Genomic DNA, 72089 nt, shown 5'->3' on the forward strand with positions numbered 1-72089 from the left:
GTATAAAAAATGTAGTGTACAAATTATGTACTTTGTAATTATATTCATGTATATTTAATTTTGACTAAATGTTTATGTATCCATAATTTTAGGAGTACATCACCACGAGTGTTGCTGAGAGCACAGGACTTAGCCAGATGGTGGTACCTACATCATCATTTGAGGTCAGTATTGTGATTTATGTACATAATGTATAGTTCATTATGCTCTAAAATCAAATTAAAAAAATGTATGTATTGTAAATTATAGGACCTCACCACAGCTGCATTTGGTAGTTTTGACAGTGCGCCTCCTCCCGTTACTGAGGGACACCCATCTCATGTGGTATAATTTATTTTATTATGTAGTGAATATTTAATTTATTTGCAAGCTAGATTTTGAGACCCATTTTAATTAAGCAAGTACATGATGAGATGTGCCTCCTGTTACATAGGGTGATACATCTACCTCACAGGGTGTCCGACATGATGAGATGACTCATATTACACATGATGATTCATCTAAGTCCTCTTTGCATGGAGCAAAGAGGACATTTGATTAGATAGATTAGGTCTCGTTGGCACCTATAGATTGTGTTTTTATGATGTATATACATATATATAAATATATTATTTATGATGTATGTACACTTTGTGTTAGGATAGTTAAAACTGTATGTTAGACCATGTATTTTTTCACTTCATAGATCATGTTATGATGTATGTTAGACCATGTACTATTTTTTTATGATTTCTTATCATGCTTGTGTATGTAGTACATATATTACTATGTTTCACCATGTTTTAAGTATATTCAAACCATTTTCTTTATTCTGACATATTTTATTCATGAACATATGAAACATTTTGTAAGTATATATGCAAGATGAACAATAATTTTAACTATCTATAGAGCATTATTGGATAAATATCACATCAAATTTATGCATTGAGATAATTCATACAAATAAAATTGACCTACTCGATTAAAAAATGTATTGATAACGTACCTAACAATGTATCATAAGTGATCTTAATGTGTTGTTTGGTAATGTAAGATTCATTATCACCTAATAAGACCTATTATGTGGTAGTAAACATATGAATACCTATCATAACGTATAATAGACATAATGACTTATTAGGACTCCCATGTCCCCTTAAGACACACATGTATGGATAATGTACCTAACAATGTACATCATGTAAGTGATCTTAATGTGTTGTTTGGTAATGAAAGATATAATCAATACAATGAATACAATGAGTAATGATCTTTAAATTATCATGTGCAAGTCACTTGTTTTTAATATTACAATCAATAGTAATTTGAAACTTCAAACAAACATTAATTTAAACATGTTTGAATGTAAAAGTAATAGAACAAAATAGGAGGTCATTACTTAAATTGACAATTAATTTATAATAATTTATCAAGTGCACATACCTTTAACTTTCAAACAAAAGTAAACTCTCATTTTTGAATTAGTTTGTACAACATATTTCACAATATATGTAAGACAATGTCAATGATATATTTATAGTTCACTGAACTCATTTGCAACATAAAATTGGTTGAACACATCTCTTCAAATGAGGTCCTGTAAAATAAAAAAGCAAAACAAAAACACACATGTTAATAAACACATAAATTAATATTCAAGGTTTCTGAAATATGTAAGTATATGTGTAATTTGTATGTACTTACTATGTGAAATTGCACAAGATGTTGATGTTCGATCCACTTTAACACTTAAATTTTCATAAACTGTAATTGAGACTTGAATAAGACGTATATAAGTTCTCTAAATTGGTATTTACAACACAAAAATACATGTAATTAAATTATATAAGTACATATATATAAAAATAATACAATAATGAAAAAACTTACATGTGTTTGATTTAAATGTAGTCATCCCACTGTACCATCTGCATCCTCTCTCTTTTGCAATGCATCTATGATTGTCTTGTGCTCATCCATTGAAATTGTCCATAATACCTTATTGGTGGGTCTCCCTTTGTACCTTTCTAATTTGATATTTGTTGCCACAACCAAATGAGAATAGTGTAAAATCTTCTTTTTGGTTTGGTAGTCTTCAAATGCTATCAAACCATTTCTTCTTGTTAGGTATCTACGTAGCCAGGTGCCAGCTACAACAATAGACCCAATTGGATACTCAAAACCATCATCGTCCACTTGATGACATGTCATTTTTTTCTTAGGTTCCAAACATCTAGCTAGCCAATACTCAGTCTGTTCATCATTATCACTAGGTGCAATAACAACATAAACATGTCCTACAAGATAAGATAAAGTATAGAAACACTTTAATCACTCATGTACATATGCAAATTATATAAATTGAAGCATGAGATTGAAAAAAAATCTAATTAAATTGTGCATACCAGGTTCTATGAGGTCTGAAATACGATCATAGTCTTCTGATGCAAAAGTAACATTCTGGCCTTCATTTACTGTATCATCTTCAAAATGTGTGTCAATAGGTGCTAATGATCTTTGTTGCCAATCTTCAACCCATTCTGTATTCTCACATTCTTCCCATTCACCTACAAGACAAAATTGACAAAAACAAGCAAGCTCCCTAATCCATATAGTCCAAGTGTTAGAATCTGAACTCCTAAATGAATGCCATTTAGTTGAACCACTAATTGTATCACAATCATATCTTGAAGGGATATTATTTTCTTCAACTAGGTAGAAGAATTGTTTGATTGTAGAGTTTTGAATTGATCCCATGTATAAATATTTGTTACACCATTCGACAATCTCATGTGCATTTTTGAATTTAGCTCTTTCCTCAAATTTTAATTGCTCTTTACTAAGGGCTCTCTTCACACATGCACCAACACCATCATGTTCTCCTTTACCATGTCCAGCCTCAAAAAAACTCCACACATGTTGGATGCTAGTTTGCTTATGTGTCCTACTCAACCAATAGAACATTCTAGCATTCTTGAATTGTCCTGTACAATTATCTGACCATATCCAATGTTGTGTCATTTGAATTTGTCTCTCTTTTAAATTATCATAAAAGACCTTGAAACAATATTGGACAAACTCAGATGAATGGAGTTTATTATCACTTAAATAAAAATGGTACTCTCTCAATATTTTTTGATCCTCCTCTGTACTATCAGGTGCATGCCTATAAACTATATGAACATAAATTGTTACTTGCACTGAATTGTAATATTGTAGTTGTACCTCTTCTTGCAATGCAAGCGTGTAGTTCTCTGCAAAGTCAACAGCTAAAAGTATAGTACCAATTGGAAATGTATTCTTACATATGCGAAATTGTCCATCAATCCATCTAGAATATTGAGAGTGTTTAACATATTTTGGTATGATCACACTCTTAAACTCATCCATAAATGCATGACAACTAACTTTATCTGTAACTAGATCACACCGTCTTCCAAACTTCCCATCCTTCAATGGATATTCAATAGTTTTGAATCTTTTTACCTCAACTAATTGTTGTCCAAAAGTAGTCAAAGAATTTTCATGCAAACATTCATCTAACAAAGAAAGATTGCCGCACATATCACATGTACTAGAAAGACATGCATTGAAAAGAAAGTATTGATCATTAGGTGGCTTACAAAAAAAAACTGATATGAAATCTTTTATAGTTTGAGGTGGTATTTTTATACCACATTCTTGCAACATTTCTTTACTATGCATGGTACCACGTATAAATTGAAATACATCATAATGGTAGCAAAATTGAATATGAGTTTTACAACATGTGATTCTTTCCTTGTTAATCCTTACATACCATGGTTTACACTTTTCAAAAGATCTTTGACTAATGGTAATATTTAATACCTTACCATCTACAAATTTTTTAAACAATTCAGTTTGAGTCATGTCCAAAAGGTGTTTAGGATGTGGATCACGTATTTTTGACCGAATTCTCAATTTAAGAAAATCTCTTGAATTAGGTGATTCTCTTGTATTATCATGCCAAAAATTTTAAATCAAACTTTTGATTTCACTAGTAAGTTTCATATCACATCTCCGGAGTCTACCACTAGAAGTCCATAAAATATTTGTTGGATCACATTCAAAGTTAACCCTTCTCTTTACAACTCTTTCTAAAGTCTTACGATTCACATTAAGATATCCACTTATGTTGGTAATCAATCTTTTGTCAGATGTTGATTTGTTAACTAAAGCTGTTGTTATTACTTGTCGTGCTGCATTCTTATCTTTAGACCAACTTCTCTTTCCGATAACATCAAAGGCACTAGCAATAGTGGATACAACTTTTTTTAAATACTCATTTTTATTCTTGGGTTTTGCATACATTCCCAACCTTCTGATTACTTTTCACATTTTAAACATTTTAATTAGTTGCAACATTAGCTGACATTGAAACCCAAATTTCTTATTATAAAAAAAAATGCCTATACAATCTATTAGCATGTGTCCTAATTTGTCTCCATGAAACCAATCCCTCAAGATTATCTACACATCATTAGGAATATGAAAATTATGTTCAGACACTTTACTATCATCCTGACATGTTTGTTTAGTAGTTGGTGTTTCTATGTCTACATTAATGCAATTTTTATTTTCAGACACTTTACTATTTTCACTGTTATTTGGGATTTGAATATCATTTTCAAATTTTCTTGGCATTTCTTTTGGGGCAGGCATTTCAATTGGAGTGTTTTGTGCATGATCGTTTGACAATTGCTTCTCATGAAGAAAATCTAAATTGTTTAAATCGTAACCTGCTTCTAAAAAATTACCAATTTCATCATGAGAGAAAATTTGAGGGTTTGGAGACACACCTGTATTGAACGCATAATTAGAATGTGCACCTAAATTTTCTTATATTGGGTTCTCTTCTTTGACTTCTTCATCCATCGTGGTATCTTCAATGTCTTTATGCTTTGAAACATTGTTCAAGTCTCTAATTCTCTGTCCTCTCTCTTGTTGATGTTGTGCTTCATTCTCTTTATTTGCTGCAATCTCCTCATCTGTCAGAACTCTTGCTTTCTTCTTTCTTCATTGTTTTGATCCCATGTTTGCACTAGTTTTGAATTTGAATCAGTAGCCTGCAAATTGTATAAGAGGACAAGAAAATAGAATAAGCATGATAAAATTCGATGTTGTAGGTCAAAACTGTTGTTCAATCATTTCAATCATTGAAATTGGGTCGCTGGGGCAGCTTTTGGGACCCAACGGGTACATCAGAAATGGGTACCCAATTTTTTAAAACTCGGGTACCCGTTTACAAATCGAGTACCCAATTTTTTAAAAATCGGGTGCCCGATTTTAAAAAAGTTGATATAACGGTTTAAAGAAATTGGGCACCCAATTTTTGAATTACAAATTGGGTGCCCGATTCGTGAGACATGAGCGAGAATTTGGCATGGCTCCTGACTTTTGCATGGGGTTTTGCCTTGGGGAAAGGCATGGCATAGGCTTGGTCCCACCAAGCTATGCCTTTGTACTCCTTTTTTTTTCTAAGGCATTTAATCGACAATTTTTGATATTGTCATAATTTTTTTATAGTCATTCCTATTGAATTTTTTGACAAGACAAAAACCCATTATAGGTCTTGCTATTCTAATTTCAAAAATGTAAATTTTATAGTGTTATTAGTTTATTTTCTATTTTTTCATTATTTATTAATCAAAACTATCTCCTAAACGTTAAAAAATGACATTCACTAAAATTTTAATAACTTTTTTATTTTATAATTTTTCTTAAATTAATTTATATGTCATCAATCTACATACAATTCTTCTGATGTTAAAAAAAAAAAATTGAAAAAAGTGAGATTTTGATCAAATTATGTGGTCCGTACACGAGAGGTTTTAAAATTTACCTTTATAGCCAATTAATAATTAAAAATAAAAAAATTATTCAATAAAAAATTAAGAAAAAATATTGTCATCAATCTTAGGTGTATTAGGTAACTCCCTTTAAAAGGATTTGCAAAAATTCATTTATTTGTGTCAAATTATGGTGTCCGTACACGAGCATGGTATAGTCCTGAAACATACATTTTGAAAAAGTGATTTTTAAAGATCCATACCAAAAAAATAATCTATCATATGGGTGCACAAATAAATTACATATTCAAAAACTAGATTCCGAACACTAAAAATTTTATTTCTGGAGTTTTTAAATATTCAATCTCTAAATACCTCAAATTTTTACATCAATTGAGAGAAAATTTCAAAAAAAGGAAAAACACTTCCACTTTTTGGCCAAAAGTGAGACCCAACTTCTTGCACTGACCCAAATATTACAATAATCAACAAACCATTTTCAACTTCTTTCTATTGACAATTTGCTAATTGTAATAAGTAATTGTTGTCTTTAATGGAAACCCATGATGTACATGTTGATAGGAAACCTCAAAAAATTATCTAGGTATAGAATTTGGTTTACATCAGTGTATTATTTTGTTTATAACATGTTATAGATGTCATATTATGACAAGCGTGTATATGAGAAATATGTTAGCAAGTAATTAATCAGCTAGGGGATGGCAAAGGATTAATTAAATAGGAATTTAATTAATGATGCCTTTAGAGATAACTAAATAGGATTACCAAAGCAATGTAATCAAATTTAGGTGTCCCACCGGGCGTGCCAAAATGTATATGAAAAATATGTTAGCAAGTAATACTAATCTATTCAAAAACAAAAGCATTAACTAGCATATAAACCATAACATAAATGAGAGACTAAAGAGGAAACCCCAATTGGAAATGTGAGCCAAATGAATGGACTCTCCCAATAGGATTTAACTCCTTGCTTGGTAGATGGGTCTAAGGATTGGGATGTATGCTCAAGGTTCCCAAAAACTAGCTTCAATGGATATTTTTGGGATTTTTGGTGTGGATGCATGCAAAAGTATGGATTTGGCTTCAAAATGGCATTATAACTTTACTTGATGGATTGCGATTGAAATGGCTTGGGAGAGGATTCAATTTATAGGCTAAGGGCTTGAGAGATGGAGGGCTAAGATGCAAGGATGGAGAAATGGTTAAGGAGGGTTGAGATGCACTCAAAAGAGAGCACATGGATTGTGCTTATTTAGCACTAATCAGGGAGTGACACATGTCACAAGGTGAATGGATGGAGGAAAGGGGAAGGATGAGTCAACAAAGGAGGCTCAAAGGATAATATCTTCATAAAGACCCTTCATTATGGCTTGTAAGAGCTTGTAAGAGTCTTTATGGCTTTTGTAAGAGCATTCATTATTGGGTGGTTGGGATATTTTGGAGGGAGTTGAGATTGTTGACTTTCCTTGGCTTAAGAAAGTCTTAAGCTTGCTTAGGGAATGTGACAACATTAGGGGGTGGATTAGGCTTGGGTTTAGGATTAGATTAGGGATGTTAGAGATTTGCAAGTGGATGACATTCATGAGGGTGGGTGAGTTAGTGACTAAGCTTAGTTAGTATGGGTGGATGGGGTGGATTATGCTAAAAAGAGGGTTTAGGAATAAGTTAAGGGTTATTAGATTTGAGGGTTTTATTTATCAAATAGGTTTATTTAATAAATGGGGATTTTGGATTTAGATAGAAGAATAGGATTTAATTAATAAATAATAGGTTATTTGATTTATCAATTAGGACTATAGATGATTACTTAAATTAATCAGCTAGGGGATGGCAAAGGATTAATTAAATAGGAATTTAATTAATGATGCCTTTAGAGATAACTAAATAGGATTACCAAAGCAATGTAATCAAATTTAGGTGTCTACATTTTTCCCCTCTTTGACATAGTGTTGAGACAACAGTATTTCAAAGAAGTTCAAATGAAGACAACACGAGGAAGATGTTTTAGCAACGAGATTGCCCCAGTCTCAGATAAGAAGAGGAGAGACTAGACTTAGATGATGCCCCCTCAAGAAGGTGGCGAAGAGAGAAATGAGGCTCGACGACTTCTTGAAAAGTACAAAAATTTGACATGAGCAAGGAGACTCAGATTGGCCTAAGAGAAGGGGCTGAATTAGCTCAAACTCTCACTACAGGAGAATGATAAAGGGCTACCAAATGCACAAGAGGAAACGAGCTTAAGACTTTGGGGGAGATGGAGGAGTGGAGCACTATAAAAAGGAATACAGGATAGGGAGATGGATGAGGGGATTAAAAAGCTAATGCAACAGGATTTCAAAGAGTTAGATTGGCAGAAGATGGGTTTCGGAGATCCCTAGGACTAGGATTGTGGATCTCGAAAGATGAGGCTTGGTGGATTGATTTGATTGGTGGATCCCTAAGACTAGGATTGTGGATCCCTAAAGCTAAGCATGAGGAGTGATTCAAAGAGGTACTGATGCACAAGCTGGGATAGTAGAGTCAGATGTTGGATATGGATGGGGGATAATGGAGATGAAGGAAAACCATTGAAGCTTTTTGAGCGGGGGGGATACTTCAAAGAGAAGTACCACCATGTAGTTGAGCACTATATTTTCTATAGGACTATTGGTTAATTGCCAAGGTTACCAAGAACATCAAGGCCATGTCACCAACCATCCAGAGGATTGACTAACTAACTCGAAACAAACACACAAGGATTGCCCCAGCATCACACATAAAACCCAGAGGAAACAGTGTGGAACCGACACTGGGTAACCCACAAGCAAAAAAAAACAAACGAAAGACTTGATCAAAACTGTATGCTCAGAGTGCCCCATTCTTAGCATACCATGATATGGAAGATCGTGGCAACCTTGAGGAGGGAACAAAAATATTTCTTGGAAAAGATACTTCAAGACCTAAAAGGAAAGATTCCAAATCAAAAGAAAGTGAAAATCCAAAAGAGAACCGTTTTCCAACAAGATGGGTAGGACGAGGTACTAACAGACCAAGATCAAACATGAGGAAAGCTATATCCTACAAGGATCTATCAGAGAGCACCTAAGCCGATGGATCTGGGTGAGTGATGTTTCTGGCAAGCTGAACTAAGAAGGATAACACTTTGGTGACAGGAGATCTAGCTAAAGGATACATTGGAATAGCTAACCAAGATGTGCGATGTGTGCAAGATGTTGATCAAGGAGGAACTGACACAAAAGCTGGATAGATACAATGGTACTAAGCTAAAGAGGATTTACAAGCTGATGGACCAAGATATTTACAAGCTGAAGCTGACCAAGATAGTTACAAGCAGGCAAAAGCTCAGGATGATAAGATAGCGGGATGGTTCGATGCTGTGCAAGATGTGAAAGCTAAGGATGGGGTGATAGCGGAAGATATGGATTTGGGGAGGATGCATCCCAATGATGATAAGAGATTTTGTGACCAAGGATAGCTAGAGGAGCAGGATGAGATGGCTAGATAGGATGGTAGATAGCTAGGATTATGATGGATATACAGAGCTGTCATTAGGTTTGCATGAGGATAGCCTAGAGCTAGATACCAATGACAAGGGAGGATGGACAAGAAAAGATCTCCAAGGAATACAATGCCCCTAGTTAGAATATGACATGTGGAAGGAGGTCGTATGATGGATGTGATAGGATTGAAGCTAGGATGGAAAAAGCTAAAGGGGCTAGGGAGATGGATGATAGCTATGATGGTTGGCTGAAGCTGCAGGAGATAAGTGGATGGTGTGAGATGGAAGATGGAGGATGGAGGATAGGTGGATATATTGGAAGATGGAGTTGAATGTCAAGATGTGACCAAAAGCATGAGGATGATAGGCTAAGTTGGGGATGGCGGGATTACGCATGACGCTTGTTTGCCAAGTTTTCATCATGGTACTTGTCCAAGGTGCTTGAATTGCCAAGTTTTCACCAGTGAATGCTTTATTTATTTTTTTTTTTTTTTGACTTTTTGACTTTGGACTTAGCTGGAAGTATTTTGGCTTTCTTCAGCTATTTTTGGCTTTTTCCTTGGGATTTTTCACTAGCTGTTGGAATGCTCAATTTTGTTGCTAGCTATTGGTACATTGGATGTGTGATTTATGCAATAGATTGGATTAGATGGGATTGATGGTAGGAGATGGAGGGGTGAAAAGGCTGGAGAGGAGCATGAGATGGGGATGCTTGCAGGATCAACATTGGCACATGTTGGGATAGGTGTGAAAAGAGTATATGGGGGATATATGCTAGATGCAAGCTTGATGTTGGATTTTTGAGAGCGCGCTTGGGGATATAGGCACCCAAGATGGAGTTAGGAGATGGGGGACACAAAGCACTAGATGGGGGTTTAGCAATGGTGGATTCCATTATGCATTGGGTTTCAACTTTTTTCTCTGAGATCCACATGGTTTTGAATTTTCTTTTCATAGGCTTTTGTATTGTTTTGCATTCTTTGATTGGATTTTTCCTTTTTGGAGTATGCATTTTAGAATGGACATATGATTGCCTAGGATGTGGATTTTTAGCTTTGTGCATTTTGAAGTTGGCATTCACATTGTTGTGGTAAGCTTTGGGAAGATGGTTAGGAGAAGCTTTGTGAGATGAAGAGGATATGGAAGAGCATATAGGGGGATGATGATGGATGATGTGCCCTGATATGTGCCTTTGTTGATCTTGCATAGGAATGGAGGGAATAGGATTTGAATGATGGCTGATAGGAGGATGGAGGATGGTAGATTTTGGGACACAGGGACCCAAAATGGATTTAGCAGATGAAGGGGGGATATGGTAGGTTGTTTTCGATTCCAAAGATAGTGTAGGGGGATGACATAAGATTTCTTGAAGGAGTGATGGGAGGCTGGCATGGTGGGTTTAGAGATAGGCTTGGTTTGGGGGTGTGGTGTACCAACACCTTTAGATGGTGAGCCTTTGGATACATATCCAAGACCATGAAATCCTGGATTCTTTTGTGCAATAATAGGCTTTATGATTCCTTGCTCTTGTGGTCCTAAACCTTGACCTTGATAATGCCATCGATTGAGCATTTGAACTAGCTGAGGATACTTTTTGCTTGCAAAAAATGGTGGAAGTGCTTTATCAGATGTACTACAATGGGGAGATACTGTTCTTAATTCTTTTGCTAAGAGGAGACCACCATTGATGAATGTAAGTGAACCAAGAGGGTAGATTATAGATGGTGGAGTAGCTTGGATAGGTGGTAAGATGGAAGCATGGAATGGAGGAGATGGTAGGATAGGATCTTGATTTAGCTGATGGGATGAAAAGATATCCTTCAGTAGAGGAGGTATGGCTTGAGTTTTTGGAGATGGAGGGGATGGTGACTGCGCTATGGATGGAAGACATGGTATGAGGATATCTTCATTTATGCTTTGGGGGATGTCAACATGCTTTTGGGCAGGATCTTGATAGGATTGGATTGGGATGGATAGTGTGATAGGAGGTGAAGGGATGGATTCTTCAAAGGCAATGGATGGATAGATGGGAGATTTAGTAGTGGAGATGGGCGAGGAGAAGATGGATTCATAAGGGTCATTATGGGAGATTTGGGAAATGCTTGGAGGTGAGGTGGATAGGATTTGGAGGGATTTGATAGGTGGTGGGATTTTGGTGCTTGCGGGAAGTGGAAGGATTTTAAGCAATTTGATGGATGGTATGGGGATGATAGTTATGGGAGATGGAGATGACATTATGGATGGGGAAGCTTTATCACTGACTACTTCACATGGTTGGATTAGATGACATGGCTTATCGACTGCTGGAGGCTACTTTTCTTGTATTTTCTCTAGGAGATTCCTTAGAGACTTGTGTGTCGGAGGTGGAGGTGAATTGACAGGAATAGCTAGTGTGATGGGGGTGGGAAATTCGAAGCTTGGTTGATTGGGTGATGGAGGAGAAGCTGGGATATCAGATGGCATGACTAGAGAGTTTGGAATGACTCTTGGATTTTGGGGGATGGTTGGTGGAATGTTTCTAAGGCTCTCAAGATACCCTTCATAGTCAACCAGATTTTTATCATCATTGGAATAGGAGATGGCAGGAGCAAGGACAATACGACCGAACACATCATGATAGGATTGGTACTTCATGCTTTGACGATGAGCTTGATGGGGATGGGGTCTTGCATATGGATGAACACGGAAGCTCATGGTCGGATTTGGATTAAGCTCAGATTTTGGATTGGCTGATGAAAGATTTCCTAGGGAGAGTCAAAGCTGTATGACAGACCTAAGGAGGATTGTCTGGAGATTTTTGGCTTTCCTATGGATGGAAGACTTCAAGGGCATGCTGTCAAAAGGTGAGAGTTTTTCTTTCCTATGTGCAGGATTGGTGGAGATTTTGTCAACTTAAGGATAGACTGATGATCCTATGTGCATGACACAAGATTGACCACTTGTGGATCCCAACCTTTAGCTCAATGTGATGAGGGATAACAAGTGACAAAGCTAGATTACCCTAGACAAAGCTCTATCAAAGGGATAACCTTGGTGAGATTGGTTGATTGGTAGGATTGATTGGATAGCAAATTTTAGCAGAGTGACAACAACTCTTTAAAGGCTTGGGTGTGATTTTGGATTGGTTTTCTAGTTGGCTGGGGGAGATGATTTGGATGGACTTTGGATTTGGGATTTTTCTAAGGCAGAGAACTAGATAGATTCGATTGCAGCGGGGGAGCTTGGATGATTTTCTGATGAGGCAGTGACTACACTAAGTATGCCTTGAGCTAGGAGATTTCTGCTTTTCTGGGATTTTGACCAAAGTTGGCAAACATTCATTCAAAAGCTATGAACAAACAAGCAGACAAAAGCTTGGAGCAAGTACGTCAAACACACCAACATCCTAGGAAGATTTCTACAAGGATGAAATTTGGTTTAGCTAGGGAGTCCTCGATATATGCAAGGTACATGAGGCCCATATTCGTAGATGAAACCAAAAAGATGTCACACAGTCGAGAGGAGCGGTAACCCACTTCTCCTCTTTCACTTCTCAAGGGTATAAAGTTCCTTGAGGCTTAGCCCGAGTGACAAAATCTTGATTCCAAGAGAGGTGTCTTTCGATTCACCTCCCAATTTTTAATCTCCGCCGAAATGCTGGAGTTGAGGTCATCCCAAGGGGTGATGAAATCCCCAAGTAGGCCTCCTAAAAAAAGAAACAAGGTTTTGGATCCTAATCTTATGCACCCAAGATGGCCTCGAAAGACGACAAGGGGAGAGAAGACTTGGATGACCTTGGACTAAAAAGAAGAGTTCTTTTCCAATTAATGATTTAGATTTTGTAAGCTATGATTAAAGACACTCGTGATTATGGTATACAATGTTCATTCCAACTTGACAGCATCGTCAACATAATAGAAATTGAGAATTCGTCAACATAAGAAAATCGAGCGTCATTGAGATGCATCAAAACCATGCAATGTTCATTGATTGTTAGGGATTCAAGATTGTGTTAGAGTGTTTTAAGCCCAAATTGGAAGTGTGTGATATTGCAATGGTTAATTGATCCTTGGCATTCAAGATTGGATTTGTTGTTTTAAGCATGCATTCCAAGAAAGATTATTTTTAAACCATTGCATTCAAGATTGTGTTTGAGCAACATACATTCAAAGGAAAAACATGTTTAAACATGCAAGTTCATTCCATGAAAAACCTAAAAAGAATGATTGAGTTTGTTGCTCCAACCTGCAATAAGACAAAAAAAAGAAAATTGATTAGTCACCCAAAATCTTCCAAAAGGAAAGTTTAACTATGGGAAAAAAAATTTAAACTTTTTTTGTTGTTTTTCCTAGGCGTAAAAATGCTTAAAATGGTTTAAATCCTATGCTGAAATGCAAAGATGCTAGTATTCGGAGACGACAGGTTAGATTTGCGGCGCAAAAAATAGGTGACAAGCGGAGACCCCGATTTGTGCAGACGTGGATTTTCGCAGAGGACGATTTGGGTTGGCGGTGGCGGATATGATAGATGAGGTTGCAGAGACGACAGAGTTGTTGGCGGAGATGCAGATCTGCGGAGACGTCGATTTGGTTGCGTAGACGACAAAGTAGCCGACGAAGATGACAGTTTGCAGGTGCAGACGCCAAACTATGGAGATGACACTGCACGAAAAAAGCTGAAAAACACAATTTTTTTCCAGAATTTTTTTAATTTTTTGCTATTTTTGGATTTTTAGATGGTATTTCTTCTTCCTAAGTGCGTTCTTTAACCTGCAAAAACAAGCAAAACACCCTACAACACACTCAAACAATAACAAACATTAGATGGTTAGAAAAAATAATATATAGATGAAAATGGATGATTAAATGACCCATAGTGGGGTCCCACCGGGTGTGCCAAAATGTATATGAGAAATATGTTAGCAAGTAATACTAATCTATCAAAAGAACAAAAGCATTAACTAGCATATAAACCATAACATAAAGGAGAGACTAAAGAGGAAACCCCAATTGGAAATGTGAGCCAAATGAATGGACTCTCCCAATAGGATTTAACTCCTTTCTTGGTAGATGGGTCTAAGGATTGGGATGTATGCTCAAGGTTCCCAAAAACTAGCTTCAATGGAGATTTTTGGAATTTTTGGTGTGGATGCATGCAAAAGTATGGATTTGGCCTCAAAATGGCATTATAACTTTACTTGATGGATTGTGATTGAAATGGCTTGGGAGGGGATTCAATTTATAGGCTAAGGGATTGAGGGATGGAGGGCTAAGATGCAAGGATGGAGAAATGGTTAAGGAGGGTTGAGATGCACTCAAAAGAGAGCACATGGATTGTGCTTGTTTAGCACCAATCAGGGAGTGACACATGTGACAAGGTGAGCGGATGGAGGAAAGGGGAAGGATGAGTCAACAAAGGAGGCTCAAAGGATAATATCTTCATAAAGACCCTTCATTATGGCTTGTAAGAGCTTGTAAGAGTCTTTATGGCTTTTGTAAGAGCATTCATTGTTGGGTGGTTGGGATATTTTGAAGGGAGTTGAGATTGTTGACTTTCCTTGGCTTAAGAAAGTCTTAAGCATGGTTAGGGAATGTGACAACATTAGGGGGTGGATTAGGCTTGGGTTTAGGATTAGATTAGGGATGTTAGAAATTTGCAAGTGGATGGCATTCATGAGGGTGGGTGAGTTAGTGACTAAGCTTAGTTAGTATGGGTGGATGGGGTGGATTAGGCTAAAAAGAGGGTTTAGGAATAAGTTAAGGGTTATTAGATTTGAGGGTTTTATTTATCAAATAGGTTTATTTAATAAATGGGGATTTTGGATTTAGATAGAAGAATAGGATTTAATTGATAAATAATAGGTTATTTGATTTATCAATTAGGACTATAGATGATTAATTAAATTAATCAGCTAGGGGATGGCAAAGGATTAATTAAATAGAAATTTAATTAATGATTCCTTTAGAGATAACTAAATAGGATTACCAAAGCAATGTAATCAAATTTAGGTGTCTACAAAGCGAAGTTACATGGAGATAGTATACATGTTGGTGATGATATGTATAACCTTGGAAGTTTGTATGGATTGTATGGAACAAAGTTAATCATGTTTTGATGAAGTAGGATAGTGGAATTGAAGGAAATAATTGTTTTGTTTAGAGAAAAATTACTTGTCCAATTAGGGGCAAAATCCTAGATATTTACTCTAACTTGGAAAAGAAAATTGCGGTCTTAAGCTAACCCAATTGTAATAAATGTAAATGCATGGTATTTATGCAAAGGACTTCTTGAGATAAGAAGTGTGCTTGTGAGATTATGTAATTGTGAATTTCAAAGTGAGTGAACTTTTATGAAAGTGATATTTGAGAAGTTTTATATGAGCTATCTGGTGATCTGAGATTGAGTTATAGATTAGAGATCAGTGAAAGAAGAAAAATAATACTAGATTACTTGTTTGAGTAGTGAGCTCTTCTTGTAGTTGAAATTTCATGTTTGAGTAGTGGGCCCATCTTTGATACAGTATACTACAACTCCTAGCAAGGTTGGAATCTCCTAACATGGATTCAAAGTCTCCTAATAGGGATTGCTTATACTAAATTTTCTCATTGACTTCTAACAGGGTCCATCCTCTAACAAGGAATGTATATATCAATATATTATCTAGTGGGTATCATCCCCACCTAGGTTTTCCCTTAGCAAGGTTTCCCTAGTTAAAAAAATATGGTATCATGAGTCATCTTTGTGCATTGCTATTGTTACTTTTCAACATTACTTTATTTCCTAGTTATGCATGGTTTAAAGTAAGTAATAATATCTAGTTGGCATCTAAAATTTGTAGATTACTGATTCACCCCCCTCTCAGTAATCCCTAATTCTAACAATTCATATCAAAGCACATTTACTTTAAAGAGGCTTAAAAACTTAAGTAAGATCCCTATGGATATGGAACAACTAATGAAGAACCTCAAAGAAGCTCTTGACTAAATTGATCTCCTTACTAAAGAAAGAGATAAGTTGAAAGATAGATATGAAGACTCCAAAGTATATATTGGTTAGTTGAAGGAAAAGATTGAACATCTAAAATCAAATCTTGAATCTACTAAATTTGGAACTAATAATGATGACTATTCAAAGTTGAAGACAGCTTACAAGATCTTGAAGCATGAGTTGAAGATTAAAAATCTAAAGTAAAATTTGAGAACTGATCCTAGCAAAATTGAATCTGATTTGAAGACTAAAAATGCATATCTGAGAGAAAGTTTGGCAAAGAAAACATTTGAGTTTGAAACATTGAAAGAATATCATGAAGAACTCCATAAGAAAAATATTATTGTGAAAGGTGAATTGACATAGTGCAAACAATAGCTTGGGAAGCTTTATTCTAGTAGAGAAAAGCTTGATTATTCAATGTCTATACATAGACCTTCTTATGACAAGACAAGTCTTGGTTATCTAATTAACATGTCTACAAAGAAGCCTAAGATTAGATCAAATCTGAAAGAAAAAGAGAAATCTGATGATAACATTGAATCCAATCAATCTTTAGAGAAACCTAAAGAAGTTGAAAAAAACAAGTTGAAATCTTGGATGAACCAAAGCAAGCGAAGACTCCCAAGAAAAATTAGGTATGAATTTAGAGGTAAGTGATTTTTATGTAATGAAATAGGTCATATGAAAAGTGATTGTATTAATAAGTCATTTAATCATGTTAAGGACTTTTATTGTCATAATTGTCATGGTATGGTTCATAATGCAATTAATTGTAGGAAACCTAAGGATGATAATGATAGAAGGAATAGTAGAATGTCTAGAAATACTAACCCCATAGATAAAAGAAGATCTAATGAAAGGACATTGAGAGAAAGAAAATCTATTATGATAGAAGATAGATCACGTGTTATAAGTATAACAACTTAGGACATATTGCAAAGAATTGTCATGCACCTAATTATCAATAGAATCCTAGAAGTAAAGCACCTGTATGTCAATTATGCAACAACTTCAGACACATAGCAAGGTACTAAAAAGTGGATAGAAACTTTGGAGATAGAAGGAACAATGAAAAAAAAAGTCAAGAATAAAAGGAATGATAGAAGGAACCATGAAAGGAACTATGGAACTAATAGTGAAGAACAAAGAAACATTGTGAGTGAACTTCACTAAAAACTTAATGAAGCATTAATGAAAGGAACAGATATCCCAAAAGAAAATTTAGATGATGATGAGATAGAAAGATCAAAGTCAATTGTTGAGTTTGATTCAATTAAGTTGAATTAAACTTGTTTACAACATTAGTATCTGAGAACTTCATTTAGAGACCAAATTAGTGGTAGAAAAGTTGGGAAAAGGTGTATCCTGTTGTGTTTAGATGGTACCTAAGCTCGCTTGTAATTTGGAGCTCATCTAAACAAGTTATGATGAAATTCAAAGTTACTGGTATTACATTAAGTGTTGATTCTATAATAGAAGATGAAAAATATGCTTTTGCAGAGAATTTCATGATGAACGAAGGCTATAGTAAACCTTCGATGACACTTGAAGATTGGATGGATGAGTTTGAGAAATTTTTTGATTGTAGAATGCAAGTACAAAATTTTTCATATTTTCAAAGTATGAAATTAATGTAGTTACAAGTTGATGGATAAATGGAGTATAGAATTGAATTTTATTTCATTGTGAACACATTTGAAGTGAAGAGCATTCTGAAGTGACTTGTCAGAGTGATTTCGAAGCAAACCCTATTTTTGGAAAGAAGTATTTTATCATTTTTCCACAAAATTTGTTTGGTAAAAGACATTGTTGATAAGAATCATGGATATGTCAATTGTTCATAGTGTTGAGAATGAGGATAAACCTAAGTTTAAGATAATTTATATAAAATCTAGTTATGGAAACCCTAATTCTACATTGTCTATCACTCCAAACAACATAGTCTATCTAGAAGACATAGAAACTATTGAATTGCAAGTTTGAGTCGATTGGTAGTGAATATATGAATAAGGATATTGAACTAGTCTTTAACCATGACATGATAGTGAAGCTCGAATTTGAACACTTAAGTGTATTAGACTTGTTTAAGTATCATTTCTATTGTGAGCTAGATATAGATGAATGGACACAAATTATACTGAGTAGGATACATGATGGAAAATTGTGTATGAAATATAATGTAATAGACATTTTTGTTGACCTTATACATGAGGTAACTGGTCCTAGAAAATAAGGCAGTGTTCAATAGGAGAGAACATGTTTAAGAAGAAAGTAGAAAGTTATACTGAGGTAGTTTAAAATGGGAAAGCCATGGTAATTAACTCCATCAAGCAAGATGATGTGAGATTTCTTAGCAAAATTATTGCTTATTCAGTTTATACAAGCTCTAAGATAGATGAACTTTCAATAGGATTTATATATGCAACTTACAAGATTTGTTTAGAGAAAGAATGGGTAAGTCTGAGTGAAATACTGAGGATGCAACTCTTGGAAAACCTTGAAAAGATTAAGAGAACAAAGAATGGTGTGCTTAGATTCCAATCATTGATTAATCACATATTTTTTCATGTGCTAAAGAGATTTTCCTACTTAAAAATAATATATATAATGAGTAGTGATAGATGTACTATGGAGAAGATATCAGAGATATGTAGAAGATGCCCTAAAGACAAGATTTTGGACATTAGTAATCTAGTAATGAAAACATTCCAAAATGAGATGAAATAGATATTTAGGATTTCACTAGCAATTGTGGATAGATTCAAGGAAGATATATGTATTCTAGTTGATACAGATTATACAGACATTCAAGTAGTGGGACCTCGAGAAACATTTTTGGATGGTTTGAGCTATGAGTTGAGTGATGATGTTATAGTTGGCTACATTGATCTGTTGTTGAATTCTAAGAAAGATAAAGCAGAGTATAGATTTGGGACATTTGATGAGATCACATAGCATACTCATCAAACAACCTTGGAGAAGGAATCTCATAAGAAGGTTGAGTCAATAATGAAGAAGGCATTGTTTGATGCCAAAATGATAGAGAGTGAATCTGAGGACATGAGACAAACAATGAAACAAGGTGTATTGAACATACAATGCTTGTTAGTTTTAGTTGTTGAGACAACTTCAAAATAGCTAATTCCATATGTGGCAATGTCTAATGTTTAGCCCAGTGAACATAAGAGAAAATTAGAAAGATTAGTTGAAGCAGTGTCTACAAAGGCAAAGAGAGTCAAATAGATGGCTACAGGACCTAGTAAGAGGCAGAAGGCATTGTTGACAATTGAATCTAGTGATGATAAAGAGGTTGAGTAACAAGAAACCAAATAAGCAAAAAAGGTGACTCCATCTAAGCAAGCAACAAGCAAAGCTTGACAACCTTGTAAGCCGAAGATTGAGAAGATTAACATAACTATTACAAATGAGGAAAACTTTGTTTAGTTGAATAAATTTTATGATATATATATTAATTTAGAGAAGGATCAAATTGATATATCTACTATATGAAATATCATTGCAAATGATCTAAGTATGAAGGATATAAAAAGAGTAGTGAACCAGAAAGTCCATGAGAGACTTATAAATAAGAAGAATCCAACAAGAGAAGAAGACCTTGAACTTTGAAAGTCTATGCTAAGGACCATTTGCAAGACTGACGATGAAGATGGGATTAAGAGATTGTTGAATAACCTCACTCCATACTTGAGGAACAAATTGAGGCCATCCTTTTTTATAGTTGTAGAGAAGGATAAATTGACAAAGGAGACTATAGTAGCTATCAGTAAAATGTTGTTAGAATCACAAACAACATCTCTTCCAGCTCCTAGAATTGTGGAAGTGTCAGTAAGTGGTGACACTATGAAGATTGATCAAACCAATGGTACTCTTAACATTGATGATACCAATCCATTTGGTGGTTCCAAACCAAATGTGCCTAACACAAAAGATGTTGAAGAAAAGTTGAAACAAAATGAGGAAAAAAAGAGGCTACTAGAAGAAGAAAAGAAGAAGATAGAAGAAGCCAAAAAACAATTGCTTGAGGAAGAAAGGAAAAGAAAGGAAGATGAAGATAATAGAAGAATTGTAGAAGAAGAAAGGAAAAAGAAAAGAAAAGATTAGAAGAAAAACGAGAAAGATAAGAAGAGGAAAGGAAATAAGAGGAAGAGAGGAAAGCTAAAGAAACAACAAAGAAATAGAGGGAGGATGAGACTAAACCATCTAGTTCATCTACTCCACTTTCTCTTTCAAGTTCGGCTATTGATGATGATAATCAAAATGGTCTGATTTCATCCTTATCTATACTATTATAGAAGAATAAAATGGTGAAAATTTTGTAGAGATCACTAATGGAAGTGATTGATAGATTGCACATCACTTTGATAGTATAGCACACTAAGTTAGATCCTGAATAGAGAGCACAAGTAGTGGTAAAGTCTTTTGAGGAAGAGTTTACTAATTTTTTTGAATGTTACAGAGGTAAAGGCTCAAATTTCTCATGATGCTAATCTATTTGGCACCATTTGCTAGAACATCAAGAATGACTTAGTAAATCTCGATACATGCATAAAAGAACTTCAAAAATGTCAGTAGGAAGGGAGATCTTTGTATGTTAAGTGTATCTTATCATACAAACTGACAAAGGATGTTGATAGTCAGATAGAGGAAAAGATGAGTGAGTTAGAAGCTTTATCCAGCCTAATCCAGCACCCATCTAGGAAAGTTGATGATATTGAGAGTCAAGTTGCTAGTGTTCACAGCAAGATTAGGAAAATAAAACTTCAAAAAGAGTAGATATTAAAGAGAACACATGATTTCAGAGAATCCATTGCTCTAAAGTATTCTTTTGTTGAGAAGCAACTAAAGGAATGTGTCAAGGCTAAGGACACATATAAAAAACTTTTTGTATTCAGATATCAATGCGGTTGAGATTGCATAATATGCTCTATGTGCAATTCTCACATCAACCAAGTCTACCAAAGAGTAATGGAACAAAGGTATGAACATTTTGAAGACTATGTTTGATGATTGTATGAAGATTATTTCAGCTTAAAGGAAAGACAACAATTTTAGTAGTATCTTGACATTTTGACCTTTGTCATTGATGTCAAAGGGGGAGAGATGTAAAAATTGTATACATGACAAAAGGAAAGATACAAAGGGTAGAAATACATTTTTAGTATGAAGAATATTTTAAGGGGGAGCATATATGTAAAGTTGAACAAGTTGTAATATATGTAATGTTTATTTTGGTAGTTAAGTTTTTGTCACTTAGCCAATTTTCCTCATTTTATCGCCATTAATGCCAAAGGGGGAGATTGTTGACAATTGGCTAATTGTGATATGCAATTTTTGTCATTAATGGAACCACATGATGTACATGTTGATAAGAAACCTCAAAAATAAAGATACTTATTGTTTGGTTATCATAAACATGTCCAAGTATAGAATTTGGTTTACAATAGTATTTTTTTTGTTTATAACATGTTGTAGACATCATATTATGACAAGTAAAGTTACATGGAGATACTATACATGTTGGTGATGATGTGTATAACCTTAGAAGTTTGTACAGACTATATAGAATAGAGTTAATCATGTTTTGATGAAGTAGGACAATGAAATTAAAGGAAAGAATTGTTTTGTTTACAAAACAATTACTTGTCCAATTAGGGCTGACATCCTAGATGTTTACTCTAACATGGAAAAGTGAATTGTGGTCCTAAGAAAACCTAGTTTTAATTTATGTAAAGGCATGGTATTTATGCAAAGGACTTCTTTTGATAAGAAGTGTGCTTGTGAGATTATGCAATTGTGAATTGCAAAGTGAGTGAACTTTTGTAAAAGTGATATATGCAAATTTGTATATGAGCTATCTAGTGATCCAAGACAGAGATGAATTTCAAAGATTAGTGAAGGAAGGAAAATAACAAGAGATTATTTGTTTGAGCAATGAGGTCTTCTTGTAGTTGAAATTGCATGTTTGTGTAGTGGGCTCTTCTTGCATATATTATACTACAACTCCTAACAAGGTTGAAATTTCCTAATAGGGATTCAAAGTCTCCTAATAGGGACTGCTTATACTAAATTTTCTCATTGACTCCTAACAGGGTTCATCCTCTAACAAGGAACTTATATATTAGTATATTATCTAGTGGGTATCATCCCCACCAGGGTTTTTCCTTGACCAGGGTTTCCCTAGTTAACAAAATATGGTGTCATGAGTTATATTTGTGCATTGTTACTATTACTCTTTAGCATTACTTTATTGCTTGGTTATGCATGGTTTAAAGTAATAATAATATCTAGTTGGCAACTAAACTTTGTAGATTACTGATTCATCCCCCCTCTTAGTAACCCCTATTTCTAACACTTTCAAATACAAGTTATTGTCTTCCATACCTTTAGAAAATCCAATCTTTGCCAAATAACTATCCAACCTTGCATATGAGGTTCTAGGTTGTTGTTTCAGACCATATAAAACTTTATTCAGTCTGTATACCATGTCTTTGTCTTTTGATAAAGGAAAACCTTTAGGCTACTCAATATAAACCTTTTCTTCAAGTTCTCCATTTAGAAAGATTGATTTAACATCCATTTGATAAACCTTGAACTTCTTATTTTGTTCATAAGCTAGGAACATCCTTACTACTTCCATTCCTACTACAGGTGCATATGTCTCTTCATAGTCAATGCCTTCTTACTATGAATATCCCTTGCATATAAGTCTAGCTTTGTTTCTGAATACCCATTTGGTTCCTCTCACATTGTTGTCTTTAGGTCTAGGAACTAACTCCCATGTATCATTCTTTACATTGTGATCTAATTCTTCCTTCATCACTTGAATACAATGATCATCTTTAGATACTTCATCTATGCTCTTAGGCTCAACTTGAGATATCAGACATATCTCCTCATTTACTCTATTCCTTTTCATCACACCTTTGTCTTTGCTTCCAATTATCTACTTAGGAGGATGATTCTTTGTTAGATTCCTAATAGAGGTAGGAGTTGACATCTCAACTCTTATCTCTTTTCTAGGTTCAAATCTCTGCTCTCCTCTTTGCTCAATAGTTAGCACATCATTCTGCAAATCACTGTTAGTCTCAAAGAAAAATTCAGCATTCTATCTAACAATTCTAAAATTATCTTCTTCTTCATCTGAATTATAATCTATCATCTTTTCCTTAGTTCCAAACTTTTCATCAATCCTTAAATTTTCACATTCAACTATTGTCATAGTTCTATAGTTAAAAAATTTATATGCATTGTTTTTCAATGAATAAACAAGAAACATACCTTCATTACTTCTTGGATCAAACTTACCAATATCATCATCCCTCTAAATGTAAAATTTGCTACTAAATATTCTGAAATACTTAACTAATTGTGAATGACCAAACCATAGTTCATAAGGTGTCTTACTCATGCCTTTTCTAATTTGTACTCTGTTCAGAGTGTATACTTCTATATTGATTGCTTCTCTCCAAAATGTCTTAGAAACATCATTCTTAAACAACATCACTCTTGCTGCTTCTGCTACTGACTTATTCCTTCTTTCAACAATCCCATTTTTCTCAGGTGTTCAAGGTGAAGATAGCTACCTTTTGATTCCATTCTCTTCAAAAAATATGTTAAACTCTCTAGAGGTGAATTCTCCTCCTCTATCAGACCTCAAACATTTTATCTTAACCCCAGATTCATTCTCAACGCTATTCTTAAATATCTTAAACTTCTCAAAAGCTCCAGATTTCTCTATAAGAAATGCTACCCACATCATTCTAGTGAAATCATCATCAAAAACCATAAAATACCTTTCGCCATAGAATCCTCTTGTTCTAGAGGGACCAATGAAATTGGTGTGAATGATCTCCAGCTTCTTTGTGGTAGTGAACTTCTTGCTAGGAAATGATACTTTCTTTTGCATAGCCAAAATACATTCTTTCCACACAACATTAATAGGCATTATAATCTTAGGAAACTCTCTAACTGCAAAAGTGCTACTAACATTCACAATATTATCAAAGTTTATGTGACATAATCTTATATTCCACAACAAACTATTATCCACTTTAGCTACCAAACATGTCATTTCAGTAGGATTCAGCTAAATAAATTACCTCTAGATCTAGTGGCAGTTTTAATTATCTTACCATCTCTATCTTTGATGATGCAGGTCTTCTCAGTGAACTACAACTGATAACATTTGTACACCAACTATCCAACACTCAACAAGTTATGCCTCAAACCATCAACAAAATAAACATCATCAGTGTTAGTTTTACTATCAAGAGTAATGGATCCAATTCCTATTACATGACAGACTACATTGTTACCAACTCTAACAATACCTCCATCATGATTCTTGAACTTCACAAATTTATTCATACCACTAGTCATGTGATGTAAACAACTACTTCCAATTATCCAATCAGGTTTCTTTTCCACCTAGGAAATTAGAACTCTTTCTTCTCTAATTTCTATATCAAGATCATCTTCCTTGATAGCCATGAATCCTAATTCATCATCACTTTCACTTTGACCTTTCTCATTAGATTCTTTATCTTCATTTGCATACAAACAGTTTCTATCTCTATCTCTTAAAGGCTTAAAATTTCCCTTAAAATTTTTCTCTCTTTTAGGATATTTAGATGCATAATGACCAAATTCATCACACGTCTAGCATTTAAATATTTTATTACCATCTTTTTCTCTTCTCACAAGAAGGGCTATTCCTTCCTCAATATTCTTGTTTTTGTTAGATCTACTACTACCATAGAAATATCCATGTGTACTTGCACTCCTTGTCAGATAAGGTCGAATGTTTAAGGCACTGGTCAAAGTTGTTTCAACTCTTGCTAGATCTCTAGACTACCTTAGATCTACTTCTATTGATTCTAATCTTACAAGAAACATTTCCTTTATGAAATCCTTAGTGTAGGGCATTACTAGCTAAATCATCTGAGCTACTTTTTTGAATGGTGGTGTCAAAATTTTTAAGATCTTCCATATAAATTCATCTTCTTCCCTAGTTCCACCATGAGACTAAATTACTGCAATAATTTTTGATATTCTACCAATATAACTTCTTATAGATTCATCTTCCATCATTTAAGAATCTTGAAATGCACATATCCAATTTTGTAATCTCATTCTCTTTGCATGCTTACCACCTTCAAAAGTAGATTCTAATGCTTTCCAAATTTCATAAGATGTTTTAAGTAACTTTACCTGACTACATTCATTCTCTAGAAGAGCTATTAGTAGAGCTTCTCTTTCTCACATGTTACACATGAATAGATCTCTTTCATCTTTAGTGCATCCTTCAATATTTTTTTCTTCAACGATTTTCTTCTTACTCTTTTTCAAGACCCAATATCTCAGACCCATGCACAACATATTAGTCTTCATCTTCTCCTTCCAACTATCATAATTAGCCCCATAAAATCTAGGACTATCCTTTCTGAAAAGATTCACCATCAATCTTCTAAAGCTATTAAGCTTATCATTCAAGGATCTGATGCTTTGATACCTCTGATGTTGAGGTGGATAGTGGCTAAGGGATAGTCCAAAACTTTTTGGTTTGAATGGAGGATTTCCCCAAGGAGTTATCAAAATCACTTGTTGGCATGTGAGTTTCCTAAAGTTTATTAAAAGAGGAATGTATGAGTAATTTAATTGGAAAAGGTTCATAAGAAAGGAACACCAACCCCTTGACCACACAATCTAATCATTGTTAAGTAAAAAATAAAAGAAAATAAAAATGGTGGTGTCATCAAATAGGACTCTAGAACTTGGTATGAACCAAAATAAAGTGATCAACATGAGCTAGCACAATGTAATTACTAAATCACTTCAAATAAAAAAAAATTTTAAAGAAAAAAAAAGTGGAAACATGTGTGCTCTATGAAGTTGACAAATGGATCTCTAGAAATATAAAAGACAAGTAATTAATGACTCATTAAGAACCCTCTGAATGATTTCTCACATCTAGTCATACAATGATAAGAAATTTGTTGATGAGGATTTCTCAAAATCTCACCAGCCAGTTAAAGATTTTTTCTATGTTATTATACACTTGTGGTGGTTGGCACTTAGGAGCATCGAGAAAATTAAGACACTTAACACACACTGAGTATGAAAATTGAAAATTTCAAGTTTCTTGTTTGAAGTTCTCAAAAGCCATTAGTGACATCTTGAATCAAGTTCAAAACTTGAAACAGGTTTGAAAATTGCTTGCTAATAATGAAATGTCTTTGTCATTTCTTCATTTTGTTAGGGATATTTATTGTAGTTACACAACACACACCCCATTTTTTACTTTGAAAATGGGGACCCCCTTTTGTATTGGCTCATAGAAGCTTGTTTGTTAGAATAGGGATCTTCCAAGGTGCTTCATGGAGTGGAAATTTTATAGTTTGTGTTTAGGAGTCTGGTTAGTTAGAATCTTTCTTAACCCTAACACTAGTATATTGATGTTTATCTTTTGTGTAGGTCATCATGACATTCTCATCATCCATAGAAAAAATAAATTACCATGGCATTACATGTGCATTTTCAAAATAGGCACGTTGGGATTTTAGATAGAAGAAGTAGAAAGGTATTTGCAAGATCATGGTGTGCCAAAATGTGGCAATCTGGAAAATATGTAGTTTTGAAATACCTTAAAGAATTAAAAAATCTATTCCAACTTTTCTCCCTCCCATCCTAATACCAAACCAAAAACATTATACCTTTATAAAGCCTAATATATTTTTAGATACCAACCCTACATGGTCAACTTTATAAACGTCACAAAAACATGTTTATGGCTTGTTCTTGTGTATTTTTTTACTTCAAACATGTACCTAGTGACTTGTTTCACCCAACTTTGATAAAATGAAAAGGGTTTCTTGAGAATGTTCTTAGATTTTCATAAATGTAATTTCTATCAAATTACTAGTTTTGTAAGTAATTATTACTTATTTTCTAATGGAGTTACGTATAAAGTGTTGATTGACGCACTAGTTGAAAAGCAACTATAACTTTTAAATGATACAACATTTTTTAAATCCAAAAGATGCATCAAATTCTATGCTTCTTCTACTATAAAGGAAAATAAAAATTAAATTTTATAGATTTTTTACTTAGTTAAGGTGGTTAGGCACAAATTTTTTTAATTCCAAAAATACTATAGTAGAAAATTCATAATTAATTAATTATTTTTAAAAAAACCAAAAAATATGTGTCACATCTGAGCATGAGTATACTTCTTATATCTAGAATCTTATTAAAATGTATTATCATTTGGTTTTGATTAACGTGGTTAGACATGCGTTTGCTTCTTATTTTTGTCCTAAAATTTTTGTACTATTGCATTAAAATTCAAACTTTTGACCAATCAATTATTATTTTTTAGATAAGGTATAGTATTTTAGAAACTAAATTTTATTTCCTAGAGATTATTTTCTCTCAAATTTTTTATAGAAAGTTCATAACAAGTTGAAAATTGCACATCAAGTTGACATAGCCCTGGTTTACTAATTTTTCATTGCCACTTAAGGTATAGTTTGGTTGACCATGATCTTGCACATACCTAGAAGGAGTTAAAGTAGATGACAATTTTGGGCTATAAAGAGGGCATGAATCATCAAAAATATCAAGAATAAGTACACTAGAGTGCTCCCAGACCCCATCTGAGAAAACCAAGAAACAATTTTCAAAACTGAGAACTTTGATTTTTTTGTGAAATGAACACCTTACACATTTCCTTGAACTTGCGGAGGTGCGTAGATGTGTAGGTGCATAATTTGAAGATTTTTTGAATGAATTATCTCTAAAGGTGTCATATCACACTCAAACCCATGACTTTCAAGTTCTAGGGAATTCCCAAGAAGTCACACTTCATGATTTCCATAGGGAAGTGAGGGTAAAGTATGAAGCTTTAGACTTGTTAGCTCCTGAAGAAATCACCTCTTCCATCCTAAAGTTCAAAGGGGAACACCCACACATCTATTTGGTTGAAGGTCAAAAAGACCTCGATGATGGAAACTAAAAATTGTGGAGTTAGAAAAATTCTCACTCTGGAAAATTATCAAGTCAGAAAAAAATCCCACTTTGAAAAATTGTGAGGCCTCGCCCCGACCCTTCGTAGCCTTAGATGCTACCTTATCATTTTGATACTCATGACTCGAGATGTCGAGACATTATCAGATGCTTAGAACATACTTTATTATTTCACGTTATGTGATGTTACTTTCAGATATATTGATGTTTGTCATTTAATGTTTTATGTATATATATGTTGATGAAATCAGTAAATGTACGGTTGATACTTTGATTTAAGATTTTTTTTTATGGTTAAGAATTGAGTAGGATGAAAGAAACCCTAATTGATGTATGGTTCAATTTATGTGAATTTCTTATATGTATACATGTGATTTTTGGGACTATTGATGTGTGCAATGAGTGTGTAGATATTTTAGTCGAGGAAACCGATAGAGGAACAGAACTGATCTCTATATGCTAATTTTGGAAATCTTGTTGTTCATAATTCAAGTATTGTACTGTGAGATGTATGTATTTTATTTCTGTGTTCAGTAAATGTTAATGTTCGTAACTATGTTCTTGTAGTGTCGCTTGACACTCGTAAATTATTTATGTTCTTCAGTGTGCTAATTAGGGTTAGTTGTGTAACCTTTGGACCCAAGTTGGTTTAAGTTAGTGTCAGTTTGCTAATTGGGTTCTTAATCGAGGTTAGTCATCCCTAATCCAAATTAGTGCTTAATCTTCTTTTTAAGAGTTGTTGGTTGGTCCTAATTATTTCCTAGCCTTTGTGTGGCTCTAAACCTATTCCTAAGGCTTTAAATCATGAAATTTTTATACCCAAAGGGTATGGGTATGGGTTAGGGGTCTTTTCCGACCCCTAAGCCCCTTTTATTGACTTTTGAGGTCACTCAAAAAGTTTTTTTTTGCCTTTGTGCGAAAATTGACCATGGTTATCTTGAGTTACCTCACCTCATCTCCACTTATGGTTTAACCATAGTGTAGGTTGAGTTAGGAGTTTCTAGAATTGCTAAGTGGGTGGAAGTAGTTATTACTCCTTTTGGGTGGTTGAGTTGGAGGCTTATTTAGAGGCCTTCATTGGACTTGTGGAGGTGGTTACCCAATCTCTACATTTAGAGAGGAGTTCTTGAAGATTGAAGGAAGGAAAGGGAAACTCTACTCAAACTTGTTCATTGCCATTACCTCTTTGTGAAGGTTGGAATTCTCATGTCCCTTGTTCAAATTTCATTCTTGTTTCATGCTTATACTACCTTGTTGCTGTTTGAATGTTTGTATGTTTGTGGGTATGTTGGGATGCTTTGAAAACCTGTTTATTTTGGATGATTTCCTTTCATGTTTATGTTTGCAATTTTGAGATTTTTCTTGCATGGGTGTTTTGGTATTACTCACCCTTGGAGAGGGCAAAAGTGACCAATTTTGGGAAAGGTCTGTTTAGTCAGACTCAAACTAGTGTAGAGTCTCTTCTCAGGATGAGAAAAGGGAGAAAGGGTAGGGTGTTATGGGCCCCTACCTGTCAGCACAAACCTTGTACGATTATGGTATGTTGAAATGGAAGAACAGAAGTTCTTGGTTTATAGCCCCGATTGGGCATCTGTTGGTGTTGTGCTTGACTTCTCCTGGTTGGAAGAATCCACCTTTCCCTAGTGTTGATTCATTGTGAATCATATTGTGAAAACCATGTATGAATATGCATGTTTGATTGTCTCTTGGTTATGCTTTGTTGTCACCTGATCAGAATTCTGTTCCCTCCATAGTTCCTGAATGTGTTGGAGAAATTGTTATGAATCCCTTGATGAGGGTTATGAAGAAAATTTATTTAAATTGTTGTAATTGGGATTGATATCCTATGAAATTTGTAATTCAAACTTTGTTGTATTGGCAACAAAGCTGGGTTTTCTTCCTGATTCTTTCCTAGCTGAGCCTTTGAATCAGGTTTGCCAATAAAATTGGTGTTTGAGTAAAATTGTTTATCTTGTGATTTAATCATAATTTAAAAATAGATTGATGCACATCAGGAATAAGGTGTTTTGATGATGGTTTAATTGAGCAAATTTTCAAGTTTCCTTATATGTTCAAAATGAAAATTATGTTAAGAAAAATAAAATAATGGATATGGTTGATATAATTTAATTCAAGTTTGTTTAGGAAATGAATTTAATCATGCATTGTTGTGACACGATCATTAACTTCATCTTTAAATCCATTCAATTCTACTCCCTTGTATAAATGATGGAAGGATATTGCTCAAAGTATGATCTGTGAATGCTCCTACATGAGTTCAGGTGTGAATGGAATCATGAATTTAGTCCTTGGTTTAATCTATTTTAGATGTGATAGAAATTGTATTGAATCCTACCTTAACCATCTAATAGATTTAAGAGATGCACTATTAGTTTTGTAAGCCATAAGAAACTTTAGGAATTAAAACCTTGGGATAATATTAGCAATATGTTAGCTTTTCAATTTTTGATCCAACTTAAAGAAGAATAAATTTGCTTTTCATACCATCCCTAAGAGAAAATTCTTATGCAAAAAAAAAGAGTGAACAAGAAAATTTCCAAAAAACACCCACCTACAGGATGCTGGAATTTGTATGAGGAAGCAAGTTTATTGCCCCTTTCATTACAAAGAATATTCTTTTAAATATCCCCTTTTAAATCATTTGTAGAATCTTGTAAATAAAAATAAAAATTATAATGATAATAGAAATTGTGTATAACATAATGTAAAACTAATATATCCTAAATATCCTAAACCCACCAATAAAAATTTTTCATTAACTCCTAGAGGCTAGGAGGCAAGGCACTAAGCCTAAGACTTTATGTCCATTCAAAAAAAATAAAAATAAAAATAAAATTTTAAATCAAATCACAATCCCCAACCCTACCAGCGAGTACAGGGGTCAAATCATGGTAAGGGGAGTGAAATGAGTTTAGCATAGTAGTATGCATTTTTTTAACAGCAAATCCTTTAAATCATTTTTATCTCCTTTTGATCCCTTGCATAAGTCAATGGGAAGGGGGGGGGAGCACGCAGACCCGTGATAGGCTCGTGGGGGTAGGGGTCTTGTCATGCCACTTGGTATAGGAGGTGTAGGGGGGTGTATGGTAGGTTAAGATAGAGTTAGGGGTGTAGGGGTTAGCTTAGGTTAGTTTAGGTGATTGTTAGTAATGATTTGTTAGTATCCTTTTTTGTTATAATTAGTTAGTGTCATTGTAATTTAAATTAGTTTATGTAATATTGCTATTCTTTTATTTTAGTAATTGTTAGTAGATTTGTTAGTTAGTTAATTCATATCAAATGTGAGGAGTGTTAAATTAGTTTTAGTTTAATATGAGTTAGATGTTTTTGTTTAGATGAGTATTAGTTTAGGTTAGTTTAATATTATGTTGTTAAATTGTAGTTAGTATGTTTCTAAATAAGTTAATGATAAATGTGGTTTAGATTAAGTTATTTTAGCTTTCTTTTAAGATTATTTAGTTTAATTAAAAGGGTAGTTAGATAGTTTTATGCTTTAGTTAGTTAGTCTTAATTTTATTTAAGTTTTAAAGTTAAGGTTTATCTAAAATTTAGTCACTTATTCTACTTATGATTAGATCAAATTTAGAGTTAGTTAGTTGTTAATTGATTTTCAGTAGGATTTTGTTAGTTAATTATTGTGTTAAAGTAGTCAAAATATTTAAAGTTAATAAATATATATATATATATATATATATATATATATATATATATATATATATATATGATATGTTTTAATTCTAGTTAATCATTTTTTATTAGCGACTTTTCAATATCGATTAAATTGTAAATCGATAATTATCTATGAGATTTGTAATTGAACTTGATCTAGTCGAACTTGATTAAAATTTCTTTCTTATAATGTTAACTTTATATGAGATAAAAGATGCTATGTAATAAACGTTAAATCTATCTTAATTATATTGTTATAGAGGAAATTTAAATCTATTGTGTGAAGATTAGTTGAAATGAAATAAGCATCAATATTAGGTTAACGATTCATTCCTTCTCAAGATATGTAATTTATGATGTAATGAAGAGAGTCCTTTCTTGAAATGTAATTTAACCTTATCAACCTTAGAGCATTCAAATTATTAAAAAAAATAAAATTGTGTGTTTTTGCCTCGCAATTTGGGCATGACAAAAATTATGGAGTTAGAAAAATTCTCACTATGAAAAATTGTGGAGTTTTGAAAATTCCCACTCAAGAAAATTATGAAGTTAGAAAAATTCTCACTCTTGAAAATAGTGGAGTTAGAAAAATTCTCACGCTGGAAAATTGCGTAGTTAGAAAAATTCTCACTCTGAAAAATTATGCAGTTGGAAAAATTCTCACTTCGGAAAATTGTGGATTTAGAAAAAATTTCACTCTGGAAAATAGTGGAGTTAGAAAAATTCTCACTCTAGAAAATTATGGAGTTAGAAAAATTCTCACTTTGGAAAAATGCGGAGTTAGAAAAATTCTCACTCTGGAAAAGTGTAGAGTTAGAAAAATTCTCACTCTAAAAAATGGTAGACTTAAAAAAATTCTCACTCTAGAAAATTGACACTTAGAAGCATTTTTGGATTTTTGGATCCTATCACCAAGGTCCAGAGGTGCACCTTTCAAAGGTGCACTTTTCATATAGGTGTGCTGATAGTTTTGAAGAAGAAGCAATGTGCTAGCAATTAACTGCTAGTTGCTATTTTAGAGCATTTCATGCATCAGAAATGCATTTTTGATGGTAGTTTAACTCCCAAAAATACCCAAAGAAGGCCAAGCTTCCATTTTTAGAGCTCCCAAAGACTCCTAGATCATCCCATGGCTTCTATCTTCTTATCTTCTCATTCTTGTATTCTTTTAAGTCATGTAAAGGCTCATGCACCTATTAATTGATAAAAAGAAGGGTGGAGACCTACTTAGCACCATTTAGAGAGTCATTTCATACATAATTAGATTTTATTATTATTATTTTTTAGCATAAGTTTGCATTTTAAGAGATCTCACTCCAAATACAAAGGGAGTAGATGATTTCTTATTGTTAGTGCCCAATATGGTCATAGTTTCAAAACTTCAAGTTCAGAGTTTTTGAACCACTTCAAACTTTAGTTCAAAGTAGTTCAAAGTGGTTCAGTGGTTCAGAAATGTTCATCTTGCAAGCTCATGATTGATGGAAGTTGAAGTGCAGATCCTAGCTTCTGATACAAATTAAATTTTGATATTTGAAAGTCCAACATTTACAAGATCACATAAACAGATTCAAGAGCTTACAGTGTTGAGTTTGAGATACAGTTCAATACTTCAATTCGCAGCTTCAAACAGTACAAATTCAGGACAGAAAGCCTGAAGTTCAACATTATTGGACATGTGGCATATACAAGGAAGGACTCAAAGCTCTTAGACATTCATACATATGGATTGTAATTAAAATATCAGTTCAATGGAGCTAGAGAAATAACTATTGAAGAAGATAACATTGAAGTTTGTATAAGTCATCAATGGATAACTAAATCCATTATCTTTGAGGCCTACATATCATGAAACTTGGTGATATCCGAGTTGAGGACAACTGCCTTGTCATAAAATGGTGATGTCTTCATCATGATTATAATGTTTCAAAGGAAATATAGATGGATAAAAGGAAGGTATCAGATGCAAGATGAGTAAATATATCATTGTCAGATTTTCAAATGTTTTCTCATAAGGCTCTTGCATTTACACAAGGATTATGATGGTATTCTATGTATCAGATATTACAGGCAGAGATACTAAAATTCTTGAAGGATCGAGAGCAAAACCCGTGCAAGAATAATATCAAAGCAAAAAGGGTAGCAGTCTGATGTCTGCAAATTAAGATACCTTTTCAAATTCAAAACTATTCAACACAGAATGCATATATGGTTATATAAAAATCAGTCAAGCTCAGTGATGATGAAAATGTAAAAGATAGGCACCCACGGCCTGTGCATAGTGATAGTTGAAAATAAAAGCCGTGGATTCATTGCATGCGAATCCAAGTGTTAGAATTCCTAAAGTAAAAATCAATAAGAATGTAGTGATCTATTTCCTAAGGTTCTCGATGAGTGTGTACATCATATACATGGATAAAGTGGAGATTAAGAGCAGATGTATGAAGAATATTCAAGAATTCAAATTGTCAACATCCCATATAACAATTTGGTTTGGAGCATATCCCATGTGTACTCACCTGAATACATCCAAAGTAGATTTCAATTGCAATTAGGTGTATGGTATTTGAGCCATTTCCTATCGACAAAAGGGTGAAAAAGGATGATAGACCCATGGGCCCATAGCGGTTTAAGGGAGTATCCAAAATGAAATGCGACATATTATCTTCATCATGACCTATGCCAAAACAAACCTATGTGTCTTCATATTTTGTTAAACACCAGTTGAATAAGAGAAGTAGCAGTTTGGAGACCATGAGTAAGAGGAAGGAAAATGGGCATGTAAGTCATCCACACACAATCATATAGCAATCCTACTCTACTCACTAGTTTCCTATAGTCTTTCACAACTGTGCATTGAATGTCTAATAAAGCACCTAAGATCTAGAGGTGAGTTTTATATTGAGGAGCTCAATTCAAAAGGAACCCAATACCAAGCCATGTGTCGGTTGTTGGAGGATTATCAATAGAAAAATTGTGGCACTCAAGGTAAAAGATAGCTTCAAACATGGAAGAGCAAACGTAGTATCCACATGTGTAACAGTTTCATCTCTCATTACTAACATTGTTGTGGTCATGTTGGACCTTAGTGAAACATTACCTATCATTTCATTTACATGGATCTTATTTGTTGTTGGATGGTCATTGATTATCATTGGTGTTATGGTGACTATGAACTTACAAAAATTAAGCCTGCCTTTATAACTTGTCCTCAGAATCATTTGAGGTTAAAGGAAATCACAATGAATTTAGTTCAGATTGGTAGATGTTTTTTTTTTGTTTCATAGGAAAGATGGCCAACTAGTGGAATGACCCGAGTTCTTTGGCTTTGTCCATGTGGAGCCACGAGCTAGTACACAACAAAGGCATCGATTCTATCATGGTATGACCATTCCAAAACATGAAGATTGATACTAAACTTTCAAACTCGAGTTGCCCCAAAGTTAATGCATAAGGTATAAAGCCAAAATGTCAAAGCATTAAGAAAGGAGATATCAAGATAATCGTGGTGCTTCCTCTTCTTATTTAAAAGACTTTGAAAATCATTTAGCACATGATGGCATTATAAGATTGAAGAGTCACATGGAAACAACTTTTGAAAATTTACTTATAAATGTAAACTTAGAATGAGGTTTATTTCATAAAAGGTAAACCAAGAAAGGAAGAATGAGAAAGTTCCTGAGAAGGTGAAAAGACTGGACATTCAAGAAGTAGTTTCAAGAATCAGTTATGAAAACTGAAAAGCCATAGGAAAGAGCAGGTTAAATATGCCAACGTCAAAGTGAACAGGGGTTCCACTTCTTTTCTGTAGGGGAGACTTTGGTGCTGCAGTACAGGAGAGTTTGGGCTGAGAATTCTGCTTTTCCCTTACAGGAGATTTTATGCTGCTGCAAAGGGGAGGGTAGAATGGTTAGAGTTTTAGATAGGTAGATATTGTAATGACAGTAATTGGTAGATATGATATGGGTGTTTTAGTTTTTTCACGACTTTGTGCATACAGAGATTTGATGTCTATATATGTATCTTCTTGAATATGGCTTAGAAACCTTGTGTTCAAGCATGTTAAGTAAGTATTACTTTGTGAATCCTGATTTATCAGTTCTAGATATCTGGTTACTATCTTTACTGCAGATTAGTGTTACTATTCATTTCTGTAGGTTAGTTAAAGTATCTCTTTGTTGTTAGAAATAATCTATACCTCATGATCTAAGAATTTGTGAGAGATCCTTTCGTACTTTCGGGTAAAAGTGTAGGATATTTAACTTCATTGAACATTTCACATAGGGAGCTGTACCCGATAAAATTCAGAGGAAGGTTATTAATCTAATAATAACCTATCCAACTGTTGGTGCTAGTTTGTCCTCTCACTTGGGCATTCAGGGTCGGATTTGCACACATTTCCTCGAAGGACAATCTATTCACTAACACTTATATATACATGGATGTAATATATACTCCAAGCCATTATTTTGATGCAATAATATATGCTATTGGTGCTCTCATTTTGAATGTAGTTATTCTTGCTAGAGTGTGTTGTTTTTTTGAATGTGTTTACATGAATAATAATAGAGCCAATGGTTTTATTGTGTTGTTATGATTGTACAATATTTTAGTTCTATTGTTTTCCTCATGTTAACAAATTCCATTATTGTGACAAATTGGAGAAAGGCTCATCTATTGTTCTTGCATAACATTTTGTCTTGCATGAGCACACTTTTTGTAGCCTTACATTTTGATAAAATGTGAAACATCTTTTAGTTATTATTGAGTTTCCATCAACAATTGCATTAGTGGAGTTGAGGAAACCATGCTCCTAATTTCATTGGATTCCTACTTGATCCTTTTGATAATTTAATTCATAGACATATTTTTACCTTGGTTTATGTATATTAGGAATTTCCCTGTGATATTGGTATCAGGATTTAACTGTATGATTTTGAGTCAAACTCATTGACCCATGTTTCATGAGTAGTGATTCAACATGAATCCATCTCTCATGAGAATAAATGGAATACTTAGCACTCATTGGATCTAGGTGATGCTCACAGGGGTGAAGGATTGGGACTTCTCTCAAAATCAAACAATTAAATCCTAATAGCAATATCACAATTTGGCTTGCTGTGGAAATTATCTCCTACTTATCATTTAGGAATTTCCCTTTCAATTATTTTCGTTAATCTCTCACTACTCTATCTTTTTTATTTTCCTTTTTTAAACACTTGGTTAAAATAAGAATTCATATAGGTGTATCGATAAATTGCATTCATCATGAAATATAAAATAAAATAAAATATCTCTTTTGTGGTTTCAATTGAAAAAACCCACTAGGTTTCAAAACTGACCCAAAACCTTGGAGTTGGTCCTTGATCAACTTTTCAAGTGAGAGATTCAAGAGGATTCCTACCATCCAACATCATGCAAAATGACATCTCAATAGGTACCAAAGAATATTTCAGTATCAACTAAGAAGAAGTCAATGTCAACCAAGCCTAGTTGGTCAATGAATGAAATTAGTGTCAACCAAGCCTGATCAATCAATGAAGAACAATTAGTGCTAACTAAGTTTGGTCAGTTATCAAAGAAAGTTTTGTATTAACTGGGTGATTAGTCAAGTGTTAGCCAACTATCAGCAAATTGATTTTATTAATTAATTAATTTATACAAGCCAACTAAGTGGATGTTAAATGTTTGTATGAATAGGTATTCAAGAAAAATTTGCATTGAGTTTCATATATATGAAAGGTCAAGTTGTAGATTAAAGCAAGAAATTGGAATAATGAGAAAGATGCAAAATAAAAGGGACATCTGATTAAATATAGAATATATGAAGAGATGCATATAATATTCATATTAGGAATGATGAAGAGGATAAATGAGAAAAACAATCTATGTCTACAAAGTTAGTTTCCTTAGCAATTAGGTCAATCATTATTTCTCTCTAACATTTGTAGTAGTGAAGAAATCTCTTAACAAAGTTGGCTTAACAATCATTTTGTACATCCTCTAACAAGGTGATATTTTAGATTCAAGTGTCTGAAAACCTCTAATAATAGGGTGATTAAAATATTCTAATAGGGTCACACTTAACCCCATGTTTTATAACCTTTAATAGGGTTGGCTCTTAATAGGGCTCATTTCAAAAGAGTAAAAAGTCATAACTAGTTGAATTGGTGGTTTTCCCAAATTGGGTTTCCATGTGAAATCTTGGGGTCTCATTTTTTCATGTTATTTTCTTAATGATTTATGTATCTACAACTAAGTTACTAAATTTTAATAAAAATTAATCTCTTAAGACTTCTATGTTAACCAAGTTACAATGAATTTCTAGTTCTAATCGAGCAGAGAAAGGATTTGGCTTACTAAGTGAAAATTTTGTATTGACATCTGAGAGACTTTGAATTTTTTTGTGGTAACCAATTCACCCCTCCCCTCTTAGTTACTCATTGCATTTCCAAAATGATGTTTCCAATTACTTAGGTACTTTGAATTCCAAAGACCCAATTCATTGGATTGGTGAATTAGAAGACTACTTTGAGTTAGAGGATATTAGTGATTCACTAAGAAAAAGGTTGGCAGAAAATATTTTGAAATAACATGTTGCATTATGGTAGAAAGAATTAAAAAGATATAGAGAAGAGGAAGGTGAAGTAACTATCACTAGATAGAGATTGATGGTAACATAATTAAAAGATAAGTTCATTCCTGTTGATTATGAACTTGAATTTTTTAAGAGGTTATAGAATTTAAAATAGAAGCATATGTCTATAAAGAATTATACTGAGGAGTTCTATAAGTTGAATATTTGGTCTGGATATAGAGAGTTATCTAAGAAATAGGTGGCTAGATATATTAATGGTTTGAGATTCAATATCTAGGATGGGATTGCTATGTTGAATATTACTTCAATAGAGGATTCTTATCAATATACTATAAGGGAAGGAGAAAAGTTGAAGATAACACATCAAGGTAATTCGAGAGGGAAGAAAAATAAGAAACTCTTTGAGAAGGACAAATATATTTCTGAAGATGGACCAAAACCTATTGAATAGAGGAAGAGAATAGGTAGAGGTGCATTTAGGGGACATTGTTTCAAATGTGGTGAAGATGGTCATTGAGATTTTGAATATCCCAGTGCTGACAGGATGTTTGGTAAGAAAAAGGTTTCTATGGTGAATGAGAATTTATATTTAGTAAATGAACTTGAAGGGGATAATTTGTTGATTCAAATAATATTTCTCGGTAAGAAGACACTAGGACCTTGTCAAAGAAGGAATTTGTTTAGGACTCATTGTAAGTCTTGAGGTAAATGATGGAATGTAATTGTGGATGGTTGTAGTATTGATAGCCTAGCAACTAAGGAGATGGTTTAGAAACTTGGTTTGAATAGAGTGAGACATCCTTGTCCTTATAGGATAAGTTGGATATATGTTGAACATGGTTTGGAAGTAAGGGAGAAATATCTTGTTGATTTTGATATTGGATAGTGTGTTGACCAATTATTGTGTGATATTGTGGACATGACTAGTTGTCACATATTGCTTGGTAGACCTTAGTAGTATGATTGTAGATTAGTGCACGATTATGTCAAGAATGCGTTTACTATTGAGAAGGGTGGCAGGAAGAATTCTCTAATTCCTTTGTATAATGTAGATCTCAATAGGAGGAAACTTAGTTTTGGTAGGTGAGTTGAGAGTAAATATTCTAAAGGGGTTAGATATCAACATGGAAAAAAGACCTATCGCACACCAAACACATTTTTGAAGATGAAACTTACAAGAAAGGAGTTGTAGAAAGTAGAAAAAGGGAGAGATTGTACAAGTTTATGTGGTGGAGGACATATATATGAGGAACCATTTTGGGATTTATGTGATGAACCCTAAAATATGATCTTCCAACTCCTGAGAAAATCTTTTTTTGCACCTAGGGTGTCTGATGCATGAGCATCCTAGGGTAGTCAGCAATCATGTATGTAAGGGATTTCTACTTGGATTTGTGGAGCTATGATTTGCATAGTTTGGGATATAATTGAGGCATATTGGGAAACCTTATCCTAAGTGAACATATAGATTGGAATTATCATCCTAGAGTTGGAGCTATTTTGGTGACCGTTGGTCATGTGTTCCTGATTTACTTTCAAACTTTGGAGATTGTATTTGTGAGCTTCAATCTGAGCGAGTTAGTGAGTGCATTCTTGGATTTGGATTGTTGGGTAGAATGTGAACCTATTCCTAAGGATACGTACTCTTATGTTGTTATTTGAATTAGTTATGAATCATAAAATTGGGGACATGTCCTAAGTATTTAGTTATTTCATTTAATTTCTATTGCCATGCCAACTTGTGGCTTGTGGGTTTATTTAATGTGAGTATTTATATAATGTATATTCGACTAACCTAAATTGTGGCTTGGTTTAGTATAATTATAGGGTCTTGTAGAGTCTAGATTTATTTTTTCATTCACTATGGAGAAAAGGGAGTAGCTAAGAAGAGAAAATTTTAGTAGAGCTAGTAGCTAAGAGTGGGCTTGGGAAATAAGAAGGTTTCTTGATGGCTTGCGAGCACAAGTTTAGATTCTTCTTAGAGTTCTCAACCAGATTATGGATTTGGGTCAGCTAGAGTTTGGATCTTGCAAGGTCTTAACCAAATTACTATTTTAGTTTTTTTCTATTTGGCTATAACCTAGAAGGCCTTATAGCAAGGCATGTAGAATGAAAATCTTATGGCTTTATTATGAGAATGGGGGTTTTTTGGATATAAATCCCTATGTTATTTTTATTAATTTTTTGTGTAGTTAATTATTGCGGGCTCAGACATCTCCTTTGGTGATTCACCCACCATGTACTATGTCACAATACCTACCTCTTCAAATCTTCATTTTATCTTCATCATTTAATTTTTTATTGCTTAAACATGTTCATTAATGGCCTTAGGCACAAAGTGATTCACAACTCTAAATTATTCATCATATATCTTAGTTTTCTTATCATTACTTCTCTCATTCTTTTACTTCTTCAATAACTTACTCACTAAATCTTGAACATCTTCCTCTTTTGATAAATCCAAGTATGTTTTTACTCAATTTGTGTGATCTTGGATCTTTCTTTCTTGGTAGTGGGTGTTAGTTTGTGGTGACTGATTAGGAAAGTACTCTACATACTCCATAATTCCTCTAACATGTTGTAACTAAGTTTAACCCTAAAGTGACAAAAATACTTGTATAAAATGGCTTATGGTTAGGGATTTCATAAGGTGTGATGTGATAATTTCTTCCTATAGTGGTATTGAACTATAAGGGATTACAGATTTTAATTAGGTCGAAATCACTGGATAATAATAATATTAGACTCAATGTTTGTTGGACATAGCCCAAGGATTGGGTGAACCATGTTAAATCTTTCTATTGTGTGTTCTCTTCTGTGCGATTTGTTATTTTTTGATATTGGTTATATTTGCATGTAATTTTTATTTTTGTCTATGGTTATTCTTGACAAGTGGTATTAAAAAAAGGTTGTTTTTTTAGTTATCTACTACATGAATGTCTCATAGTTGAGTTAGAGTCTTATAGTTGAGTGGGAGCAATGACAAATGGGGATGAGATGAAGGTTGAGAAGTTTAATGGGAAGAACTTTCAGTTATGGAAAATGTAAATAGATGACTATCTTTATTAGAAGGATTTATGGAAGCCATTGGAAGGAAAAGAAAAGGAACATAGAACTATGATAGATGAGGACTGAGAGATTTTAGATAGAATGACACTCAGAAGAATTTGATTATTCCTAGCATCATCGATGAAATTTAACATTAAAAAAGAGAAGATGATAAAAGAGTTGATGCAAACCCTAAAAGAATTGTATGAAAAGCCCTATTGGTCTTTGAAACTACTGAACAACAAAATGCTCAATACCAAGGTGGTAATACTCACATAACCTAAGGATTAGCCACTTCCTACTAAAAATTACATGTGCAAACCACTTGGACCCAACTTCAACAAAACCAAGGATGGTTTTCTACTCTTTAGGCTCTGCAAAACCAAGGTGGGTATACCTAGGGATGATTCAAAGAAAACTATTGTATGCCAATTATCTTAGTTTCATTCTGATTCTCATCTTCTATCTTCAAACACATACACAGTTCATCCAATTCCTAAATATTTTCAAATTTATATACATCCCTCACAAGTAGATCTGGTCATAAATCTCCTATGGTTCACAAATATTTCTAGAAATAGTAGCTACCTAAATGAGTGGTGACCAACATTCATGAACAAAATGATATTGATTTTATAATTGATTTGATATGTAGTGACAAAATTTACCCTTACTCACTTTTGACTTATGTGACTAGTGCCTTATTTGGGAAAAAGGCTGACTATTAGCAGGAGATCTAATTCAAGTAACTTGTAAATGAATCTATCAATTGTAATCACCCATTCCCATTCTTATGAATTATCCATTTCATAAACTCACAAATTCTATTGATTTACTAAAGCATTTATATAATTCCTTGAATTAAAAGCAACAATAGTACCAATATACAACCTATCTAGACTGCATTCAATCAATTGAACCTTATTCAAATGACCTCAAAATAAATAAACTCATGAAATGGAGACATAAATTGGTGTCACAAATCTGGTGCAAGTAACCCTTTGTATTATCCTTTTAGATGACTAATACAATGACCAATAGAAATTTAGTGAGAAGCCCATAATATATTGCCAATTCTGTCATTTCTATATATTATTAGAGAGTACATGTTTGATAGTAAGCTCAACACATCTACATACAACTAGACTGATTGTACCTTTTTTGAACAAAAAAAAAAAGTTATACAACTTTTGTGTTGGAAATAATCAAGACTAACAAGGTTACTAAGAGGGGAGAGGTGAATCAGTAACCCTAAAACTTTAAATAAATTCAGCATAATAACATATTCGCCACTCATCCATCTAATCTACTGTATGCATGAAAAGATAAACATTCATAACACATGAACACACTAATTTGGTGACCCAAAAACCTTCCAATTAGAAAGTAAAATTGGGGTGGGGATGATGCCCACAAAAATTCAATACTACAATATAAAGTTGGCCTGTTAAGGCTTACAATGATCACTTCTAGTGATCTACCTTGTTAGGAGCAAGTAGGATTGCTAGATCCACCTTGTTAGAGGATTTACAAACATACAATGAAGTATGCACTCTATTAGAAGATTTACAAAAGATTGTTAAGTCTACCTTGTTAAAGGATTTACAAACTGATTCACCTATTAGGATGAAGCAATGGATTTGGTTACAACTGATTGTTGATAAGATCCTTTATGCACTGATCACTTGATGTGATAGATATAACTTTTCTGCATTTATTTTGACCTTGCTGTATTCCTCTATTCTGCTATTGATTCTCTTTTACTCTTCTCAAAATATTGTAATTCAATGATACACAACATCTCATTATATTTTACAAATGATATAATACATTACATATATACCATTCCAATATTTACACTAGCAAGGTCGGCCAAACACAAGTGAACAAAACATTACTGAGTCGGCCAAATAGTAGAAAACTCAGGTTCCTCAAATTGACTCAGTGACCTTCTGATACTCGGCATCCACTACAATATGTTGCATCATCATGCACTCGGTAAAAGTAGAGGCACGATCCATATTAATCACTCTAATTAGTTTGGAACTTGATAACCATTGGTGACTCCGTGAATATTGTGTTACTCGGTAAAAACTAAATCCATTGATAACCTTCTTCACTTGGTAAACATTGATTCCTCCGTTTACCCTGATCACTCAATAAACACTAAGTCCTTCATTTACCTTGATCACACGGTAAACACTAAGTCTTTCATTTACCTTGATCACTCGGTAAACATTGATTTCAATTGATGGCTCGGTGAACACTGAGAACTTGGTAAACACTACTGAACTTCCCATTTTCTCGGTGACCACTGTTCAGCATGGTATGAACTGTTCTGCTCGGTAACCACTACTGAATGCTCGGTATGAACTGTAGACTGAGTGATGAGCTTGGTAAGCATTCAGAATCAAATAAGTGTTGTAACTAATGACAAATATATCATAATTCCAACACTTTTGGACCATCACAATGCCTTGAAAACTCATTTATATAAGCATGAATTGCAACAAGCAAAGGGAAAATGTGATTAATAGGTGTCCTTCCAAACAAAAGACAAATAAAGTCTAAAAAAGACAAAACTTAGTGTAACAGAATGCTAACACATCAAGACATTCTTTAGTAGGTCCCAATATTGTTACATTATTACAAGCTACTGGGTCTTTTGATTTGCCACCACTATTCTAAATATTTGGAATATGTAGCTACTAAGCTAGCTAATGTTGAATCTTGTTATGGTGCTTGCAAATCAATTTCTACCCATGGGTCTTCACTATTTTCATCTTGAATAGACAAAACTACTTTTACTCTTGATTGTTATTCTGTCATGTCCACATCATGGGCTTCTGAACCTATAGCTAAAACTAATTGGTGACCTTTATCTTACTCATCTTTTAGATCTGGTGTTGTTTTGTCAATAATCTACACCTCATCCTCCTACACCTCATCATTATCAATTTTAACCTCTTCAAATTGTTCACCAGAAGCAATATCTGCCATCCATGTGTCAAAATTTTTATCATTCGGCCAATTGAATTGCAAAATATCACTTTATTTTATAAGTACATACTCAACCTCCTTATTAATACTAACAAATTCCTATTTCAAAGAATCAAAAAATAACTGGACTTTCACCAATTCTTCTGTCATGGTGGCCCACCAAGCATGCCCCGTTTCATTGAAGATTTTATTCATCCTCAAATAGAATAAATGATCTAGTTCTTTAGCCCATTCATCTTTTATTTTCAATTTATTCTTTCTATCTAGGGCATGAGGAAATAAATCAAACTTTTGGCTCTTATATATATATATATATATATATATATATATATATATATATATATATTTAAGTAGCCAACTATTATTCTTTGTAGGTGAGCCCTTTTATTATCAAATTTTGGGAGATTATTAACAATTTGATCATGTGAAGACCTTATGATAGAGTAGCACAAAAATGTCATTTCTTTTCCCCTTTTTCTCTTTCCCCACTTATTCACAATAGGCTTCAAAGCCTCATCATTTTCCTTTATTTCATCCCAAATGTTTATTACTCTTGTCATTTGATCATAAAATAAATGGCCATTCAATTTTATCTACCAAATACATGAGAGCCTTCCTTAATTTGTATTCATACTATACATTTAGCTCAACATGTAATGCCCACAACTTGCTTTTTTCCTCTTCAAAATCTTCAATTGTGTAGTACTTTGGCCTTTGTGGTGTATCTGGTATTTGTATAAGGGGTGTGGATTTAAAAGGTTCCATTGAAGGGTGAGGATATGTAATCCTTGGTCTAGAAGACCATCCCAAAACCTTATTTTCTAGTTCAATCCTCTTTCAAACCTCTTTATTATAAGCCTTCAAAATTGTCTCATACTTGCTCTACAATTCAAACATTGCTTTTTTCTCCTTTTTAGCAATGGCCAAAAAAAACTGAGATGTTCCTACATTCATGTGTATAGCCTGTACATGGGAAGTATCAGCTACTCTTCTTACAATTATATTTCCCATCAATCCATATTCATCTAGTTGTGATTAGGTAGCTCTTGATCCTTTCCTCAATGACCAAATAACTAAGGCAGCCTAGTCTTCACTAAATGTAGTACCTATGAATTCTTTCTTATTCTGGTCTTGCAAATCCAATTTATTAGAAATAGAATTAAAAACCAAAGCATCAGCTATGTCCCAATTGGGCAGAAATAAAAGGTTTGATGCTTTTAACATCTGTCTTCCTTCTTTAGGGCTTATATTTTGAAATTCTTTAATCATTTCTTCTTTTACCTAATTTTGCAAGGTATTTTTATCCATTCTTGGATGCTCTATTCTTAGCTTATTACATTTCTCTTCAAATTTTCCCATATTGGCCTGCCATGCAAATTGGTAGAAAGCTCTAGACTTAACAAAGCTATCATCTGATAAAAATTGATGACTAGCTTGCTCTATGACAGGGTCCAATTCCCTACCTTTGTAATTTACCACTGTCAATTCGAGGCTTGGTATAGGAGGCTCTTGAGGGTTTCCCTCATCCAATTCTACCTGGGTAATAAACACATCTCCTTGTGACCCCATTTGTTCAATCTATTCCCCAATGAGTTGCTCTTCTCCAATCTGCAAAGGGGATTGAGTAGGAAAATATTCCTCAACATGAGGATCATGTTCCTTCATTATTCTCTACCTCTTAGGAGAAGGCTCATCGGGTCTCTCTTCTAGGACAACACTGGTGGATTCCATTATTTGTTTATCCTTATCCACAGTGGCGTTTTAATTTTGAATTATGGTATAAACTAGCCTATTTTGGACAATCAAATGTCTAGATACTATATTAGGAGTGAATTCCAACCTCCTCATGACCTCCCTAGCCTTATTTGGGTATGAATCAATAAAGAATTGTTTCTTCTCATTCATAGTCTCCATTATTTCAAGAAAAGTATTCATGAACTTTTTAATCTTATTTGCCTCTATTACAACATTATCTAAAGGACTATAATCTTTATCAAAACAATGTATAAATTCCAGAACCCTTGAGTAAAATCTCCATTTTTCTTTTTTAGTTTCCTATTCCTACAAGGAAAACTCATTTCATATGATGTCCTCAAGGTAATAAAATTCATGGTCAATTTTGCCAAACTTAATCCTGTGTCTAAAAACCAAGTTATAAAATCCATTAGTATCACAAAAATAGGGATGAGAAACAACCATTTTGTACTGATCCAAAATTTTATGTAGAAAAAGCCAACCCCCTTTAGTGATCACAAATTGATGGGCTATAGTACAAGTGGGGAATATTGACCCTCTTGATCTTTTTATCAAAAAACTTTCTTCTAGTCCCCCTAGCTGCCACACAAATTCAGCCATCCCTATCTTTAGAGGTACCTAGTAAGGTAGTACATGAGGGTTACCTTTAAAACCATAAACCCTAATGATAGTAGAAATAGAGTATGGGATAATATCTCCCAAATTATGTGAAACTTTCAAGACAATAGGATTATCCATAGGCCTAATCAAACTCATCAGTGCCTTAGGCACTCTAGGATTGTCACTTAATATGAGGCACCTTAACTTTGATGCAAAGTATCTATCAAACCTACCAAAGCTATCGTTCTCTACATCCTAGGTCATGTCTGCACTCCATAACTATATTGGAAGTGCTTCTCCATCTTGTTCTCTATTTAAGTCCATTTCCTTGTACGAAAATATGCTACTCCTTTAAACAAGAACATATGTATCAACAAAGAATAATGGCCAAAAAGCTTTTCAACTTTGCCCTTCATGATTTCTACTAGGCCAATATGAATTTCCTCTTCTAAATAGGAGGAAAAGTCAAAAATAACATCCACACCAAAGGAAGCAATCTGAAACATCATGTACATAAGACTGATGGGCATGACAATCTGTTTGTCCTCACAAAAAACTTGACATAAAGTCTTGTATGTCTCTATAGCCCTGGAAGTGAAATATTCTTTCTTGAAAGGTTCCTTAGAGGCTGCATTGATTACTAGAAAATTCCCAATCATGCCAATATGTGCCCTCAATGCACCTCCCCTAATCACATCCTTCTTTGATATATGTTTCTTTTCTAATTCTGGTAAATTGATGGGTACATGATAATCTATCAATGGCTCTAGATGAAATACCTCCCTAATTTCCTCAAGACTAATTGTAACCAGAGGCACACCATCAATTCTTCTTACTAATCTAACTACTTGGTCATAATTTTTGGCAATGACTTCAAGAAAGTCATTGTCTATAAAAACACTGGGAACCACTAACTTTCCCAAATCAAAATTCCAAATGTTGGCATGTGGGGAAAATAGATTCCTCTCTAAAAACCATTTCTTGAACAAAGAAAGACTAGTTTGAGAATTTTTTTGCATCCCTAACCTAGTTCCCCTTATCATATAACCCATATGTAATTTTTAGCCTAGGGTTTAAGGAAGTTAACTTCTTAACTTGCACAATCTCAGTGGTGGATTCAGGGAGCAATTCAAGAAAATCATCATGAATATTTCTAGCTAAATAGTCCTCTTGCCCTGAGAAAACCTTCTTTGGAAGCATTTTGACTATAATTCACATAAATTAAAATGCTATAGAGATTATTGTATATAAGAACTTAATATTTTTCTTGTTTGCTCTGTAATTCTGTAATTATGTCATGAACAATGGGGAAACTGCTTCACCTTTTAATCAAGCTCAACACAATACCTCAGTAATTTCTCCTACTCTGATAGCTTGAAGTCTTGTTCATGTAAGATAAAAATGGTGAGATCCTTTGCAATATACTCTATTTTTTCTCACACATGAAGCCTTCAAACCTCATAAATGAATTGTAAGGGAAATAGAGTGGCATCACCTTCCCTTTTCAATTTTTCACCATTGATCTCAGAAAATCCTACAATCCATGAGTGAAAATAGGGCTAACTTATCTTCTTCTTAACACATTAGCAGTCAAACCAATGAAAAGTCTTCACCTACACCTTCCCTTTATGGTTTGTGCTTCAAAATGGACCCACAAGTTCTTAAGGACATGTGTCACCATGTCACTATCTCACTATGCATAAGTGAGCACATCACCTATGCAAGATAGCAATAACTATTGATCTCACTTCAATCAAGTGGAGGAAAATTAATTCATTTTTTAATACAAAATGGTGGGTCCACTATCCATTGGCTTTTCTCACTTTGTCACTACCCTTAAACTTTGAGCACTTCTCCATGGCAACTATGCGACGATCATTGATCTGCCCTTGATCCAACGATTATCATTGTTCATCTAAGATATGACTTGGGTGTGGGTCCACATTCCTAATGACTTGGAACTATCCTCACATGCTGGCATATATATTATTATTTTAATCCATATGGTGACATCATGTCTTCTGGACCTCGCTGCATTTCACACTTTCAGGTGAGTTACTACATCACTACTAGTAAGGCGTAAAGCTTTTTTGATCATGACATAATGACCTCTGGTGGATTCAAAGTTTCTAGTTCATACATCTTTAGCATGATGCCATTGTATCATGGGAGTGCATGATGCATTTTTGATGAAGAATTCATTGGGACCCACCTTTTGGAACTGTCACCACATTATTATTTTTCGACGAGTTGTTATGTCCTTATCGTCAAAATTCATTACCTTTCTAGTTGCAACATACCAACCTACGATGATCTGCTAAAACTTTAGCGATGGGAGAAAAGGTACTTTGTCAATCATGATTACATTAATCAATACCTTTGTCAGAACAATCAATATGAATAGTTATGATACTATGTGGGAACTTTCATTGTTGCTGTCAATTTCAAAAGGTTGTTGCTTTCCTAATTTTTCAGCAAGGTGCCATATCACCATCGGTGAGGTGCAAGGATTTTTCAGTCATGACATAGTGACCTACTAGAAAATTTAATTTCTAGTGACACCAACCACAACTTTCTCCACATGCATCCTTTTTGACATTGACAACTCTGAGATGGAGCACATGACTAAACTTTTTCCAAATCAATGCACATCTCTAGCACTGGTTTTCACCTTATGATACCATGACTCCATTTCCCTACAGTTGCTATGTTGTTATGGTAAAAAACCTTGCACCTTTTTATAATGATGACACAATAGCCATGGATCTAACTAGGATCAGATGGTGGGAAAGACTTTTAAAAAGGTACTCAACATGATAAAAATCTTAACTGAGAAAGGGTTATTCGCACCTTTTAAAAGATTTCAAGCCGAGATAAATTCAAAAGTAACAAGACCTAGGGTTTGACAAATATTTTCAAAGGGTAATGAAACTACAAGGCCAAAAACTAGAAACCCTAGCCTCTAACAATGGACTCAAATCTGATTTTTTACACCTAGATTGGGAAAATTTATAATGCAAAAAATCAGACCAACAAGCCCTCCACTTCAAACAAGGTATTTCTCATGAAGAATTTATTTAATATGAAGATAAAAGTAGGTGGATCTATTGTAGATTATTTCAATGAGTTTAATATAGTTACTTGTCAATTATCTTCTAATTTTGATGAAAAAATTAGGGCTCTCTTGATTTTGTGTTATTTGCCTGAATGCTAAAATGATTTGGTAATGACTGTGAGTACTTCTATTTCTGAAACTAATACCCTAAAATTTGATGATTTGATTAGTGTTATTTTGAGTTAGGAAACTTGTAGGAATCTACATCAGGAAGTGCTTTGAATGCACATAGAAGAGGCAAAACAATTGAAAGAGGAAGTAATTCTAGAAATCATGAAAAATCAAGAGAAAAGTCAAAGGGAAGAGGTCTCAATCTAGAGGATCGAGAGATTGCTAGTAGTAGGGTTTACAAGGGAATAAGAAAAAAGATTGATAGATTTAAAAGAACAATGAAGGAGGGCAGGGGCCCTAGCTTGGTTGGCTAAATTTTTCCTATTGTAGGGGGTTGGTCACAAGTTCTAGTCTCCACCATCCCTGTGGTACCAATGGGCATGTCATGCCAACACTACCAGTCACATTAAAAATTTTACCCAGCACACTACAATTTATAGGGGGGGTCGTGCTGCACCCGGTTCCTACAATCTAATAAAAAAAAAAGAACAATGAAGGAGATAAACTAGAAGGGAACAAAGAGACAAATGTGGTAAGTAACAAATTCAAAGAGGATGCTTTGCTTCTTTATTTAGAAAGTATTGATGATTCTTGGGTTTTAGATTCTAAGGCTTCATTTCATGCTACACCCCAAAGAGGTTATTTTATTTATTTTGTCCAAGAGGATTTTGGACTTGTTTATTTGGGGGATAATGAACCCTGTCAGATTGTTGGAAAGGGAAAATTTAAGATTAAGTCACATAATGAGAATCACTATCTACTACATGAGGTAAGACATGTTCCAAGGCTGAGTAGGAATTTAATTTCAATAGGACAACTTGGTGATGAGGGTTGCATAGTTACTTTTAATGATAAAAATTGGAAGGTTTCAAAAGGTTCCCTTGTAGTATAAAAATGTATAAAACTAGGCACCTTATATCTTTGTATAGGTCATATTGTTCCTTCTACCTTGATTGTTTTAGAGAAAAAATAAATGTTCAGGAAGAGTTGCTATAGTTGAGCAGGGAGAATAGACAATTGTTGTAGATTCTAATACAATGTTATGGTACAATAGACTTGGGCACATGAGTGAGAAATGAATGAAATTTCTTCATCCAAAAAAAGTTTAGGCAGGTCTAAAATGTGTTAATATGGATTTCTATGAAAGTTGTATGTATGGAAAACAAAAGAGAGTGAGTTTTGTGAAGAGTGGAAGGGAACAAAAAAAACAAGAAATTAAAGCTTGTGCATATAGATGTATGGGGACTAGCTCAGGTACCTTCCCTTGGTGGCTCTCATTATTATGCTACATTCCTTGATGATGCAACTACACAAATCTAGGTTTATTTCCTTTGGCAAAAATTTGATGTATTTGTAACCTTTAAGAAATGTAAATGCTTGGTTGAAAGTAAGATTGGCAAGAGATTAAAATGGCTCAGATTTTATAATGGTGGTGAGTATTGTTATCATGAATTTGAATATTGTTTCTCCACTAATGGTATTCTTAGACATGGACTCCACAAGAAAACAGAGTTGTTGAACACATGAATAGGACAATAATGGAGTGTACAAGGAGCATTAGGTTGCATGTTGGGATGGACTTAAACATGCTAGTGGAGGCTATCAATACTATTGTATATTTGATTAATAGAGGTCCCTCTACTCCTTTGGATCAATGTATTCTAGAGGAAGTGTGAACTGGTAAGAAGGTGAGTTATTCTCTTCTCAAATCCTTTGGTTGTGAAGCATTTGCACATATAGATTCTAAAAATAGAACCAAGCTCGAAGCTAAGTCCAAGAAATGTGTTTTTTTTGGATATAGCCTTGATGAATTTGGTAATAGGCTTTGGGATTTTGAAAATTGTACTTTTTTAAGAAGCAGAGATGCCATATTCAATGAGAAAATGGTGCACAAAGATCCATTGCAGTAGCATGAGAAGAAAGAAAATAATAATGTAGTACTGGATGATACTCCAAAAGATGATGTTCTAGTAGTCCCTTATGCTTGGTTGGAATTAGATATTCACTATAACTTGGTTAACAAAATAGTCATATGATATTAATGTGTATTAATCTTTAGTAGCTTACTTATAGATACATAAAGCATTAAGAAAATAACATGAGCACATGAGGCACCAAGATTTAATATGGAAACCCAATTTGGGAAAACCACCAATGCAACTAGTTACAAATTTTCACTCTTCTAAAGTGAGCCATGTTAGGAGCCAACCTCATTAAAGGTTAAAAAACACATGGTTAAGTGTGACCCTATTAGAGGATTTGAATCACCCTATTAGGAGTGGCCTTGTTAGAGGTCTTCAGACACTTTAATTTGAAATGTGACCTTGTTAGAGGATTTACAAAATGACTATTAAGCCAACTCTATAAAGAGATTTCTTAACTGCTATAATTATTAGAGAGTAACAATGATTGACTTGATTGTTAAAGCAACTAACTTTGTAAACTCAGATCACATATTGCCTACCCCTAGTTAACCTTTTTGGTTTTATTGCCGAACTCTTTTAGGCTAGTTTATATTTATTCTTGATGATTAGTAGCATTATTTTTTAAATTATTGGATATGGTTTTCATACTTAATTAATTATATGATGAGACTACTTTGGTACTAGTTACTTCATGTATGGATGATTATACATTGATGATGATTATTTATAGAAATTTTAGTTATTTAATGATGTTAGTTAGATGGATTATTTATACATGTTTTCTATGGATACTTACCCATAATATATGTGTATGGTGTGCATGAATGTTTTCTTTATGTGTGACATTTTTGATGTAGTTAAGGAAGGGAGTCGTAGCCACTTGCTAGTTAGGATCTACTTGATGCACCACTTCCTATCATTGCCTGTTTAGTTTAGAATATTGTGTGTGTACATCATGGATTTTATGTAGATTATAGGTACTAGGTATCGACTTCCCTAAATTGCCAGGATGAGAATACCCTATCGCAATATCTCAATGGTAAGAGAGGGGTGATGAATTCTTGAGTCCAAATCCTAACCTTAAAACCAATTGTCCTTAAAATTAGGAAAAATGATTACCCTTTCAAATTCATCATATGACATAAATTTGTGAGAGTTTGATCTTATATGTGGTATTTTATGATGCGTTTTTATATTTCTTCTTATGGGTCTCTAGTGATTTTTCTATGAATTAAGTCAAATTAAAAGATTAATTAATGATTTAATTCAATGGAAAATTATTAAGATAATTTCAATATTTAATTATATTTAATTAATTTAGAAATTAATTAAATAAAAAAATTAAATTTAAAGAGGATTTATAGTTCTAATTTGAGAGCATAATAATATTAATTTAATTTAATAATAATATACTTAGGAGATCATTTTTAAATAAATACTAAATATTATTATTATTACTTAAGTTAATAAATATTTTATCAAAAAATGCTTCGAAAATTAAATAAAGAGAGAAAGAGAAATTAATTTATTAAAGATAATTTGATTTGCAAAAAGTGTGCATGAATATTCAAAAAGTAAATAAAGAGTTAAAAGATTGTGATCAACAAGTTCCCTCACATGATCGCACAATTAGTGCCCCAAATTTAAGGGAGAACTCTATATCAGAGATTGGAAGTTCATTTCATAGGGACCAAGATTTTTGGAGAAGGGATTTTTAGAGAGAAGGTTTTGAGAAAAAAGAGATTCTCTCACAATATTTGGGTGGTTGTGTCATGTCCCTTTTTCAAATAATTAAAAAAATAATAATCTTTGCTAAGGCAGGCAGGCCCAAGAAAGTGAAGTTTCGGAAAAAGGGGGTTAATCTTTGAAAACTGTTGGACTAATAAATGAAAATTATTATTAAAATATGTTTCATTAACCTCTCTTGGATGTGAGTTACAGTTATGCCCTCTTTTAAGGGGTTTGGAGGCATTCTGGGCAGATTCCTAGAACTTGATTTTTGCTCATTCTTTGTTATTCTTCAGAGGCTGCCAAACCTGTGGAGAAGGAAACCCAAGAACGAGAGTTTGTAGGTTTCCAGGGAGACCCAAGAATGGGAGTTTGCAGGTTTCCAAGAAGGCTAAGGATGGGTGTTTGAAGCCATTCCATGTGCATGCTCATACAGAGTTTGCCTTTGTGCTGAACAGTGTAGATTTGTGGGTTTTTGGGTGTGTTTTTTGCATGAGTTTGGTGTTTTCAGTTGAACATTTCATATCAGTTTTGGTTGCTGCTGTATTTCATACTTTAAGCTGTTAAAATAGAGCTGAATATATGTATTGGGACGTGATTAAACTTCTGAGATAGTTTATTAGTGTTTTTGTGGTGTTTCTGGGCATTTTTGTGTTAATTTCGGGAGCCCGATGAGCATAGTTTTTGTCCTACATTTGTGAGCTGTTGTTTAAAGGCTATATAGATCTGGAAATATCATTTTTTAGGCTGCTGTGCTGCTGAAATTTCTGTAAAAATGTCCATTTTTAGATTTATTAATAATAGGTGAAGCTGTGAAGCTTTTGGCACCATTTCTGGCATACCCGATTTGGGGTTTCTTGAGAAATTTGGAGGATCTTTGTGATATTAGTTGTTTGATCTTAAAGATCTGATTAAAGGTTGGAAATATCATACAAAATTAGAAAAGGGACATTTCAATGGTATCAGAGCCATGATCTTGCTAGCCTGAGGGTTTGTAGAAGTCTTCATGTCAATTTTGACAACTACTCAAATCTTGCATGTCAGTTTTGACAACTACCCAGATCTTGCATGTCATAATTTATGGTTGCATGTTGCTTCTAATCAGCTGCATGTCAAAATTTATGGTTGTATTCTACATCTAATCATTTTCATGTTAGTTCTTGGTGAATTTGGTGGTTGTAGAAGTTTGCATATCAGTTTTGACAACTACCCAAATCTTGCATGTTAGTTTTGACAACTACCCAAATCTTGCATGTCAGTTTTGATAACTACCCAAATCTTGCATGTCAAAATTTATGGTTGCATTCTACTTCTAATCATTTGCATGTTAGTTCTTGGTGAATTTGGTGGTTTCATGTTGCTTCTAATGAGCTGCATGTCAAAATTTATGGTTGCATGCAACTAAGTGAAAGAGAAAAAAGATATTTGCAGCGAGAAAAGAATAAAAAAATTTTGATCAAACTTCCAGTTGAAAGTAAAAGTAAAAAATCCAAGGAAGGGAAAAGTATGGCTGATCCAGATGAGATGGCAAAGAAATTCTTCCAAGACATCCAAAATACTCAGAAGCAAATAGTGGATAGTTTGGCAGAAACTAGAGAGGCTTTGCGAATATTGACAGAAAAACTACAAGGAGTTGCATCTATTAATGAGAAAGGGAGCACTTCAGAGGAGCCAAGAAATCTGAAATCCACACCATCTAAATCAACCAAAACTATTTTCTTGCCTGCAGATGAGCCACTAGTACCAAATCCAGCCATTAATCCTATGGAAGAGGTTACAAGTAACTTGATTACATTAAGAGCTACTTATAATGGCTTAGATGATGACTTTCGTAGTTTGGTTCCTTTTAGAGAATATGTGGATATGATGAATACTTTGATGCCCAAGAAAGAGTACAGAAGGGAGCATGACATAAGTGGAAGAGAGCTCAAAAATAAAATAAGCAAGTTTATAGCACCTACTTTTGATGGAACAAATAAAATTTCAGCTAGAGCATGGCTACAAAAATTACAGACCTTCTTCACACTTAACCCCATGAAGGAGAGTGATGTTGTTCAAATTGCAAGTCTACACTTGGAAGATGCAGCCTATGATTGGTGGTATCATGGAATGACTACTCAAGGTCATGATCAGGTAACTACATTTGATGATTTTAGTCAAAGAGTGATAGATAGATTTGACATCAAGGATGATGATTATGAGGATTTTGTTGTGCATGATGGTGAGATACCTGGTGGAGATGAGCAGACATTGAGCATTCATGACTTTTTTGAGAGAGAGTACCAGGCACAGTTAGATGCTTCATCACATGAGGTTGAGGCTAGTAGTAGTTCACATGATTTATCCTGCCAGTTGAAGGTGAGTGAAGACAGTATTGTGACTACATTATCTCATCATGATAGGTATGTGGAGTTAGTTGGTATTGGTCATATTACTCAAGTGAGGATTTTGCTTGAGGTACCAGCTAATTCTAGTTTACAGATATGGACTCGAGATTGTTATATTGGCATTTGGGGTTCAGTTGACTGTAAATCTTTAACACTTTTTGGTAGCAGTGATTGTTTGGGTGCTATCATGGATTTGATTAGCAGATTGCACAGTGTTGTCTTTTCTTGTGCCAGGAGATTATCCGATGTTGGTATTAGTTTTTATACACTGGTGTTGAGCTTTGTTCATATATCCAGTCAACCATACTTGTTGGAATGTGTTGATGATATTTCATATTTGGCAGTGTGTACAGATGAGTCCTAGGATCATGTTGGCATTGATGACATCCAGGAGGATGTAGTGGGCAGTTTTGAAGACTTAGTTTCCTTGGGTACAGAGGAGTTGGATAGTAGTGCTAATGTTTTTGATACTCCATATGTTGATATGAGCTTTAGATTTGATTCACAGGGTATGGATTGTAATACTCTAGAGACTAGTGACTTTGAGGATACTCCTTTAGACAGTGCATCAGAGGATGTTTGTAGGAGACAGTCAAGCCAGTGCCATCATGTGTCTAATCAGTTGAGAGTTAGTGACCGAGACATTGCTATCACTTGCCAGCATTTTGATGTTGCTCATCAGTTGTTAGCAATTTATGGATGGGGTTCTCCTACTAGTGATGAGCAGGAAGGCAGTTATCTTTCCTTGACAGAGATCCACTCTTTATGGGAGGCTATTCAGATTTTGAGATAGAATTATATCCAGTTGGTAGCTGACAGAGATTATCTTATGGAGTGGGGCAGTACAACATATGATGCATTGTTGGCCAAGGAAGATTAGGTGAGTGAGCTTACTGATCAGCTTGAGGTGACTTCTGAGATTCTTGAGAGTACACAGTTGGCTTTCAAGGAGTCACAGTTTCATTTGGCTAAGGTGACCATGGAGTTAGAGTGGCTACAATCTTTACCTGATTCTATATAGTCACAAGCTATGGTGTTTGGTGATCTGAGGATGTCCATGGCTGAGATTTTCAGAGACAATGGAGATGGAGATGCATCCATCCTTGATACTAACATTGGCATATCAGGTTCATTCCCACTAGAGTCAAGTTCAATTGAGTTGGGTGTTGTAGCAGATTGTTGTATGCCTAACATGGTGGTGGCCTCTAGTACTAATGGCACAGAGACTAGAGATGTATCAAAGATCATGTGTGATGTTGGTGAGTCAACAGTTGGCATGGTTCCTACTAGTAATACTACTCCCTTGGTGATATCTTCGGAGGTAGTAGTCAGTTCTAACATGGTTAATGATCAATTGCAGTTAGTTTCATTTGGATTACAATCTGAGCCACTGATTGAGATTGGTGCATTCTATTGGCATTACACTGTGAGGTAAACTCATCAATTTACCTTTGATGACCATGTTGATGAGATGATGATACAGAGATGTACTTTGGTTCCTAGTGCTTATCATCAGTTATGGGACAGTTTGATGCCTCAAGATGAGAGTTGTGATGGGCATGACATGGTGATAGGTTCTGTAGTTGACAGCTTGATAATATGTGACTTAGAGCAGGAGTTTGGGAGTGATGCTTCAATGGGTGTTGTTATTGATTCTACTCCTTTGGCTATGACATCTCCTGACTTAGCTAGTGATCAGTCACAGTGGGTTGTATCACTTGTTCATGGTGAGCTGTTGACTGAGGTTGGTTTTTTTAATCAACATTATATTGCAGGGTATGTACATCCGTTAGCATTTGATCCTTGTTTTGAGGAGTTGATGGCAGGAAAATTTGGTTTGGATTCCATTTCTTACTCTTTATCTTGTAATGTCTTTTCACCATCAACAGTGCATAGGAGTTATGGTTATGATATAGTGGCCAGTGATTTGCAAAGTTGTGTTGACTGCAGGAGTTGTACAGTGTGTGGATTCTCCATACTTGGTACATTTTCATTAGAGAGCGTTCACCATTGTTGCAGAGTTGGATTGTACATTCCGTATAGGCTAGTGGGATGCATTGATGGTATTTACTGTGTTGGTAGTTTGATTTGTCCACTTTACTTGGGTTCTGATGTTCTAAGAGTTTGTGTCTCATGGGTTTTTGACTGTGGTAGTGGTGATTTTGGAGTTTGGTTGAGCTATAATTGTCAGTTTGATTATGGATTCCTCTTGGTCATATTGCAGAGGATATTGCAGGAGCCTGTGTTAATTGGTAGTAGTATAGTTCATGACTACATTTGGGATCCAGGTGGATTGATTGGTTTATTGTTTATCCATTGCTTGAGGACAAGCAATTTTTGGGAGGGGAGGACTTGTCATGTCCCCTTTTCAAATAATTAAAAAAATAATAATCTTTGCTAAGGCAGGCAGACCCAAGAAAGTGAAGTTTCGGAAAAAGGGGGTTAATCTTTGGAAACCGTTGGAGTAATAAATGAAAATTATTATTAAAATATGTTTCATTAACCTCTCTTGGATGTGAGTTACAGTTATGCCCTCTTTTAAGGGGTTTGGAGGCATTCTAGGCAGATTCCTAGAACTTGATTTTTGCTCATTCTTTGTTATTCTTCAGAGGCTACCAAACCTGTGGAGAAGGAGACCCAAGAACAGGAGTTTGCAGGTTTCCAGGGAGACCCAAGAATGGGAGTTTGCAAGTTTCTAGGAAGGCTAAGGATGGGATTTTGAAGCCATTCCATGTGCATGCTCATATAGAGTTTGCCTTTGTGCTGAACAGTGTAGATTTGTGGGTTTTTGGGTGTGTTTTTTGCATGAGTTTGGTGTTTTCAGTTGAGCATTTCATATCAGTTTTGGTTGCTGCTGTATTTCATACTTTAAGCTGTTAAAATAGAGCTGAATATATGTATTGGGATGTGATTAAACTTCTGAGATAGTTTATTAGTGTTTTTGTGGTGTTTTCGGGCATTTTTGTGTTAATTTTGGGAGCTCGATGAGCATAGTTTTTGTCCTACATTTGTGAGCTATTGTTTAAAGGCTATATAGATCTAGAAATTTCATTTTGTAGGCTTTTATGTTGCTGAAATTTTTGTAAAAATGGCCATTTTCAGATTTATTAATAATAGGTGAAGCTGTGAAGCTTTTGGCACCATTTCTGGCATACCCGATTTGGGGTTTCTTGAGAAATTTGGAGGATCTTTGTGATACTAGTTGTTTGATCTTAAAGATCTGATTAAAGGTTGGAAATATCATACAAAATCAAAAAAGGGACATTTCAGGTTGCATATTAGCACTAGATTCAAGTAGAATCTTGTGCTTTATTTGCATAATGAATTATGTTATTCGATATTTTTGTCTACATCACGTCTATTAAATCTATTTGCAAAATTTGTCTATGATGAATCTTTCTTTGTGAATCTATTGACCTATTCATATCAAATTCTATCTATATATGGGGATTGAAAAGAAATTAGAAACCCCTCATTCTATAAATTAAATAGTTGATATTTTAATCAGAAAGGGTTTTGGGAAGAAATTGAATTATTGGAATGTAAAATTTGATTAGCTTGTCATATTTTCCCTATTAGAGTATTGTTAGAACTTTTATTAAAAAAATATATAAAAATTAATAATGATGGGGGACTGTTTTATTATTATTAATGTATCTAATATATATATATATATATATATATATAATTGTTAAAAATAAATTATAATAAAAAAATTTGGAAAGGAGATAGGGCCACCAAATCCCCACATCCCTTTATTCCCCCATGACCTTTAAAAGGGTTTGAACGAGCACAAATGTACTATTGCACGTAGCAGTAGTATTAATACTATTGCCTATGGTAGTCACGTCTATGGCCACATGACTCAAATAGGTCGACAGGCTGTAAACACGTTTTAATATATTTTTAAATTGTTTCAAAAAAATTAGTTTTTATAAAATTCTGTTATTAATTATTAATTAATTTTATTAATAAGTTTTCAATTAATAATAATAATAATTTAATAATTTTCATTGTTAGCAAAATTGTAGTCATTTTAATTAATGATAAATTGTTATTATTTTAATAATTTATTGGAGATAATTATATTAAGTTATCTTGTGATATTTAATAGTGAACTTTGAAATTTCATAAGATAAGGGCAATTGTGCAATATGTTCAAATACGAGAAATGGGTTAAGTTGCAAGGGTAAAAATGCAAATCTCATCTACTCAAAAACTTACATTGAAATGAAAACTTAAACCTTACTGTTAACTTATACCGCGTGTCTTCAAAATCAAACCAAACTTTGAAACTACTATGTTAATTATATGTTGTCTTATGTTTTGGGTTTGGGTTGACTAGAGTGTTGACTAGTCTTAGGATGTTTACCAAAGGCTCGAGAGTTCTATTTTTTGTGATATTATGATGATGCTTTGATCTTGATCTTTTTAACTCAACCATGGTAATGTGTTTGGTATGCTTTATGATGAGTTTGGATCCATTGTTCATTATTTCTTTTAGTGTTCTTGTGTGATAATGAAATGAATGGTACATGACATATTTGACTTAACCTTTGAGTCTTTGATTAGTTGTTTTTGGATGCTTTCTAGTTGCTTGTAAAGGACTGAGGTGATATTGTGATTTTTCTTTTGATGCTTTCCGATCACTTGTATAGGGCTGAGGTGAAAATTGTAATTATTTGATTTGTACTTTTATGAGCCTAGGGTAAGTGATCTATATGTTAAGTTGGGAAGTGGCTTGCAATGGAGGCTAATGCCCTAAAGAGGCTAATGGGAACCCATTGTAAGTAGGTAACAAGTGAAAACACTATAGTAAATGAGAGTAAAATGAACCTAATAAGAGTCTTTGTCTTTCCTTGCCTATGGCTTGAGTGCTAGTATAGATTAGGATGGGAGTAGAGTGGATGCTTGGTTGTAACCATGCATCATTAGTATGCCTTGTCAGTATGAAAGGAATTTAGTGCCGCATAGAGTCACTAGGGGATTGAAGGATTAAAAGACTAGTTAGGTAACCTTAGAGTTGGTTTTTATGATGGCACTTGCCCACTAGCAGTATATATTTCTACTAGTACATTTGAGCTCATTTTTTGACCATTATTGGTCAAAATTTTGACCCAGGTTGGTCAAAAAATTTTGCATCAAAATTTTGACCAACATACTAGTTGGTCAAAATTTTGACAAATCTACTGGTAAAAAACCTTCCAGAGCCATGGTACAAGTTCTATAAGGAAGTGGTCAAAATTTTGACCAATGATGGTAGAAAACACGTAGGCATTGGTCAAAATTTTGACCAATGAATGTAGAAAACACCTAGGTGTTGATCGCAAGTTCGACCAATGAACGTAGAAATTTTGACCAACACCTAGGTGTAAACTTTTTTAGGCATTCTATAAAATAGTTCACATGCCTTGCATATGATTTGATATTTTGTATGTATCCTACTCTCTCTCTCATCTGATTGATGATGGATTATGGAGAGTAATTTGAGATGATGATGCTAAAAAACACACACCATCAAATCCAAAATGAACTTGCATTACAAATGGATTGTGGAAATCTAATATTGTTAATTTTGCATGCATGTCTACCAGGACAATCACAACATAAATATAAAAGAATTGTGAAAATCTAATATTTTTAATATTTATGTTGTGATTGTCCTAGTAGACAAGCATGCAAAATTAAAAATGTTAGATTTCCACAATCCTTTAATATTTATGTTGTGATTGTCCTGGTAGACATGCATGCAAAATTAACAATATTAGATTTCCACAATCCATTCGTAATGCAAGTTGATTTTGGATGTGATTGTGTGTTTTTTTAGCATCATCATCTCAGATCACTCTCTGTAATCCATGATTAGCTGGATGAGAGAGTACAAGATGCATGCAAAATGTCAAATCATATGCAAGGCATGTGAACTATTTTATAGAATTCCTGAAAAACACCGACAGTAACTAATCGAACTATCTTAAACACTGACAGTAACTAATATGCTTCTTCATTAATATGCCTGATACAATAAGCAAACTTGGCAACTATGGAAAACAAGTTATATGCTAAAGGGAAATCATTTAGGAGATATAAAATATGGGGAGAGTGGGACAATCCCTTTCTGACACTTGCTCCAGAGTATGAAGCTGCACAGGTTGAAGTATTTGGGCAAATGTTTTTTCAGAACCACATTTATAGAGACTGGAAATTGATTCATTGGAGTCTCTCATTTGGCATGGCTTTGGCTAAGGCTGAGTTGGAGTATCTAGAGGGGCACATATCAAGAAGTGTTGTGGGTGGAGATTACATAATGTTGGAATCTAGAATAGGGTTGGTTCATACTGCTCTAGGCCATATCCATGAAGTTTTTTTGACTAGCATGAAATATAAGCTTCTAGTGTTGTCTCCTATAGATGATAATGACAAGTTTACTAAAAAAATTGAGTAGTTTTCTGGTTTGGATGTCTTGGGTGATGGAAATGTGGCAATTTTCAAGAGCTTAGATGAACACTTCACTGACAATATCATCCACAAAACCCTTGTCTTTGCATGGCCATCTTGGATTTGCCAAATGATAAATTGTGAGCTTCTCATTTGAGAGGTCTTAAGTTCAATTCTACTTGAGCTTAATACATAATCTTAACAAATATCAATAAGCAATAATAGCATCATACTCAAAGAGTCCTCTTATGTTCTTGTATTGAATGAACTAGACCTTGTGCGCTTGTAATTAAGCTATTTTCACTGTCAGGAACCATGAAGAGAAATGTAGGTGTGGAGATTAATGACTCACCATTGTTTTGAGATAGTCCCAGTCATCAACTAAGGGTTGCCTAGGAAATATCACAGTATTAAGTTGACAAGGGATGTGACATGGAATGGCTTAAGACCAATTCCATTCTTTTATGACTAACATGTTGCAAATATTTGAAAATTCAAATGGGAGAACACAATAGGGCATTGGGAGGAATATGCATAGTTGCCATTCACAAGTGCAATCCAAACCACTATTCAGAATTTTAGAGATAATTAAGGTCTTAGCTGGGGAACTTGCATATAACTTGGAAGAGATTAAGGTTTTAGAAATCAGATATGGCTATGCATGTTCAATTATAAAAAGTTCATTTCTTGAAGTTCATTTCATAACACGATTGCACATGCAAGTTTGTTTCTTAGGATACAAATTGTATACTCTAGTGAATAGCATAAGATGCATTTATTCTAAAAAGAAAAAGAAAACACACCTTATGATATGATCAAACTTCTGAATCCCATTCACCCCTTCAAGTGTAGAGATTAACATGTTCAAAGCAAAACAATCCTTATATACATTCACTAAAACAACATACAGATAGGAAATAGAGAAAAGACATTACAAAAAACCTAAATTATTGATCTATTTCACAAATTTAATGCATCACATGAAGTAAATAGGACATGGAAAAATTAAACCAAGCATCCAAAGCTACCTATGTACCTCTCCATCTCTTGTCACAACAAGATAGTGACTGTCTCCACATTATATTTGCTTGATCTTGAGTCCATATAGTGATGCAGGAGCATCCAGAGGTATAAGGGCAATCCTGTGTCACCCAAAAATATGTAGTTAGACTTAGTTTCTATTTCATGTGTTTTCATTTTTGGATATGCATTTGGGTCAAATAAAGGTTCCAACTCTCACAGTTCCACTATTAGTGTTCTGGGTTAGAGTTTTTAATCACCTTGGGATACGTGTAAATACCAAAAAAATAGGAGTATATAATTGAGCCATCATTTTGGTGAAATAGAAGGTTTAAATTGGTTGGATAATTTCCATTGTAATTTAGAGAATTCCAAAAAAAGAATCAGGTCAAAAGGCTCCACGGTTTGAAAGTTATCACAGTTTTTCGATTTCAGGAGACATCCTAAGAATGCTTCAATGTCAGGTTTGGGGTATTAAATGACCTAAAACAGGGCCAAAAAATGGGGGATGAGTGAAGCTGGTCCATAGGGCTATACAGTGCTTCGAGATATTTCTAGAAATGTAAATGGTTCGTCAATCAGAGCTACGGTTCAAAAGTTATGCCTCCCGAAAGTTTGGTTACCGTTTCTAGATTCTTCTAATTTTGTGTCGACTTCTAATGCAACTTTTGGAGCCTTCTATTTGGTTGGTGGATGCCAACTAGCACTTGCTAGAATGTATTCCTAATCCTTAACCCTTTGGGGTCTATTTAAGGACACTTCTAGCATTGTAAAAGGCAGTTTAGAGTGGAGTCTAAGAGGAGGTACTAAAAAGAGAAATTATCTCCAAATTTATGCTATTATAAGCCCTTAGGGCATGTTTTGAAGTCTATTTTCTCTGTACTAAATGTATTAGCATATTTACATAGTTAATAAAATTTTCCCCCTTCCCGTTGTGTCCATTCTATTGTTTGGCTAGACCGCATCATATAGTAACTTGATTGAATGTGAAATAAATAAATCAGTGGAGTTTCCATGTCCAAGTCTTCCAAAATCTCCCCATAAGATAAGGTACAAAATCAAAATATTTATCAAATAGTGGTACAATTAATTCATAGGTCAAATTTAGTCTAGTTGAAGGCACTCATGACTTGATTTAAATTTATTTATCATATTCTACTAATTATGTTTTTAGTCAAAAAGCCTTACCAACCCCAACTATAAACAACTAAATTTTCAATGGGTGAATTTTACCAAATAATGATATAATTAATTCATATATCATGTGTTTAGCTTGGCTGAAGACACTCATGACTTGATTCAAACATATTTATCATATTCTAGCAACTATATTTTCGGTCCAAAGCCTTACCAACCCCAACTATAAGCCACCAGCTTGGTATCTGAATATGTTGTTGTATGATCAGTGCCACAAATTATAGATTTTATTTCACAACCATCAAGATCACTTATTATTGTTGGCTTATGGTGATCCTCTGTATCCCCATGGCCTAACTATGCATCTTCTCTATGACCCCAAGAGCATACAACATTTCCACCTGCATCTCCATAAAATGAAATAGCATAGTAAGAGCAGCATTCCACATGAAAATATAACATAAGAATGACATTGAATCTAATTAAAGTACAAGGTTCATCAAGGAAGCTCTCAGCAATTTACACAAAATGTGGTATAGAAGAAAAAGTAACCATTACTCAATATCCCATAGCTCTAAAGATTATATATCCCACATAATATATCAGGGAGCATTTCAATTGGGGCATCATTAAAAGTAAATAATCAAGTGAAGAATCATTAGGAAAAAAAACTTAGAAGATTGGTGTCCTACTAAATGAATGAGATAGCCAGAACTAAATTTCTAGTGTACAATCTCTTCAAAAATAGAATGCCCTCCAAAAACAATTGAGGCGACCAAATTGAATGAATTTCCATATTAATCAAGACAAGCCTTTTTAAATGATAAACATTGTTACAACCATTAGAAAATCAAAAATTCAATTCACTAGTAGAGTTAATCATCATTTTAAGTGTTCAATATTAGAGCATTCAGCTTTACATCTATCTAGATTCTACAATAATAGTTCAACATTTCTAGTTGTTAACAATTATTTTCTTATCCCAAGCATCAAAATAGCATGATTCGAAACTATTTTCATTGCAAGCCTCAAAAGAACAATCATTCATAAAAAAAGTAGAGAAAATATCTAAAGAATTACATAAAGTACACCAAAAGGCTATACAAGGTTTCATATATGCCATAAAGAACTAAATATGACATAATTTCTCTTAAACAAGTAACTGGTATAGTAAATTGAAAGAAGCTTTGAGAAAACACCTAACCAAACTATTCAAATTATTTTCCAATGCAGTTTCTCTGGTAAACATTAAACATTATTTTATGAGATCAATAAAAAAATGTCAAATCCATTTGAGGTACAGAATATGATCAACAAACCAAAGGATTGACAAGGATATGTTGATGTAATAATTTACAGTAAGCCCTTTTCTTTATGCTTATCCAAATAAGTTTTATAATAGGCAGCTAAAATGCATATGTGCTTATTTAATTGAAAGCATCAAGTATCACCACAGCTACTTCAAGTACACCACTCACCTTTGTTGTCAAGTTAGCACTTTCCCTACATTGTTACACCTCTTATTTTCATTAACTCATCTCCTCTTGGGCACCAATCACAATGACAAATTTGTGCAAGAGGCTATATAATTGTGCATTATTAATACTTATTAACAACTAGCAATGAGAGAACTAATTTCTGAGTTTGTATATATAAATAGAAAATTAATAAATAGCTTGATTACCAAAAGCCTAGGTAAAGCAAGTGTCTTTCACGTCACTTGTTTTCTCATTTACTTTAATTTGAAATTTCATGACATCTCCATAGGTGGGATTACCCACCAAGCTTGTGCCTACATCTAGATTATTTTTTGTTGAAAGAGATCATGTTTCATGGACTATTATAAAGATTGACCACTCTCTTGTGGTATGCTTGAACACCAATAGCAAAAGGTCCTTAATGCCCCTCCACCATTGCTTCCATGGAGAACCCTCCTCACATTTTCAAAAATACTACTCAACATGATTAAACAATGTGCAATATTGAGTCTATACAATCACCTTGCTTGTACCAAACTGAGCATTGTTCATATTCTTAGCATCTTAGTCAAGCCAGAATAGTGCTAATCAACCACCTAAATAGAAAATTCACAATATAGTTCTACTTTACCTCTAAATTACTACATCATAACAATGAAAATAGAACAACCAAAGCATCAAGAATGATTTTTTATTTTTTTTAATCAGGAAAGATTTACTCCAATTTTAGCAACCATATGTTAAGATTCTACATTGTGTATCACTTGTCTAAGTCTGATAGTTGAGAATAAGTTCATCATCCTTCCTACAGTATGTTTTGATGGCCTGCACATCCACAAAAGCTCTAGCATCTCAAATTTGTAGAATATGAATTGTTTTGTAGAAAATGGACATGATTGACAATAAATCATCATATAAAAAGACTCCCATTTTGTGACCTAGATGAATAAAGTCATTGCAAAAAGTTCATACATACATGACTTCCCCATCAATTAACCTTCAAACAATGCCAAAGTAGGTCAATGCAAATTTTCCTAGACTACACCAAGAAACATCAATCATGGTTATTGTAGCTGAATTAGTCATCTATCACAAGCATATAAATAACTTTTTAGTTCAATTACACCAACAAAGATATAATGACTAATGAGCAGTCCCATCTTAACTTAAAAGTATTTTAAAAATAATAGTTTCAAAATATAAATTAGAAAATCCACAAACCAACCTAACAAGAAAATTTTTTATCTTCTCTATAGAGGGAACTCCTTGAATGTCTCCCTCAGATATGGGTGCATCTTGGTCTGGAGTAGTTGATGTAGCACAATTAATTATGTTATGTATCACCACATGGGTACCATATGCAAAAGAAACATTAAAAGCCATCATAAAATACTACCTTTGATCAGTATCTAAAATAGATGACATCTTTTCCCCATGTCGATTCTTAAGTTTGATACTGAACTGATCAACTGGGAATGAATCATTAGTGTATCTCTTGGTCATTGCATCTACTACAACTCTGTACAACACATAAGAAGTATATTTTTTTCAAGTAAACCAATGACAAAACTTGAATCCTAAATAAATTTGTACAAGCTAGCACTTACAAATCTATGAGAAACAATATTTGAATCCCACTTGTAGGAGACATATTGATTTGAAATATACAACTTTATCTTCCAATGTAGTATTCAGTTGGTCCTAAATGTAGTAGATAAGCTATGCAAATTTTTCCACTTGGGAAAGTATTCTTATGCATTTGATATTAAGGGAAATACAACATAGCATGACAATTATCAATATAATCATTTCTTCCAAGGGTCCCTTAGAGAAAAATCTTTTTTTACTAGATGAACACTTTTAGTCAAAATATCACTAAATCACCCTAATTGGAGTCAAAATGCACCAATCTAATATAGTAATTTCTCTCTTTTGTTCAGGGTAGATTTCATAGAATGATCATGAATATTGTGCTGATTTTAAAGACACACACATTTACAATATCACTTTTCTCATTTGATGGACTAGCTACTTTGTGATGGTTCCACTCATAGAAGAGATACAAGTTCTGAGGATGAAAAATTATGGAGATTGTTAAGAAAAATAGTACATAACTGGGAGAAAGTAGGGGAATTTGATAATGGAAGTTGGAATTTCTCCAGCACTGAATTTCAAAATGCATTTATGTATGAATCATACCACTCTAATTGATCCTCACAACTATAGTGAAAAATGCTTATGAATTCATAGCAATTTTTAGATTCACAGTAGAGTACCAGCTATCATAAAAATAATGCAATAACTATAATTTCTATAAATATACTAGGAACTATTAAGCAATCAGATAACAATCTGAAGTCAACCATCAGCTTGACTAAAGAACTCTACATGAGCACAATCTAGGTAGCTTAAGAAAATTAAGGACAAATGTCCTATTCATCAAGAGAATCAACTAATTGCTTCAGAAGTGAATCAACCATGAATCATTACTAGGAGTTAGAATATTTTCCTACATTTACTTTTGTCTAGATATTGGGAAAGGAGGGGGGCAATAAGAAAATGTCCCACAATATAATCAAAGATGAACATATCCCCAGCTTGGAAGAGAGCACTAATAGCCACAAAGCTAAGCTATAAGGACATGGATATAGACACTTTTACACCAATATATCTTTATGTTTGTTTGTTTACAATATTATAAAGTGTTCACTAGTGGCAATTCCATAGGGCCTAGCTACCTCTCCTGGCCATCCAAAACCTTACACCTTGGCCTCAATTTTTAGAAAGCAACTCCTTTTCTTAAAAAAAAGGCCATGCCCTATTATCCTTCACATCAAACACAAAATAGCAAAAGGGTAGGAAAATGAAAATCAGGAACACGCTAAAGCAATCTTGCTTGACATAAACTATCACTTAGACTTCTAAGCCTTTTGCTATTTTTAGTGTAGGCTAAATACAAAACCTTTATTATAGAAGGTCAATATTGTTAGATCAAGATAGCCTATATTATTCTTCATATAACATTGGATTTTGTTTCTTTTTGAAAAATTTTAGGCTCAGTCCTTTTTCTTGTCCTTGGGCAAACAAGAAGAAATGTCATTCACCCACTTTACGTAAAACATCCAAATACATGACTTGTCACCAAAGGTAGTCATTTTTTCCTTTTAACTACTAGACCAGTGATTCAATGCAAGGTAGCTACACACTACTATATCCATAATTCATACAAATACAAAAAAATAAATATTAGCATACCTAGATTTGTATCAATTTCACAGAGGCAAATAATAGGGTTACTAAATCATCTAGTAATTTATCAAAAGAAAAGTACCAACCTTTTAATTTCACAAAGGGTAAAATTATCCTATCTAATACTATTTTCTCTCATATGACATCATTTTCTTTCCATCAACTCTCTTTTTTACCATCCATAAAAATTCTAATAACTAAAACTCAAATGTGACTATTCGAACCAATTAACAACAAAGTAATTATAGTAATAACAAGCCAAGCTTTAATTGATATTTGGTTTATGATAAACCACTAAAACTAAAAACAATAACCATATGCAATTATTGCTTCATAATTGAACAAAAGCACAAGTTGCAAAATAGAGATAGTTCTACACACTAAAGGCATAATTATCATGGAAGCAAAACTTCTAGACTAAAAATGACTTTTCAAATTAAAATCAGTTATAAGGGCACCATCAAAATGACAAGCCAATCTTCAATTGGGAAGTGGTTTTTTAATAAATAATTGGAAATATAAAAACGTTACTGTTTTCAATAATTGTCTTATATCAGGACAAAACCACAAAATGTTGAAAAGCAGAATTGTCTGAACTTTGAACATTGAAGGTTTATTTATTATTGAAGTAATATGTTGAAACTTAAGACACATAAATCATTGATAAGTAGGAGATATTTTCCACATCAAGTCAAATTTTGATATTGCTATCAAGATTCAATAGTGTAGTTTTTGAGTCAAACTCATTGAACCATGATTCATGCATAGTAGTTCACACAAACTCATTTCTCATGAGAATGAATGGAACACTTAGTACTCATTGCATCTAGGTAGTGCTCACAAAGGTGAAGCACCATGACTTCCTCAAAGGCTCACCCATTCTAGTACTACTCCAACTCAAGCAAGCTTAACTATGGATTTTCCTCCATGGTTTAAACCAATCTAATTGCAATCCAATTTGCAAAACCTACAACAAGTGTTTTTCCTTATGATCCATTCATTAGAAAGACCCTTGAGCTCATCAATAGATAAGCCTAAGATATTTTCTATAGCAAGTCAAATTGTGATATTGTTATCAGGATTCAATTGTACATTTTTTGAGTCAAACTCATTGACCCATGAATATATAATATATGACCCAAGAAAGAGGGTGAAATTTTTAATGCAATGGATTATACATCCTTTCCTCCTACTAATAGATGACTAAAGGTGATTGTGTGCTAATTGTACCCACTTTCCTTGTAGTTATTTGCAACATATATGAGGAAAAATGAAATTTCTGAAATGAAAACTCACAGTAATACAATCAAATTTCTAAATGAAATGTAACCATAAATACTAGTAGAAGCCTTCAATTAATTAACACAAATATATAATTAGGTTGTCGTTGAATTAAATCCTACATTGGATAACATATAGAGAATCACATGTTCCAAAATGTTTTGTCAATAAGACAAGTGGCTAGATAGTGAAAATTTTAGCATGGGAGGATTATACCCTTCACTAATCCCCTACTAACAAAATGTCAAAAAGTCTTTAAATAACTATGTGCCATGTAGGTGCCTTTTTCCTTAATACCAACATATATGAGGAAGATATGTCTTAGTTCAATGACTAGTTGTGGAGGTTGCATTAATATGCTTTAAAAACACACAAGTAAAATAACCTCAACAAATGTGAAAGTCTAGAATCAATGAATGCATGGGCTTATTCCAAACAATATACTTGACAACTTAGACACATAAGAAATCAAAATCATAGTCATCCACCTTAAAGAAGTCTTTAATGCCCGTCGAGTTGACCTAACTAAAGCCCAAATGAAATGTAGATTAATGTGATTCCTATGCAAAATTCAAGCCACAAGTACAAGTTTCCTACCTTAGAGACAACCTCGTCAATATTTGCAAGATGATTGTTGCAAGACTTGTAGACATAAATCCACCCCTTTATCTGTACCAAAAATGACCTCCCCATGTTACTGAGTAGCAATAATATTAGGCTTAAAACTTCTCACTGGCAAGATTTCAAGTATTGCATGACCCCACTTAATCTACCACAATAGAAATCAAATTCCAATTAAATTAGATAAACTAATTGATCAAATAAGATATCATTGCAATTACATACATCCTGCCTATGGTTCAAAACACAATAAAACTAAGAACATCAGTTCAAGGGCTCATTAAGTGGCAATAAACACCCTAATTCATCTGCCACTCAAATGAGATCCCCACTACTATTTCAAGATCCAAAAGAGGTCTTCAAAGCAATTTAATAGCACAAAAGTGATTTCAAAAACATTCTAATGAAGACCAAAATTCTACCAAAAGCAGTGATAAAATAAGTGATAAAATTCTACCATTTATGGAATTATCATTTGAAATGTTATAACCAAAGAAAGACTTACATGAAAGAAGCTTATCAAGAAATCCAAGAGAGCCAAGAATTGTTCAAGGTATTAAATGTTGGTGGAAAAGGTGGAAGTTT

The sequence above is a fragment of the Cupressus sempervirens genome, chromosome 10 (assembly GCF_028749045.1).
Source record: "Cupressus sempervirens isolate cs-2001-9-10 chromosome 10, ASM2874904v1, whole genome shotgun sequence".
Taxonomy (NCBI): domain Eukaryota; kingdom Viridiplantae; phylum Streptophyta; class Pinopsida; order Cupressales; family Cupressaceae; genus Cupressus; species Cupressus sempervirens.